At 44.5% G+C, this 72,089-nt stretch overlaps 1 protein-coding gene across 1 annotated transcript; it reads left to right on the top strand.

Annotated features, from left to right (window-relative positions):
- Nucleotides 1-28,053: 28,053 nt before the first annotated feature.
- On the top strand, nt 28,054-70,055 carry LOC141082587 (NXPE family member 1-like). Its single transcript, XM_073566569.1, has 2 exons — nt 28,054-28,117; nt 69,442-70,055. Exons 1-2 carry the CDS (start codon nt 28,054-28,056, stop codon nt 69,978-69,980), a joined length of 603 nt encoding a protein of 200 aa, XP_073422670.1. The 3' UTR covers nt 69,981-70,055.
- Nucleotides 70,056-72,089: the final 2,034 nt, after the last annotated feature.

The raw sequence follows: 72,089 nt of genomic DNA, 5'->3' as shown, positions 1-72,089 counted from the left end.
CTGTGACCTTCATCCCCCGAAGAGTGATGTCTCAATGAAAAAAAAAGCTTACAGCCCTCCTTGAAAACTATGAATTTCCTTTTATCTCCAGAAAATGTATCTGGTAACTTAACCGGAGACTCAGGGGAAACTAATGTAACATCCCGAGCCCCCAAAGAGAATACCCCCTGCACAGTGTCAGCGATCAGCTGCTGAGACTGAGCCAGGACTCGTTGTTCTCCAAGGAGTTTCTGAGACATCTGAGTCAGGTGCCTTACCTGCTCAGAAAGAGCATGCATAGGATCCATCACACACACAGGAGAATGGGAGCAGAGAAAAAAAATGGTATGGGTCAGTTATAATGTCAGAGACACCACACTACACTCGCTCACAGAGCCAGTGCGCGTGTCCTGAGTACAGAAACAGTGCTAAAAGATACCTGTGGAGCAGGGCAGCAGAGGTGACAATGCATGCTTCAAACTATTGGTGTTAGGATCCAGTCAGCACTGGAAAGTAAAGATGCACAGGACCTGCGGACACAGAAGTTAGCAAGCTGGCACAGGACCTATGGTCACGTGACTGCAAGGGGGCGGGACTTAGCGTCCTGCTTTCAGATATGACAGGACACCATACAACAACTCAGAGTCAGGCAAAATGGAGGTCACAACCGTACGGGCAAACGAGGCACAGGAGGGACAAACAGGCGGGTGGTCAGACAAAGCCAAAGGTCATGCACAAGAGGGCGACGTGGTACAAAGGGGATGAGCAGAGAGAAGTCGGGTCACAAGCAGAGAGTCATACACGAGAGGTAGCGCAGTACAATAGGGGCAGGTAGAACTCGCAACAGGGACAGAACCGGATCAAAACCAAACAAGCAAGCAAGATATCAGGCACAAGGCACATGTACACACAAGGTCAACTAACTCAGCTGAGGGCAGGAGTATAACTGACACCGGACCTAGGTCCAGTGAGCATTAAATAGCCGCCCTCTGCCAGAGAGAGGCAGAACAATTAACCCCCAGTCTGATCAGGACGGGCCAAAGCGAAACCCCGTCCTGGATCATGACACAAACACATAGAAAACAATTACAAAACACCTTAAAAGGTGTCCCAAAGCCAAAAAAATGCTCAGAAGACAAAAATTAACATATGGAAAAGGGCAACTACATTTAGAAAAGAGGTGGAGGAGTAAAAGGAGGGGGTGGAGGGGACACAGATATAGGCTCGTCATGCCCTTATGAAGTCAAGAAAGGCTGGAATAAAAATGTAAAATACAAACAAAAAAAAAAAATTCTGAAATCGAACACGATCATATACCGTTGGACTTCCCACCAATAAATTATGCCAACTGGCAATTGGGCGGCGTTATTCCCACGAACCTCCAAACAGCGTCCATGAAGGCAAAGTGTTTGCTTTCCGGGGGCAGTATGATTGCAAAGCTGAACCTTAAAGGAATGTCCAAAAGGGCACCACCAGGAGTGGAGCCTGCGACTTAATTGGACTCCACCCGGGAAACCACAACCATGCCACCTCAAGAAAAGATTGCACACATTTAAAGTTTTGTCGATTCTGTGTGTGGTGTGGTATGTCCGTTTGTAGTTGTGCTAGCGATTTGTCAGCTTTATTCCATTAACGAACGAGACTCCGGCATGCCCCCGCGGTACGCGTCAAGGTTACTAGAGGGATACGCGAGGCTCTGGCACGCGAGATTGAGCAATAACAGGTCTATCATGGCCTTACATGTCCGGGGCTGCATGCGTGCTACACTGAAAGGACCAGCTTTTGTTGCTTACAGGTGCTGATTACCCGCTGAACACCGTTAGTGATGGGGATCTGTGATTCCTATTATTCCCCGCAAACGATGATTTCCCAGTAAATGCAGGTCAACCGCAATTCCTGAATTAGGCCTAACTGGCATTCCTGAAAAAATGCAAAAAATTACGTGTCCAAACCACAGGTGCTGTAGCTTGCTTAACAACTCTGCAGCCGTTCTCAGGCCCAGTATGGATTCGACAAGATTCTAGAAAGTTGATAAAGAGTACAGTTTCACCTGATAACACGTATATATGTAGCATAGTTTACACATTAAAAACCTATGTCTATATATAAGGAGGCAGGCTCAGACGGTCTCAGGCCCAGTATGGATTAGACATTTTTGGACAAAGGTGAGAAAGGGTACCGTATCACTGGATAACAGGTATGTATACCATAGTTTACACATTAAAAACCTATGTCTATAGATCAGGAGGCAGGCTCAGATGGTCTCAGGCCCAGTATGGATTAGACGTGATTGGACAAAGGTGACAAAGGATACCGTATCACTGGATAACAGGTATGTATAGCATAGTTTACACACTAAAAATATATGTCTATAGATCAGGAGGCAGACTCAGACGTTCTCATGTCCAGTATGGATTTGACCAGATTGTGCAAAGTTGAGAAAGGGTACATTATCACTGGATAGCAGGTATATATAGCATAGTTTAAACATTTAAAATCTCCGTGTTCTCAGTATGGATTAGACAACAATCTAAAAAGTCGGAAAAAGGTACTGTATTTGAAGCGTACACCAGTATACACTTTTGGTGATATTTTTTAATCTTCATATATATTTCTGTCCAGACTCTCCGCAATAGGAAATGAGATACATACAATTACTGACATAAAGTCTAGTGATTGCAGAAATCTAGGAATTCCTATTCACGGGATAAACTTCTGACACAATTCTCAGAGGCGATGCTGACCCTCAATTAATTAGTGTGTGGAGACAGCAAAAACCTTTCTTTGTGAAGAAAGTGTTGCTGTATAGCAGTACCGTTGATCCCATCGCCGTTACTCATATCCATCCAATTTTGATCACAGGGAGAGATGTAAACATGGTGCTCACTGCCTATCATGATCTGATATGTAACTTTGGAGTGCAAAACACAGAAGCCACAGGCTGTAGGCGATTCAATTGGATTGGCATGAGAGGGCACATTCAAAAATGTGCGCTGGAATGTCACACGTCTGTGGGTAGGAAAACTGTGAAAGCTGATGAGAAACCTCCACTGCATCTCATTGTGAGTCGATGTCCATAAGAAATGGAAGCCATTGATCATCTGAAGCTAGAGCCCGGCCAGCGGGACAGGGCATAGCTACATCTTAACCATCATCTTCTATCAGTTCACCAAATTTGTAGTGGCAGTCCCAGTGAAGGATTTGACAGCCCAGACTACACAGCGGAGGAGCAGGGAGAGGTAAACATTGCAAATGCTGGGGCCCTGCCCAAGCAAGGGGGGAACACTTGTGGGCGTCGGTACTGGCACTGGGCCCCTCATAGTACGGCGGTGTGTCTGACGGCGGGTGTGCACCCCCACCATCAGAGACACTTGATTGCACTATGAGGACCCTGGGCCAGTGCCCGCGCCCAAGAGTCGGCCCACCCACCTGTCCAGGGCCACGGCACTCGCACGGTTGCATGCGCTAGGTGGTGACCCCGGCTTAGAAAATGGCATATGTTGATGTGGGACATTCACCTGCTGCTAAAGGCGAAATTGGTCAAGTCCCAGGAAGAGGAGGACCAAAGAAAGCCATTTTTCTGGCAACCTATGTGTCATCAGGGTAAAATCCTTGGAAACCCATACATGGTTCATTTTAATGAAGGCTAGATCATCCACATTTTGGGTCAAGAGACGGGTCCTTTTTTCTGTCAGGATTGATCAAGCAGCACTGAAGACTCTTTCCGATAGCACACTTGCAGCTGGGCAAGCGAGCTCCAGTAAGGCATATTGTGCCAATTCAGGCCAGGTGTCCAGTTTAGCGGCCCAATAGTCAAATGGAAATGACCTGTGAGGGAGAACATCGATATGAGATGAGAAGTAGTTTGTAACCATACTTGACAAGTGCTGTCTCCTGTCACTTTCAATCGATGCAGTATTACCAGTCGTGTGAGCGGGACTTGAATTATCAGTCCACAACATGGTCAAGAAACCCCTGTCTCCAACGCCACTTCTGATGTGTGCACCACGAACACCTCTTCCAAGTTGCCCCCCGGCCCCTACAGCTCGTGTGAGAACCATCACCGCTGCTGTGTGCTTGGAATGCCTCAACCAACCGGTTTACCAGAGTTGCTTGTTTGTTAGCCAATATTAGGTCAAGGTTCTCCTGTGGCATGATGTTTTGGAATTTGCCTTTATAGTGTGGATCCAGGATGCTGGCCAACCAGTAGTCGTCATCGTTCATCATTTTGGCAATGCGGGGGTCCCTTTTTAGGATCTGCAAGGCATAATCTGACATGTGGGCCAATGTTCCCGGTGTCAATGATGCACTGCGAGTGCTGGGTGGAGGAGCACTTTCTGGCAATTCCACATCCCTCCAGTCATGCACAAACCCTGTACCAGACCTAGCCACGCCAACAATTTCTCTTGCCCCACGAGAAGCATCCTCCTCCCCAAATAATCATCCCCATCATCATCATCCTCCTCCTCTTCCTCTTCTTCCTCCACCTCGTCCAGGAGAGTTCCCGGAGCAGACAATGGCTGACTGTCATCAAGGCTTCCCTCCTCCTCTTCTTCTTCATCCTCGGCTGCAGACACCTGCTCCTTAATGTGCGTCAAAGTTTGCATGAGCAGTGGGATGCTCATGCCTATGATGGCGTCGTCTGCGCTTACCAGCCATGTGCATTCCTCAAAACACTGAAGGACTTTACAGAGGTCTTTCAGCTTTGACCACTGCACACCTGTCAACTCCATGTCTGCCCTCAAAGTGCCTGCCCGTGTATCCTCCCACAAATGCATTACGGCCTGCCTCTGTTCGCACAGCCGCTCAACCATGTGCAGGGTGGAGTTCCACCTTGATGCAACGTCGATAATTAGGCGGTGCTTGGGAAGGTGGAGCAATCGCTGCAGCTACTGCATACGACTGGAGTGTACCGGCGACCGGCGGATGTGCGAGCACAGTCTTCGGACCTTCTGGAGCAGGCCTGTTAACTCCGGATAATTATTGAGGAAGCACTGCACCACCAGGTTCAAGGTGTCAGCTAAGCCAGGTATGTGTCTGAGTTTTGAACGGGCTATGGCTGCCACAAAATTCCGGCCGTTATCACTAACTACCTTGCCTGCCACAAGATGTAGACTGCCCAGCCATGACTCAGTTTGTCGCTGAAAGTAGTCGGCCAGTACCTCCACGGTGTGTCTGTCGCCCAAGCACATCATCTTCAACACAGCCTGCTTCCGCTTTCCACTAGCTGATTGATAGGGGGACACCTCGTGTGCAACACTGGCAGCTGCGGATGGAGTGCTTGTGCGACTGCTTTCTGTGGACGAGCTTTCGCTTCTGGAGGAGGAGGAGGGTCGAACGCCTACAGGCAACTGTTTCCTATACCGTGGGCTAGGCAGCACTGTCCCACCGCCGCTGTCCCCTGTGGACCCTGCATCCACCACATTAACCCAGTGCTCAGTGATGGACACGTAACGGCCCTGGCCATGCCTACTGACCATGCATCAGTTGTGAGGTGCACCTTTCCACTCACTGATTGCTTGAGTGCATGTACAATGCGGTCTTTCACATGAAGGTGGAGGGCTGGGATGGCTTTGCGAGAAAAGAAGTGACGACTGGGTAGGTCATAGCGTGGTACTGCGTAGGCCATAAGTTCGTGTAAAGCTGCGTTTTCAACCAACTGATAGGGCATCATCTCTAATGAGATTAGTTTGGCAATGTGGGCGTTCAAACCCAGTGTACGCGGATGAGAGGATGAGAACTTTCTTGCCCTACTCATAGTCTCTGGTAGGGTGAGCTGGACTTGAGAGCTGCATATGGTCGAACTAGTGGTGGACATGGCGGACTGAGAGAGGGTTGATGATGGTGATGGAGTTGGTGTTCTTTCTGATGGCCTAGATTCAGTTTTTCGTTGCAATAACACTGTGATTCCCTGACTGATTTGCCCTTGCGACGACAACTCAACATTTGCTGCTGGTGGTGTGTGCTAACTGGTGGGCTTACAGTGGGGGAAACAATGTAGTATTGCTGACTACCTTCTTTGGGAGCAGTTGCACATGTGGTATGTGAGTTTTGGTAGTCCGTCCATGCTTGCAAGTGCATGGTGGTTAAATGTCTTAGCATGCAACTGGTATTCAAATTTCTCAGATTTTTCCCTCGGCTAAAGGTCTTTGCGCACTTCTTACAAATAACCTTTGCCTGATCATTAGGATTTTGTTCAAAAAAGTGCCACACTGGACTCTTCCTACTATGGAAGACATTTTGAGGCCTGGCACGCTGTGCTATTTTGACCATCTGGCCAAGCTGTCCTGCAACTCTTTTGGTTTTTGTAACCTGTTTTTGGACTGCTCTGGGCCTGCCAGATAACAGCTGTTGTGATGTCGATGCCCACTGCGGATGCTCCTCCTCCTCTTCTGAGCTATTGGCAGCGGCACCCTCTTCCCCCAATGGATGCCAATCTGGGTCAACAACTGGGTCATCCATCACCTCCTCTTCAATGTCATGTGCACCTTCCTCTGTGTCACTGTGTATTGTGGTATAGCATGCGGGAAGGGGCACCTGAGTTTCATCAGGGTCAGATTCTGCCTCAGTACACTGCAAGGACAATGTAGTGCTCTGAGTGAATGTACCAGCAGAATCATCTATCAGTGGCTGTGCATCAGTGCACTACATGTCAGATTCATCTTGGCCTGGGTAATTCACGATTTGACTGATAACCCAGGCATGGTATGTGAAAACAGCTCCATGGAGTAATCTGTAGTATGGCCTGCCACATCCTTCAATTTTGGATGGGGTGAAGGACACAAGGAAAGGTGTGGTTCATGACCATGAGCCTCCAATGACGACTCAGTGCTTTTGGGTCGCCCTCGCACACCCAGGGCAGCGGGGTACTCGGTACCGGGCCAGTGTCAAGGCGGGAATGTGTCACAGCAGCAGTGACCCGGTCCCTGGCCCTGGGCGCCCAATATCATTGGCGGTGATGTTAATGGTGTTAAAGTTTATATGAATAGTTTGTGACGCCACCCGTGGTGTTTGGCAAGTAAGATGGTAAGCCAACGCTGCATACAGATCCGCTGGGACTGATGGTGTGGTGCAGCAGAGATGGTATAGCTCCCCACAAGAGGATCTGTAGTCCCAGGGCAGTGTAGGAGCAATGGATGAGGAGAGGCGCAGAATGGTATGAAGGCTGGTACCCAGGTGTAGTGGTGCTGGAATAACTTGGAGGAAACCAGGGTGTGCGGTTCCAAAGCTTTACTCACTGTTTGCAGTTCACACTGCCCGCCTCCGTACCGTGTTCTCCAGGTCAGGGCTCCAGCCAACCTCCAGGCAGGACAGGATTCTCCCTTCCACACTCCACCAACATGTACCTTACTGAACGACTCCTCCAATGCGCCTTTAGGTGCGAAGCACTCCAGTACTTAGTTACCCTGGAATGCCTCTCTCTAGGTGTTCCTAGTCTTTACTTGTATGACAGACAGCTGTAGCCTGCTTCGGGGACTCCTCACTGCGTCCCGGCTCTCTATTCAGTTGCTGTTGTGTCCCAAGTCTATGATGGGAGCAAGGCGTTAGCGGCTCACTACTCCTCCGGTGTCTGTTGCCGGACATAAAGATCCAATCAACCTCGGGGACCGGGCCCCGGCCTTTGCGCTCTCTGGACTGGAAGGGTTCTCTCTCTTTCTCAACCTGCTTCCCACCGTACTCCTATTCTCCTTCGTTCCGATCTGTTCTCTTTCTCTCTTATGGAAGGTTAGGTTATCAATCTTATCAGTCTCTTTCTCTGGTCTTTCTCATGCCAGCAGCCCAGATCACTGGGACCTGCTGCAGCACGTCCCTCAGACACCCATCTTCTCTCGTCTCTCTCCTCTAACCAACCAACTAACTTTCACTCTTCCCACTCTTTTGTATCATCTCTCTCCACCTGCCTTCCAGCACATCTCGTGTTATGAAGCAGGGTTTCACGAGGGGTGCTCTGCTAACCCCCAGCCTGAATCTGTTAGGTGGCCCCACGGAACTATCCTGTGTGTGGAATGCAGGTGTTGGAATGCGGAAAGGAGTTCCCACCTTACCTGTATGGTGGGGCACTACACCTTAGGAGAAGGTGCAGTACCTCTGTGGTGACTGAAGCCTCAGGGGCGCCACATACCCCCCCGTTAAACACAGCACGTCCGCGGGCTGTAAGACAACACAAGGTACAATACAGGAACACACAAAAACTTTTTGAATGCTATTTAACAATACTTATCTAATCTTCCTAATGTAGGAGGCACTTTTCTTAAACGCTACAAAACAGGCTAACTTCCTATCTTAGTATCAAAAATTTACTTAAGTGCAATTCTTAATTCAAAGTGCTATACTCAACACATTTTCTTTATTACATTTTCTATCAATTATTCTCTTTTTCTCTCTTTCTTCTACTGGACGCAAGACACTGACCATCTATTCTTGGCCTGTCACCTGTCACTTTCAATTCTTCAGTCTTTATTCAATTCTCACATTCTATCTCAAAACTTTTCTAATTCTAATTTCAAATATTCTATAAAAGACATTTACTTTTCATAAGACACAACATTATCAAATATGTTATCATAAAGCATTCAAAATTCTTGCAAAGTGCTGAACACTGCTCCCAGCCGGGCTTACTTGCAGTGTCCCTTGAGGTAGACATCATTCTTCGAAAAGTGTCCATGCAAAAACATTATCTTCGCAAAGAGTCTTTATATGTAAAACCAAGAAAGGGCACCTAAAGAGGTGCAAACTATTTACAATAAAAGTTTTTGGATCTATCAGCGTCTATAATCTCCACAGTTCCATTTCAAAAACAACGCTGCCAATCAAAAACTGGGCAATATGATAAACAAAAAGAAGACAAAGGCACAACTGGTGCAACAAACCCTCCTGGGTAACAAGATTTGGAAAAGTATAATTCTTCTACTGGTGATCCCCTCCTGGGGTTCTGGAAGCTGAACTGGAATTGGAACCATCACCTAATGTAACACTTTGGGTATCTTCATCTTGGGGTAGAGGTGACATACTGGTTGGGGTTGGCTGTTCTGCCACCAAGAAGTCGAGTTCTTCATGATCCCGCTGATTTCTTGCCAAGCGCATTTACTCCACTTCCCATAGAGAGGGATAGGGATTGGTGGGGCCCAGGGAAAGGGCCATGGAGATTTCTACTGTCTGCGGGGATATGGGTCCTTCCAGTTCCATAGGGAGTTCAGGGGATGGTGCTGCAGCCCGAGGCTGCCAACCAGTAGCAACTTGATCATCCCCCCATAGGCACTGCAGCCGGGGATCGTCAGCGAAGGTCAGTGGGCCCGTTTCTATCTGTGGGTCAGACCGGGGGTAGCGATCATACCTGGCGTTTCCAGCCGCGGTTGTGGCTCCGGTTCCTGGTGGTAGATGGCAGCAGCCACAACTCCCGGAGTGACTGGTGGAGTAGGCCGCAGTTGGATCCGTGCCGGGACCAGGTCGGTCTCAGCTGGGGTTGACGGCAGAGGCCAGTGCCACCACACCCTGTCCAGGCGGAGACACGGTCCCGATCCTCCATTCTGTTCCAGAGCCCTCATGTATCTTCTCCAATGACAGTATCGGTTGTGAGGCGGTGGCGGACGCAACTGAGGATGAATCAGCGGTCGCAGCCTCTGCAGGGGCGGCCTAGAGGTGAGTGGCTTTTCCCCCCCTTGTTCTTCTGTCTTCTCATCTGCTTTCATCATGACGTTCTGGCGTTCTTCTTCATGCTCCACCCTTTTGCTCGCCACTGTCTTTCTCTGCCGCTCCTTCCGGGGGCGGCGTCTTCTTCCAGCGCCTCCATACCAAGCCAGTATACGAACCCCATGGGGGTGGGCCATGCATCGGTCACATAGTAATTCAGGCAGGGACGGCCCAAGACTCTTCGCTGTCTTTTCTTAGGACCTCCTATCTCTTCACGCCATTCTTCTCCGCGCCAGCGGCCATTTCTAATGTCCATTTTACAGTCTATTAAAATTGGTCTTCTGCACATTTTCAAAAGTTGTAAATCCAAGGCACACAAAACCCGATGGCATCGGGTCTCGTCATCCTGTTTGTGATGCCAAAATTGGGTCGCCCATGCACACCCAGGGCAGCGGGGTACTCGGCACCGGGCTGGTGTCAAGGCGGGAATGTGTCACAGCAGCGGTGACCTGGTCCGTGGCCCTGGGCGCTCAATATCAATGGCGGTGATGTTAATGGTGTTAAAGTTTATATGCATAGCTCGTGATGCCACCCGTGGTGTTTGGCAAGATGGTAAGCCAACGCTGCATACAGATCCGCTGGGACTGATGGTGTGGTGCAGCAGAGATGGTATAGCTCCCCACAGGTGGAGCTGTAGTCCCAGGGCAGTGTAGGAGCAATGGATGAGGAGAGGTGCAGAATGGTATGGAGGCTGGTACCTAGGTGTAGTGGTGCTGGAATAACTGGAGGACACCAGGGTGTGCGGTTCCTTTACTCACTGTTTGCAGTTCACACAACTGCCCGTGTTATGAATGAGTCACCGTAGGAGGCAAAAACAGAAATGCTAGCTAAGTCCAGAAAACCAGAGAAGTTGGCAGCTATCGGATTGCAGACCCCTGAACCTATCAACAACAACTAGCAGTAGCCATGGGGGGTTCCTACGGTGCCCTAGACACCTCGATCACAGCCGGAGAACTGCCTAGCCTAAAGACAGAAAGGGAAATCTAAACTGCCCCAGAGCAGACCCCAAAGCAATAGGCAGCCCCCAACATATAATGGCGGTAAAGCAAGAAGAAAAAACACTAACACAGATAGAAAGATAGGCTGAGCAAATGATGGGGCCCGAGCTAACTAGATAGGAAAGGATAGGAAAGCTTCTGTCTGCAATCCACGAAAAACCCTATAAAAATAAGAGCCAACAGACTGACAGGGAAAAAGGCCCTGAAGACGCTAGGCTTCAAAAAGACTATGCCAGTACTCAGGTATTTTCTGAAGACAGAGCAAACCGACAAAAAGGAATTCAGCTCACCCCAGCAGGGAATGGCAGAATCTAGAAAAGCAAGGCAAACTAAAACCAAAACACAAATGCAAACAGGCAAAGCAGAAAACTTAGCTTTTGAGGAGCAGGAATCAGACTGGTCTCCTAGAATTCCACAGAGAAATCACCAGCGAGGCAGAAGGGCGTTGGCTGCCTTATATCCAGTCAGAGATCCCCGTCGCCCAGTCATCCTCTCCCAGCTCAGGTGCTTGGTAATCAGCCTCACTACCTTCGTTCAACAGAAGAGGGAGTTCATCAGACCTCAATGGTGAAGGGGAAAATGAACTCACAACAGTACCTACCCCTTGAGGAGGGGTAACCAAACCCTCATCCACGCCACCAGGGCGATCAGGGTGAGCCCGATGAAAGGCACGCACCAATCTTTTGGCATGAATATCAGAGGCAGAGACCCAGGAATTATCCTCCTGACCATAACCCTTCCACTTAACCAAATATTGGAGTCTCCGTCTAGCCAGACGGGAATCCAGTATCTTCTCTACCTCATATTCCATGTTACCTTCAACCAACACAGGGTCCGGAGGTGCCACCCCAGGAACTACTGGTTCAACAAACCTCTTCAACAAGGACTTATGAAACACATTATGGATTTTAAATGTGACAGGAAGAGCCAACCGAAAAGAGACCGGATTAATGATCTCCAAAATCTTGTAAGGCCCAACAAATCTAGGCTTAAACTTAGGAGAAGCTACCTTCAAAGCGATATTTTTTGATGATAACCAAACCATTTCACCCACCTTAAACTGGGGACCAACGGTCCTATGTCGGTTGGAAAACCGTTGGGCCTTTTCCTGGGAGAAAGATAACTTATCCATCACTTGGTCCCAGATCTGGTGCATTCTCTCCACCACAGTGTCAACACCTGGGCAGGCAGAAGGCTCCACCTGCCCAGAAGAAAATCGAGGATGAAACCCAAAGTTACAAAAAAAAAGGTGACATCAAACAGGCAGAACTAGCTCTATTATTTAAAGCAAATTCGGCCAAGGGCAAAAATGAAACCCAATCATCCTGATCAGCGGAAATAAAACATCTCAAATACGACTCCAAGGTCTGGTTTGTTCTCTCCGTCTGCCCATTGGTCTGAGGGTGAAACGCAGAGGAGAAGGACAACTGAATTCCCAGCTTGGAACAGAACGTCCTCCAAAATCTAGACACAAACTGAACTCCTCTGTCAGATGCAATGTTCTCAGGAATCCCATGCAAGCGAACCACCTGTTGCAAAAACAGGGGCACCAACTCAGAAGAAGATGGCAACTTAGGGAGTGGTACAAGATGAACCATCTTAGAGAACCTATCACAAATCACCCAAATAACAGTCATTCTCTGACAGACAGGCATATCAGAGATGAAATCCATTGAAATATGGGTCCATGGCCTCCTGGGGACCGGCAAAGGCATCAACAACCCACTAGAGCGAGAACAAGGTTTAGACCGGGAGCAAATCCCACAGGACTGCACAAAATTCCTGACATCACGAGACAAGGTGGGCCACCAAAAAGACCGACTCACCAGATCTCTAGTACCAAAAATACCTGGATGACCAGCCAATGCAGAGCAATGAACTTCAGACATCACTCTCTTCTTCCACTGGTCAGGAACATACAACTTTCCACTGGGACAACGCTCAGGTTTGTCCTCCTGGAACTCTTCCAGAGCACGTCTCAAATCGGGCGAGATGGCAGAAAGAATTACCCCTTCACCTAAGATGGTAGCAGGCTTGGTCACCACAGGAAAATCAGCAAAGAAGATCCTAGAAAGAGCGTCAGCCTTGACATTCTTAGTGCCAGGAAGAAAAGAGACCACAAAATCAAAACGTGTAAAAAACAAGGCCCATCTAGCCTGTCTAGGGTTCAAGCGTTTGGCCGACTCCAGGTAAATCAAATTCTTGTGGTCAGTGAGGACCACGACTTGATGTTTAGCTCCCTCCAACCAATGTCTCCACTCCTCAAATGCCCATTTCATGGCCAACAGTTCCTGATTCCCCACATCATAGCTACGTTCGGATGGGGAGAACTTTTGGAAAAAGAAAGTACAGGGATTCATTTTAGATGTTACAGGATACTTTTGGGACAAAACAGCTCCTGCACCAATCTCAGAAGCGTCCACCTCTACCTGGAACGGGAGTGAGACATCAGGTTGCCGCAAAACCGGGGCAGAAGTGAATCTTCGCTTCAGCTCCTGAAAGGAAGAAACAGCCTCCGGAGACCAATTCAACACATCAGCACCCTTCTTAGTCAGATCAGTCAATGGCTTGGCAATACTAGAAAATTTTGCTATAATTTCCTATAAAAATTAGCAAAACCCAAAAACTTCTGAAGGGCCTTCAAAGAAGTGGGCTGAACCCAATCATAAATGGCCTGTACCTTGGCCGGATCCATTTCAATAGTTGACGGAGACAAAATAAATCCCAAAAATGAAATCCTCTGTACCCCAAAAAGGCATTTTGATCCTTTGACATACAGGGAATTCTCCCTCAAGATCCGGAACACCGTCCGAACATGTTCCACATGAGAATCCCAATCCTTGGAGAAGATAAAAATATCATCCAGATAGATAATCAAAAATTTATCCACAAAGTCTCGGAAAATGTCGTTCATGAAGCACTGGAAGACAGAAGGGGCATTAGTGAGCCCAAAAGGCATCACGAGGTACTCAAAATGTCCCTCTGGAGTATTAAACGCCGTCTTCCATTCATCCCCATGCTTAATGTGGATACGATTATACGCCCCCTGAGGTCAAGCTTGGTAAACCTGCAAGCACCTTTAACTCTGGAGAATAGATCCGAAATCAGGGGTAACGGATACTGATATTTAATAGTAATTTTGTTGAGGGCACGATAATCAATACAAGGCCTTAATGAACCATCCTTTTTGGCCATGAAAAAAACCCAGCACCTAATGGAGAAGAGGATGGTCTAATATGACCCTTCTCCAATGCCTCCTTAATATAGGATCGCATAGCCTCGTGCTCGGGTACAGATAAATTGAAGAGCCGACCCTTGGGAAATTTACACCCCGGGCTCAGTTCAATTGCACAGTCATAACTCCTATGAGGAGGCAAAAACGCAGACTCATTCTCACTAAATACATCATAAAAGTCTGCCAAATAGTCAGGAACATCATGCGACTGAGGAGAGGTGGAAAAAAACGGAGCCTCACTAAGGGCACACCGACAACCCCAACTCACCACAGACACAGATTTCCAGTCCAAAACTGGATTATGAATTTGCAACCAGGGAAACCCCAGAACAATGGTATCATGCAAATTATGCAACACCAAAAATCTGCAATTTTCTTGATGGTTTGGGGCGACCCGCATTACCACCTGGGTCCAAAACTGAGGTTTATTTTTCGCCAAAGGAGTAGCATCAATCCCCCTCAAAGGGATAGGCGCCAGCGGAGGTGTCATAGGAAATCCACAACGTTTAGCAAAATCCAAGTCCATTAGGTTCAGGGCTGCTCCAGAATCCACAAAAGCCTTGGTGGAAAATGTGGACAGGGAGCAGATCAGAGTAATTGCCAGAAGAAACTTAGGTTGAAGACCACCCACAGAAAACGTGTGTGCAAAACGTTTCTCTCGTTTAGGACAGACAGAAATAATATGCGAGGCATCTCCACAAAAAAAACACAGCTTATTACGCTTTCTGAACTCCTGACGTTGCTCCCTGGACAAAACTCTATCACATTGCATAGGTTCAGACACTTGTTCAACAGGTGGCAACACCTCTCGTGCAGTCCTGCGTTCACGTAAACGCCGATCAACCTGAATGGCTAATGACATAGAATCGTCCAGACCAGAGGGAACAGGAATTCCCACCATAGTATCTTTTACGGCTTCTGACAAACCCTTCCGAAAGAGAGCTGCCAAGGCATTATCATTCCAGGCAGTAAGGACTGCCCACTTTCGGAATTTTTGACAGTACAATTCTGCAGAATCTCGACCCTGGCTCAATGCCAACAGGGTCTTTTCAGCCTGATCAATAGCATTAGGTTCGTCATACAACAACCCCAAGGCTTGAAAAAATGCGTTCACATTAGTCAGACTAGGATCATCAGGTTTCAAAGAAAACGCCCAATCCTTGGGATCGCCACGCAGCAAAGAGATGACAATTTTAACCTGCTGCGTGGAGCTCCCTGACGAGTTAGGCTTCAAGGCAAAAAATAATTTACAATTATTTTTGAATTTCAAAAATTTAGACCGATCCCCAAAAAACACATCAGGAGTAGGGATCTTTGGTTCAGCAGCATGTGAATGAGCAAGGTAGGCGGAAATTCCCCGCACTTCCGCAGCGAGCTACTCCACACGATCAGACAATTGCTTTATCTCTATTGAGAGAAAGAAAAAATTCCCCCTACAGCCTCAGAGATATAGAGGAAAAAGTATACACACCTTTTTTTTTTTTTACAATTCTTTCCTGCTACTGAGTACCCTAGGATCTGCGGTATGGCTGGTGATTCTGTTATGAATGAGTCACCGTAGGAGGCGAAAACAGAAATGCTAGCTAAGTCCAGAAATCCAGAGAAGTTGGCAGCTATCGGATTGCAGACCCCTGAATCTATCAACAACAACTAGCAGTAGCCATGGGGGTTTCTACGGTGCCCTAGACTCCTCGATCACAGCCGGAGAACTGCCTAGCCTAAAGACAGAAAGGGAAATCTAAACTGCCCCAGAGCAGACCCCAAAGCAATAGGCAACCCCCAACATATAATGACGGTGAAGCAAGAAGAAAAAACACTAACACAGATAGAAAGATAGGCTGAGCAAATGATGGGGCCCAAGCTAACTAGATAGGAAAGGATAGGAAAGCTGCTGTCTGCAATCCGCGAAAAACCCTATAAAAATAAGAGCCAACAGACTGACAGGGAAAAAGGCCCTGAAGACGCTAGGCTTCAAAAAGACTATGTCAGTACTCAGGTATTTTCTGAAGACAGAGCAAACCGACAAAAAGGAATTCAGCTCACCCCAGCAGGGAATGGCAGAATCTAGAAAAGCAAGGCAAACTAAAACCAAAACACAAATGCAAAAAGGCAAAGCAGAAAACTTAGCTTTTGAAGAGCAGGAATCAGACTAGAATTCCACAGAGAAATCACCAGCGAGGCAGAAGGGCGTCGGCTGCCTTATATCCAGTCAGAGATCCCCGTCGCCCAGTCATCCTCTCCCAGCTCAGGTGCTTGGTAATCAGCCTCACTACCTTCCTTCACCAGAAGAGGGAGTTCATCAGACCTCAATGGTGAAGGGGAAAATGAACTCATAACATGCCCGCCTCCGTACCGTGTTCTCCAGGTCAGTGCTCCAGCCAACCTCCAGGCAGGATAGGATTCTCCCTTCCACACTCTACCAACATGTACCTTACTGAACGACTCCTCCAATGAGCCTTTAGGTGCGAAGCACTCCAGTACTTAGTTACCCTGGAATGCCTCTCTCTAGGTGTTCCTAGTCTTTACTTGCATGACAGACAGCTGTAGCCTGCTTCGGGGACTCCTCACTGCGTCCCGGCTCTCTATTCAGTTACTGTTGTGTCCCAAGTCTATGATGGGAGCAAGGCGTTAGCGGCTCACTATTCTTCCGGTGTCTGTTGCCGGACATAAAGATCCAATCAACCTCGGAGACCGGGCCCCGGCCTTTGCGCTCTCTGGACTGGAAGGGTTCTCTCTCTTTCTCAACCTGCTTCCCACCGTCCTTCTATTCTCCTTCGTTCCGATCTGTTCTATCTCTCTTATGGAAGGTTGGGTTATCAATCTTATCAGTCTCTTTCTCTGGTCTTTCTCGTGCCAGCAGCCCAGATCACCGGGACCTGCTGCAGCACGTCCCTCAGATACCCATCTTCTCTCATCTCTCTCCTCTAACCAACCAACTAACTTTCACTCTTCCCACTCTTTTGTATAATTTCTCTCCACCCGCCTCCCAGCACATCTCGTGTTACGAAGCAGGGTTCCATGAGGCATGCTCTGCTAACCCCCAGCCTGAAGCTGTTAGGTGGCCCCACTGAACTATCCTGTGTGTGGAATGCAGGTGTTGGAATGCGGAAAGGAGTTCCCACCTTACCTGTATGGTGGGGCACTACACCTTAGGAGAAGGTGCAGTACCTCTGTGGCGACTGAAGCCTCAGGGGCGCCACAGTTTTATTTTTTAAAACTTCAGAAGAGGAGGCGATGGAGCTGGAGGCTGAGTCAGCAATGTAAGCCAAAACTTTTTCTTGAAGCTCCGGCTTTAAAAGCGGTTTGCCTACTCCCAGATAAGGGAGCCTTCAAGGCCTTGTGGAGCCAGATGATGACGCAGGCTCAACACCTCCTGCATTATGTGCTATTTTGCTTTTGCCACTACCAGCAGATCCACCACCAACACCACCATTACCAGCTGCCAACCCCCGCCCACTTCCATGGACTCTTCCACCACACTTCCTCATTTTTGGGGAAAATGTACCCAAAAAACCACCCACTATATGGTACTGTAAAACAATGTACAAGGTGTATATAGTAGTGGGGAGAATTTGAATCTCTCTAGACTTCAGGACACAGTTGGATTCTGTCAGGCCCTGTTTATATTACACCGCAATGTGACAGGCAGATTCTGGATGGTGTAAGAAAGGTGTATAGAAGACTGGGGAGAATTTGAATCTCTCTAGACTTCAGGACACAGTTGGATTCTGTCAGGCCCTGTTTATATTACACCACAATGCAATGTGACAGGCAGATTCTGGATGGTGTAAGAAAGGTGTATAGAGGACTGGGGAGAATTGGAATCTCTCTAGACTTCAGGACACAGTTGGATTCTGTCAGGCCCTGTTTATATTACACCGCAATGTGACAGGCAGATTCTGGATGGCGTAAGAAAGGTGTATAGAGGACTGGGGAGAATTGGAATCTCTCTAGACTTCAGGACACAGTTGGATTCTGTCAGGCCCTGTTTATATTACACCACAATGTGACAGGCAGATTCTGGATGGCGTAAGAAAGGTTTATAGAGGACTGGGGAGAATTGGAATCTCTCTAGACTTCATGACACAGTTGGATTCTGTCAGGCCCTGTTTATATTACACCGCAATGTGACAGGCAGATTCTGGATGGTGTAAGAAAGATGTATAGAGTACTGGGGAGAATTGGAATCTTTCTAGACTTCAGGACACAGTTGGATTCTGTCAGGCCCTGTTTATATTACACCGCAATGTGACAGGCAGATTCTGGATGGTGTAAGAAAGGTGTATAGAGGATTGGGGAGAATTGGAATCTTTCTAGTCTTCAGGACACAGTTGGATTCTGTCAGGCCCTGTTTATATTACACTGCAATGTGACAGGCGATTCTGGATGGTGTAAGAAAGGAGAATAGAGGACTGGGGAGAATTGGAATCTCTCTAGACTTCAGGACACAGTTGGATTCTGTCAGGCCCTGTTTATATTACACCGCAATGTGACAGGCAGATTCTGGATGGTGTAAGAAAGGTGTATAGAGGACTGGGGAGAATTGGAATCTCTCTAGACTTCAGGACACAGTTGGATTCTTTCAGTCCCTGTTTATATTACACCGCAATGTGACAGGCAGATTCTGGATGGTGTAAGAAAGATGTATAGAGGACTGGGGAGAATTTGAATCTCTCTAGTCTTCAGGACACAGTTGGATTCTGTCAGGCCCTGTTTATATCACACCACAATGTGACAGGCAGAGTCTGGATGGTGTAAGAAAGGTGTATAGAGGACTGGGAAGAATTTGAATCTCTCTAGTCCTCATGACACAGTTGGATTCTGTCAGGCCCTGTTTATATCACACCGCAATGTGACAGGCAGATTCTGGATGGTGTAAGAAAGGTGTATAGAGGACTGGGGAGAATTGGAATCTCTCTAGACTTCAGAACACAGTTGGTTTCTGTCGGGCCCTGTGTATATTACAATGCAATGTGACAGACAGAAATTGCCTAGTGTATGACAAACAACAAGGTGTATATAGAATTGGGCAGAATTGGAATCTCCCTAGAGTGTAGGTCTGTAAGAACAGACAAGCTCCTCGGCTTTTCCTTACAGAGTCACACACTTAGATAGCTTCAATTTGACCGTGATAACAGCCATTACACGGTACTGGGAGAGGAGCGTACACGTACACCGTTGTACGGTGTATGTAAAATTGTCAAGCTCCGTGTTTTTGTATACGGACTGACACACTCTGTCTCTCTCTAGTTTTGAATGTAATCAAACAGCAGATATACTAAACTGTTTGAAAAACGGACAAAACTATAGGGTGTAGGTCTGTAAGAACGGACAAACTCCTTGGCTTTTCCTTACAGAGTCACACACTTATATAGCTTCAATTTGGCCGTGATAACAGCCGTTACACGGTACTGTGTGAGGAGCGTACACCGCTGTACGGTGTGTGAAAAAATGAACGCTCAGTACCTCACCAGGACAAAACAATAATATTTGGATTGCTTTTAAAAAAGAAGTTTGAACACCAGTGTGCACACAGCAATGCAGCTAGCCTTAAAAGGCAGGCTAATCACCACCAGCGCTGCTGCACAAAAGCAAAAATGTTCACCTTTCACTGTACAGTAGCTACAGTGAAAAGCGCTATCAGCAGAAGCAGTTTTTTTTCTTTTTGCCTTCCTAACGCTCTCCCTACAGAATCAGCAGCAGCAGCTATCCCTATTCTGAGATCAGCATGAGTAACATGGCGGTCAGCGCGCACGCCCTTTTATACCCCCTGTGATACCCCACAAAGCAAGCCAATCACTTGCATGCCCTTCTCCAAGATGGTGGTGACCGCTGCCTATGTCATCATGTTGCCCACAGTGTCCGTTCTTCCTGATTGGCTGAAAAAAGGCGCTAAAACATCTTTTGAAACGCGACTTTGGCGTTAAAGTCGTTGACCTCGTGGCCGACCTCACGCTAAGGTCGGGTTTCTTCTCAGGAAACCCGACTTTGGCGAAAGTCGGCAACTTTTGAATTTTTGTGACCCGTTTCGCTCAACTCTAGTCAGGAGTACAGACTGCTCTGATTGTTCCACTGTAGCCCACTGTTTTAGTGACTCACAGTACGTCTCCCCTGACCATGCAGATTTATCATCCATGCCCCAAGCCTGATTCTTTGCCACCTCTGTATGTGTCTTAATTATGTGTCCTAGTACATCACCTGCCTTTAAACTCACCAACCTCTCTAGGTCTGCCCAGGTACACTTATATGTCCGCTGTATTTCCTTTATGTGTCTGTAAAATGGTAATGGTTGGTTTTCAGGGTCAGGCAGCTGCTTCAGCATAGCTAGCTGGTAATAGGGGCTCCAGGGATAACACTCCTGCATCTTTCTTACTCTAGTCACCCTTCTAGGTCCTGATGTGGTCGGTCATCTGGTGTCTACTGTCAGATTACACCTCAAAGGTCAATGTCCCCACTACCCACTAACCACACTATTTTGTCAGCTACTTATGTCACTGCATATGATCTTGTCCGAACAGGATTTGGCGCAACTCGCTTAGGTCAGTAGCACAGGTCACACAAGTCTGGGTTTGTCTGAGTCTGACCAGAGTGTTTATAAGTCCATCTGTTTTGTCTGGGTCTCTTGTTAAACTTTGTCAATCAAAACATTCACAATACACCTTACTTCAGTTCTGCTGCACATTTTCAAACATCATTTGTTCACTTGCTATTTTCTTCTCTTGTCTGTGCCTTTTTTGTACATCCAAACATTCACACTCTGGCATTTTTGTCTTTTCAATATTGGTCCCACCTGTTTTACTGCTTCCTTTCTTCTCTGTCTTTTAAAATCTGCATAGCGGTTCAGAATCCCATTGGGGGGCCCTGACTGCACACACAGAATAAGTTGCCATGGCTTCAACTTATTCATCAGACAGCTCATCTTTATTCTGAAGTGCCCCTCTAGTGTGCCTGGACCTTGTCTTACAGGCCACACGTAGCAAGTCAGAGCGAGCCTGCCAAGGTGTAGCCGGAAGGCTCATAGCCTCTCACCTGATAGACCTACAGGATGTAACGGGAAGGCTCCTTACCTCTCACCCGTTAGATAAACTGACTAGAATAGGAATAGGCCTTTTACCTAGTAGTCCAGCTCCATGGAACGTGGGAAGGCTGCTTCAACTTAGACAGCTCACCTTTATTCTGAAATGCCCTTCTAGTGTGTCTGGACCTTGTCTTACAGGCCACACATAGCAAATCAGAACGAGCCTGCCAAGGTGTAGCCAGAAGCCTCCTTGCCCTCGCCTCTCACCCACAACAAAAAAACCTGCTGACTAAAGTAAGAAGGCCCAGATGTGATAGGCCTCTAACCTACTTTATCAGTCGGGCAGTTGGCTACCTCCTTCTGCTGATCCTCAATTTTGCTATATATCAATCACACAACTAGAAGCAGGTAAAAACACATTAATGACCAATCACTTACAAGTTTCCTTCTAAATTAGGCACCATATTTTACTTTCAACTTCCAACTTCAACTTACAAAATTTCATTACACTTCAATTAAGTACTGTTACTTTAAAATGCACAAATCTCCTAGCGAGCATTACACCAAGGACAGAAACACAATTGTTGAGCGCAGTTCCGTGCATTCTCCCATTAGACACTCAGCATAGATAACGGAGAGGAGAAACACAAAAGCAGTCGCGCAAGGGCATCATTCACCTTTGGAATGAACACCTTATGAAACTACAGCAGTGTCTACTGAGACTCTGAGAACACCAAAGCCAACTTCTTAAACAACAAGAATCAACAAATGCAACAGCCCTATACAAAATACAGCCTCATATGATTTACTGCCAATCCAAAATAACAACACTGCATGGAGTCTATCTCAGCTCTGTGCTACACAGTACACAACCAGATAGTATATTGACAGAACAGATTGACAGATAACAATTATTATCTTATTACTCTATTATTCAACTCTCATACGGACATACTCACTGCTCATTGGTGATGTAGGTTCTTTTGAACCGTGTGGTACAGCTGTAGCGTCAGTAGGCCGTACTGGGGAGTGGTCCCTCTCTTACCACGCAGAGACGTAACAGAGACACGATGGAGGCAAGTGTTGGGTACAACAGGTCCAAGTTTATTCTCTTGCCATCCGCCTGACAGCCTCCGAAGTACACCACACTTCAATTCACTTCACTTCACTTATCGGCCCTCCGTTTCCAGGGCCGCTTCACGCACACCGTACTTTACATGTAGTAAGGGGGCTGTATTACTCGTCAAAAAGAAATCTGACAGATGCCATGCCCCTATCAAAGTGTATCAAACACGCCCCTTTTATACAATTTGATATCAAATTGTTATAAAAGGGTTGTTTCTGATACCTTTTATATTAAATTTATATCAAATTGATATAAAAGTGTATCATAGGCGAACATATTTATATGTCCAATTATTTTCTCTTTTATACGCCTTTTTAATAAAGTAGAATAAAAGTAGAATAAAAGGATCGTGATTGAATCACTTTTATATCAATCGCTATTGTTTGATATAAAAGGATGCGCTTGATACACTTTTATATGACCAATAAAGGGGCCTTTTATAGCCATTAGGTATTTTATTTATTTGACCATTATTTTAATAAAGGAAACATTTTATTCGAATTGTAAATAAAAATGAGATGCCATTTTTATAAAAATGATAATAGTGTTTATTGAACAACAATCAAATACATTTTTATAAAGCATTACATTTGACATTTACACTGTCATTTTTAGAAGTACATTCAATTACATTGTATTTATCACACAGCGCTGCAGTTAATCAAATATATATATATATATATATTTATTACAGGTCAATATAAAGCCTGTGTGTATTTTCTGGATTGCTTGCACTTCAGGAATGCAGAAGGGACTAGAGCAGATGTTACTGCATCCTGGGAGCTTTCCCGTAGGATTTCAAGAATGCACGAAATCGAATACAGAGGATAGGATATATCATTACAATACAATAGGTTCTAGGAAATAGGAAATAGTAGAAAGGAAAAAGATGTCAGCGTATATCATTACAATACAACAGATTCTAGGAAATAGGAAATAGTAGAAAGGAAAAAGATGTCAGAGTATAACATTACAATAGAATAGATACTATCATGTCAATTGAGCAAAACAGAGGTCACTATTTACACAACTAACTCAACAAAAACAACTGATAAACAGATGTCACTGCATCGTAGACACTTTCTCGTGGCTAACTTAATTTAGTATTGATTCTTTGGTTTTATAATAATAAGGGAATCATACACTCATTGTAATATGTGTAATATCCTACATATTACACAGTGATAAGCAACGCTGCTTAAATATAAAAGAATGTTTGCAGGCATAGCAGTTTGATTCAAGTAAATCTTTCATTACAGACTTATAAACTAAATTATCATTATGATTTAAGTCATCAGTAAAATGTTGCAAAATCTCACGGATTGAAAGGCCCCTTGCAAGTTTCTTTAGGATATACACGCAATAATGGTCGCACACCGTGCTATAATTATTTTGAATTTGCCTGTCTTGATAGCAGAATAATTCGCTATTTCTCTTTAGGAAGATTATAAATTCATCCAGAAAAAGTATGCTGTCTGGTGAGAGTCCATAACTGTCAAAGAATATCGGATTCTTTTCATTGCAAAGTAAAATTAATATCCAATGTTTGCCGCTCTGATTGGAGCGATCTGTATTTACAATGTACGCCGCAGGCCTCTGAGTTACTCTATTTGACGGTAGCAAGTCACACGGATACACCCCATAAAATATGGACTCTGTATAGTGATCGGCTTTCAATAACGTAGCGAGCTGCAGGGAATCAATCATCAGTAGAATCATACAATACTTCACGGCGGTTATTAATTTCTAGAATAGATGAATTCACACCGTATACCACCATATTTATCGTATGAGGGGTGGCTAGCGCAAATCGGACTTCAGAACGCATGTTCCCAGTTTTTATGAGAGAGAAGTGACCTCCAGGTTCTTGGTCGGCTGATAAATCAAATGCAAAAAATGTATAGCCGTCCATAAATTCTTCTCGGTCAATTGCCAGTGCGCAATCAGCCTTCTGCTTTCCAGAAATATGGGCAAGAGCCATATACTCTCTTACAGCTAATTCAATATTGAAATTAGGTTGGAATGGCTGGGAGGGTATCTGCTGACCATCCAAATATAAAGCCGCATGGTTTACATTATAATGATGAAAGTACAGTGGGTTTTTATTATACGTCCCGCTAAAGGCCTCATTATCTACAAAACCCAATATAATTACTCGTGGAATGGCCCCTAAAAATAAGTTCTCTATATTTGAAATTCGGCTGCCAGCGGGTATGCTGTACACTTTCATACAGGCCCTATCAATAGCATATTTTGCTGTAGCAGATAGTAAGGCCTGAGAGTGACCAATCCTCACAGCGGGAGCCACCTGGACTCTTTTTACATAGAGACACGCATTTAATATCTGTACTTTGAGTGGGTCAGCCTCAGCTGAAATTAAAGAAAAAGTGTCTTTATTTCACGTCAGCTTGATTTTAAGGTCAAGTCCATTCAATATAAGTTTCGGCTGATTAAAAATGTCGTTAAAAATTGGGCCGAGCAAATCGACGGGCTTGGAGTGTGTGACTGCATGGGCCCGCTTGTTGAAGCCCACATTGGCACCATCCAGGATTCGTACATCATTATGTCCGGCGGTATCTTTGTAGAATAATCCTGATGTGAATTGCGAGGCTAAAGTCTGTGCGCTGAAATTTAGCAGAGTTTCAATGTAGGCCCTATAGCTATATAGATTGTCTGATTGTGAGATGAGGCAATCACCCAGGGTGACATCAACTTGATTAAAAAGAGTCGCTAATGGATAGTTAATGAGAGCTACACGGGCTCCATCCGCGATGGCAGAATTATCTTGTTTTACGACCCGGCAACTTATGTAAAGTAGGGTATTATTTAAATCATAATAATATTCACCACTTCCCGATATGAAAAATTCAAGTGGTACATTGTCCGCCAGAGCCGCAATAGGCTGAACTTCTATGAATATTGATTTCTCGACAGAAACCTGCGTTGGAGGTATTTTAAAAATATACAGTTCTGATTTCATGCACTCCACCGAAGCATCATGTATGAAGGCCATGTTATATATAATATATTTATTTTATATATTTTCCTAAAAGATGTCTTCAACACTGTGTCTTACTCTTTTCTGGCGTTTGCGTCTTGTGGGTGTGATTTTATTCATGACCATTGGTGGGGGCGAATAGCGAACACGCCTTTTTCTTTTTTTCTGTTTTTTAGCAACATAAACAATACCGGAGCCTTCCTGAGGAGGGGTGCTGAGAAAGAGGCAATGGCATCCTTAGCAATATTTGAAACAGCTGTCTTTACATGGGGCTTTACTAATTCGAGTCCTTTTCTCAATAGAGGAACCGCTTTTCTAAATAAGCCTCTAAATATTCCTACAAGCCCAGCCCCATACATGTACTCATCACCGCGAAAACCCTCTAAACCGTGGCCTGTCTGAGCAATATAGTAGCGGGCATAAATGGTCGGATCTCCGTAAACACGTTGCGACACCATTTTGACGTGTCAATCACGACGCGGTCTGAAATGTAATCGCAAAATAGTTTTTCCATACTTGAATTTAACAGGCATACCCTGATCAGTCAAGATAGAGATGCTTACAGAATCAAAGTGCTGTTTGCATAGAGGTACATAATCAGGTCTTGTGTATTGAAGTGTGATGATCTCCCCACTTTTACCAGTCACCTGCGCAGTTCTCAGAAGCTGGACGAAAGAATCTCCGACTAGTTGATGGTTAATAATGTCTGAGTAAACAAATAAGGTATAAAATCCGTTCATGATATCTGCGTAGTTCTTCTCCTTGGGTCTAATCACACTATTATCATAGGCCTCAATATAAGGCGGTAGCCCTAAAATATGAGCCAATTTTGGACCTGGAGCAAAATGTATCGTGGGTGAATCCGATAGAGTAACACTTCTCTTCACTTCATCAAAGCGGAGTTTAATGCCTTCCGAAGCAATCTTCAAGCTGTCAATACGCTCATTAATGGCCCTTATAAGTTCCGAAATATTTAAATAATAGCCTGCTTTTACGAAATATTCTCTTAGAACATCTCCTCGTTTTCCAAGAAAAAACGTACCTTCGCTATTTTCGAAAGTATACCAGGTGTGGGGATACTGAAATTCTGTGAGGGCAACTTCATATGGGCCTACAAGATGTACAGGCTTTGCCAGTTTAGTGGTAAAAGTCGAAATCGTGTTGTCTGGGAATAGCTTACTTGACGCATTACACGCTAGGGTAATATAAAATGATCCAGAATCCATGATTAGAGGTCCGTCAGCTGGTTTTCTTTAATCCAAGTATTAAATTTTTCCGGATATCCCTTCCATTTAACAAGATACAGGGTGGACCCTCTGACGCGCTTTTTTCTTAATACTTTTTCTATTTTGTAGATGCGATTCTCATCCGCTGTGACTTTTTGTAGTTCTTCTTTATAAAATGACCCAATCACAGGTTCTCCATACAAATCCACGATTTTGTAGAGAGGAAAATGGAATTTTGTGTTAATTTCGGTTATGATAAATATTTCATCGGTATATGATTGTTCATATGCTTTCATAAATGTACGTTTATATTGGACCAAACGTACATTGTCCCCAATTTTAAAAGAAGGCTTAATACGCTTATTTTTCATGCTCGAGCCATAAATATTTTTCCATATTTGTAGTGAATTTTTGCTTGTAACATCAATTGGTCTACATCGAATGGTAGAATGATAGGTTCGATTGTAGCTATCAACCAAATCTGGTAAAATATCAATATACCTATTAGTGTTATTTTTCGTAAAATACTGCCACATTCGAGTTTTTAATGTACGATTAAACCGCTCCACAATAGAGGCCTTAACTGCATTATTCGTAAGATAGTGCAGAATATCATACGTTTTACAAAGACGATTCAACGACGAATTAATAAATTCTTTGCCCCAATCCGACTGTAATTTCTTCGGTATGCGCTTATCATTTTGAAATATCAGCTCGAATGAACAGGCTACAGCGGCCCCAGTCTTGTTTGATAAGGCTACGCACCACGCAAATTTTGATAGGCAATCAATCATGGTAAGGATATATTTAACATTATCATTTTCCTTTGAATAGTCAATTAAACTCACTAAATCTCCTTGCCACAATGCATCCATGTTTGAGACCATGATCTTATTTGTCAGAAATCTTTTTCTCACGGGTTTGTGCAACAAATAGCTATCCTGGTTATTTAACCAATCACGCACAACTGATCTTTTAATTCCGTAATCTCTAGTTTCTCTATATAATTTATCAATGCCGCCGCATGATCCGGAGGCTTTAGGCGTAAAATATTGGTTCTCTAATATTTTTTCATCGTGTCTAGAAGACATCGTCTCCTGAACCAATGCCGTCTTTATCAGAAAATCAAAATGTATAAAATGATATTAAATGTGGAATGTAATGCAAATATATCATGTTTGATAGCAGTATAATATGAGTATATCATGATTGCTTGGGTCAGCATGATGGGCTGTAACTGGGAGGCTCTTGTGGGTGTTAACTGGAGGTGTAGACTTTCTGCTGATTGCTTGAGACCTTTTGGAGAGGCGTAACAGGGATGTGAATCTAGGTGGAGCGATCCTGCTGTCTGGCTTTAAAACAGGCCATTAGGTGATGTCCTTACACACTCAGCATTAGAGACAGCTTTCCTGTTATACTGGCCAGCAACTTCTTCTCTTTAAAATAGTAAGTATTAACACATTATTTAATTAATATTATGGTCAATTGTTGTATAGTAATATTTATTATATAGGATATAATTGTATTTTCCTTAGAATAGATTTACTCATTTAGAAGAAATTTAGATATTTAATACAGTATTTATTTGATGTATAATTATTTATTTGATGTTCGCCTATAATTTTATTTGCCTTTTGTATCATTTATCATATAGTATATAAAATGTATTTCTTCGGCATAGACTTAGATTATAATTTTATATTATAGTACTTTCCGCCGCATAGTTATAGTTAATAATTTTAAAAGTATAATAGTGTTCACACTTTTAATCATTTTAGTTAAGATGGAAACCTACGATTTTGAACAACCCGAGCCTCTTCTTACGAGCACACAATACCAACAACTAGGTAGGTCTTATATTGAATATAATGAACTGAGTGTTAGACATTCTGATTAAAGTTTTTGTTTTGTATATTAATTATATAATATTTCATTCTTTTTAAGAAGAGTCTATAGGGCTATATGTGTTCCAAAGAGACTTTGCAGAAGGTCCATCAGTCTTTGTGAAATCAAATAAAAATAATTCAATGTGACTAGGCTTGGTTGGTTATGGTCTGCAGAAGTTGTCTAAAATATCTCCACAAAGGGGTTATAGATCGAGAACAATTAAACGAGCTCGAAGGCTGTTGGTTAATGCAAGACGTTCACTAGCAGCTAGAAGTCTGCGAGAGTCAACTCACAGACCGATAACTACACAAAACCCTCAGCTGTTGATACATGCACAGAGTCCCTCATTTCACAGCCATGATCCCCCTAGGGGTGTTAGCACCGATGTGTCTCCAATCGCTCAAAGCTTTGAGCCTCTTGAAACACAGGCGGAAAATGTATATGATGTTGCAGCTGATGGTCATGTTGATGAAAATGTACGGGACGTAGATGAAAATGGACATGATGATGCATCTGATGGTCATGTTGATGATAATGTACAGGACGTAGATCATTCAGTATTTTTACAACATTTTTATCACCATCAAAGAGATGTCCGCAATTTCAATGCCCGCATGTATATTGATCATTTCAGATTTGTAAATTTAGACCGAATTCAATCATTTGTAGAGGCCCTAAACATCGTGCATGGAGCCATTCAGTCTTTACTGGACAGAGTCATCAGAGACATTGATCCTGGAGACTTTGTTCAGTTAAGGCTTGAAGGCGGTGACACGTTAGATCCCATTTTCACTACAAAACAGACAAGGGAGGATTTTAGTTCTGAAGCATTCTTAAATGCCGTAGCTCGCACATTGCAAAGCAATGCTGAATGCTTAGCAAACAGCTCCCTGAAATTAGTCATAACAATTATTAAAAACAGACGCGGAGGCATAAAAAGACGTCTGAAATCTATAGCGAGTAGTCAAATCATTAAGCAAAAGCGTCGCTGGCTGTATGACTATAACAATTACAGCACTAATCTGTGCTTTGCAGCGAGCGTGTGTGCCCTGATCACGACACTGATGTTGGTGATACAGTTTTACTGAATCGTGCTAAATCCATACACGCGGCCCTGGCTATCCCTGAGACCAACTTATAAGTTTTCGTGATATTGAAGCTTTTGAGAAACATCTGGGTATCAACATTAAAGTATTATACTACAGTCAGGGTGACTGGCGATATTTTCACACAGGTAACACCCCTAGTGCTAGAACTATTTTCATATTGCATCATGATAATCACTACTACGGTATCAAAAATATGAAGGGTTTTATCGGCGCGGATTACTTTTGTGAAAAATGCAATTCGTTGTTTCATCACAAATTTAATCATTGGTGTCAATATTTTTGCAAGGCTTGTCAAAGAGAGAGTTGTGTGGAGAGAACCGACACGGATCAGCCACCTCGCTGTCCAATTTGTCATGTGTTTTGTCGGTCCAGTGAGTGCTTAGATCACCACACTCGTTTATCTGTAGATGATCCAACATTCTGCAGACTTAAAATATTTTGTGATAAATGTCATCATTTTGTCCCCAGAGAAAGTGATTCCGAACATAAATGTAAAGGATTGCGTTGTCCTGTCTGTCACAGACGTTTAAATAAATTTGATGAGCACCTTTGTTACATGCGCCGGTATGTACCAAAGGAGGCGACAGATCAATATATATTTTAGGACTTTGAATGTATGCAGGAGACAGGTACTCACATCCCAAATTATATTTATGCTACAACGCTGTATAGTAGCCCCTCCTGGGAGTTTGAAGGTAAATCAGCAACTGATGATTTCGTGCAATTCTTTACATCCGGTAAATTTTCTGGATATACGTTTATAGCCCACAATGCTGGAAGATACGATGCATACTTTATTGTTAAGGAACTGATTTCTGAAAAACTCTGTGTGAAATTGATATCCCGAGGCGGCCGTCTCTTGTGTGTAACGCTGCCTGATTTGGAACTGAGGTTTATTGACTCCCTAAATTTCATACAAATGAAACTTAGTAAGATGCCGCAGGCTATGGGATTCTCAGGTTCAAAAGGACATTTCCCCCACTTTTTTAACACCGAAGAAAATCAAAACTATGTGGGTCCCCTACCAGCTGTAAAATATTATGGGGTAGAGTACATGTCACCTAGTGAGAAAGGGGAATTCATGGAGTGGTATGAGACACAGGAAAATACAACTTTTGACTTTAATTCTGAACTAAAGTCTTACTGTAAACAAGATGTTGAGATTCTGAGACACTCATGTGAACTTTACAGGGAGCGTGTCATGGAAATGACGCAGAAAAATGTTAAAATATACTGTAAGCGAGAAAAGAAAAAAATTGAAGTGTCCAGATGTGTTGATTCTGTTCAACTCGTAACCCTTGCATCTGTATGTATGTCAATGTACAGGTTTAAATTTCTTCCAAAAAAGACCATTGCCATTTTACCGGGTGATAATTATCACAAGACACAAAAACACTTTTCATCACCCACTATACAGTGGCTCATGTATGTATCCCACACAGAGAACATAGCAATCCAACATGCTTTAAGAGGGGGTGAAAAACGAGTTGGGAAATATTTTTTAGACGGTTATGCCTATGTTAATGACAGACATATCGCATTCGAATTTCAGGGGTGTTTTTATCATGGGTGCCCAATCTGCTATAATGAATACGATTCAAATAAGGTCACAAACACCTCCTATGGTCAATTATATTATGCCTTTTTAGCTAAAAAACGTTTTCTGCAGTGGTGTGGCTACACAGTGAGAGTCCTGTGGGAACATGAATAGAATGAAATGATTCAAAAAGATTCTAATCTTCAATCATTTCTTCTCCAAATGGAATTCCCTACCCCTTTAGACCCCCGCGATGCTCTTTATGGGGGATGTACTAATGCCATTAAACTTTATCACCAACTGAAACCTGGGGAGACACTATATTACTATGATTTCACCAGCCTGTATCCATTTGTAAACAAAACTAAAACATATCCCGTTGGTCATCCACACATTATCTATGAGGGATTTGGGTTCATTAAAAAATACTTTGGAATTGCCAAAGTCAAGGTCTACCCTCCGAGGGATTTATTTTTTCCTGTTCTACCGGTAAAACTCAACAAAAAATTATTGTGTCCTTTTTGCTAAACATGCTCTGTAAATTCGCAGACAGAGGAATGTACACATAGTGATGAAGAGCGGGCTCTGACAGGTACATGGTGCACTATAGAGCTTGAGATGGCCATAGAGAAAGGCTATAGGATAGCCCACATCTATGAAATTTGGGATTTTCCTAAAACCAGTGACCGCCTGTTTTCTCGGTACATTAAATTACATCTTAGGGATAAGCAGGAGGCCTCAGGCTATCCTAGCTGGTGCACTGATGACAGTAAGAAACAACAGTACATTGATTCCTTTCTTGACAAAGAAGGGGTGCAATTACGCTCTGAAAATATAGGAGAGAACCCTGCTAAGAGACAGATCTCCAAACTTTTCTTAAATTCTTTATGGGGAAAGTTTGCCCAGAAATCTAATTTACCATGTACCAGCATTATTAGCGATCCTAATGAACTGTTTCAACATGTTTTTTTACCGTATTACAATGTTTCGAAGTTGCATTTTATTGATGATGAAACTGCAACAATAGATTGGAAATATACAGAAGGGCACCACACCATCAACAAGAACACAAACATTTTTATAGCCTGTTTTACAACAGCATATGCTAGACTAGAGCTTTACTCTCTGCTGGACAGGCTGCAGGAAAGGTGCCTTTATCACGATACTGATTCTGTTATCTTTGTGCAGAGAGAAGGTGAGTGGAGTCCTCCGTTAGGTGATTACCTGGGGGAATTGACCAGTGAGATACCTGATGACACTTACATCACTGAGTTTGTATCTGCTGGCCCAAAGACCTACGGATACAAACTCAACACTGGTAAAACTGTCTTAAAAGTGAAGGGAATAACATTAAATGTTGGTAATGCTCAATCTATTAATTTCAGCAGTCTAAAAGATCTTGCTCTGGACTACCCGCGTAATTCCGATTCTGAAACGCAAAAACGTATTATCGTTGAGCAGCCCGGCATTGTGAAAAATAAAAAGTTCTGGTCCGTTGAAACAAGACTTCTTCGAAAAACCCAAAAGTGTGTTTACACAAAGCGCAGCCTATTAGACGATTTTACCACCGTGCCATTTGGATATTAATTGTGACTCGTGATGGACCCACGTTTGCAACATCCATTCTCGTGTATTCTAGCAGGCCCGTCTAATTCTGGAAAAAGTTACTTTGTAAAACAATTGTTACATAATATTGACACTCATTTTTCTCATAAACCTGATAATATTGTTTGGTTTTATTCCTGCTGGCAGAAACTATATGATGAAATCTCTCTTTCTTTTCCCTTCATCAGATTTGTGGAGGGTCTGCCGCATACATTCGTAGATGATGAATTATTCCCTCCTGAAAAGGTAAATTTGACTATTGTTGACGATCTCATGGAGAGTGCTAGTGATAACTGCGAAATAGAAAAAGCATTTACCAAGTATGTCCACCACAGAAACCTCAGTATTTTCTACCTGGTACAAAACATATTTTGTCAAGGAAAGAAAAGCCGCACGATAAATTTAAACACAAAGTACATGGTCCTTTTTAATAACCCTCGGGATAAATTGCAAATTGTAACACTAGCGCGACAAATGTATCCAGGAAAAATACGCTATTTCTTAGAAGCTTTTGAGGATGCCACACGGGTGCCTTATGGGTATTTGTTGCTAGATTTAAGAGCGGATACCCCAGAGGACCTTCGCTTGAGGACGGACCTGTTTCCTCCAGCGTTACCAGCTGTGTATGTTCAAAAGAAAAATACTTCTAAAAAGTGAATTTTAAACAAAATCAGACATTCTACACTGCGACCATAGTGTTGTAAAGATGTCGGAGAGAATACGGCGTAACTGGAAGCTCTTAAAAACACTGGTGAAGGCCCCACCTTCTATCAGAAAATCTATTTTGTGCAATGCGAGTTATGATTTAATTATAGCTATAGGGGAGATTGCATTAAACATCTTAAAAGGTCGAATCCCTCTGAAAGAGCGACAAAAAAATATACTAAAAAAGTGGTGAAAAGCTATAAAAACCATGAGTAATAAATCTCACAGCATAAAGAAAAAGAAGCAGCTACTAAAGCAGACTGGTGGCTTTATAGGTCCTCTTTTAGGCTTTGCAATCCCAATAATAACAAGCCTGCTTACCGGCAAATAATGGAGCATACCGAGAAAATGTATCTTGTTCCCAAGCAGGAGCTAATCAAACTTCGGCCCCCTATTACAGACATTCGCCAAAGCGTTATCCAACGTCTTGATGGTGAAATTAGTGAGATTTTACATCGTCGTGACATGCCGGATGACGTGAAAATTAAAAAATATAGTGATGTACTGCAGAGATACTTGGTTCATGCTAAACAAGATGCTAAGGAACTATTAACTTAAAAGATCATTAACACTCCAGAATCTGATCACCAACAATTGTCAAATTCACCCGTTGATAAAAGTCCCGCTGTCAATGAAATTGTAAGTCATGTAAATCCACGATATAAAAAGAATGCAGAACTTCTACTAAACAAGATGTTGCAAAACACAAATATTACATAGTGGAATGATAAAAGCGAGTTTATTTTCAAAGGAGCTGTAATACCCGGCTCTAATATGCTGGATTTGGTACGTAACACAACTCAGAGTCATGCCCTAACTGGCAGGAATTTACCAAGGGGCTGGAATACATTTATGCACGCTATGGCCAAGTTAAATATGCCATCCACAGTTGTGGGTAATTCCACTACTAGAGCACATTTAGATAAATTAAAATTGCCCATGAATGAAACTGACGGCGTGTATAAACCTCGAACCCTATCCACCCCCAGTCGGGCGATACGTCCTTTACACTTCTCACCATTAGGTATCACACAACGTCCACTGATGCCTAAAAAAATTACTGTTCCGTTACTACAATCCATGTAGCTCACTATGTAACATTGGTTCTGTTCAATTGTAATGCATTAAATTATTATGTAAGAAATATGATGTATATATTTATAATATTAAATATACAAATTGTTATAGATGAATGTAACACTTTTTGTAAAACTTTATACTGTCCTGTATTATATATATATATATATATATATATATATATACACTCACTGGCCACTTTATTAGGTACACCTGTCCAACTGTGTGTTAAGACTTAATTTCTAATCAGCCAATCACATGGCGGCAACTCAGTGCATTTAGGCATGTAGACATGGTCAAGACAATCTCCTGCAGTTCAAACCGAGCATCAGTATGGGGAAGAAAGGTGATTTGAGTGCCTTTGAACGTGGCATGATTGTTGGTGCCAGAAGGGCTGGTCTGAGTATTTCAGAAACTGCTGATCTACTGGGATTTTCACGCACAACCATCTCTAGGGTTTACAGAGAATGGTCCGAAAAAGAAAAAAAATCCAGTGAGCGGCAGTTCTGTGGCCGGAAATGCCATGTTGATGCCAGAGGTCAGAGGAGAATGGGCAGACTGGTTCGAGCTGATAGAAAGGCAACAGTGACTCAAATTGCCACCCGTTACAACCAAGGTAGGCAGAAGAGCATCTCTGAACGCACAGTGCGTCGAACTTTGAGGCAGATGGGCTACAGCAGCAGAAGACCACACTGGGTACCACTCCTCTCAGCTAAGAACAGGAAACTGAGGCTACAATTTGCACAAGCTCATCGTAATTGGACAGTAGAAGATTGGAAAAACGTTGCCTGGTCTGATGAGTCTCGATTTCTGCTGCGACATTCGGATGGTAGGGTCAGAATTTGGCGTAAACAACATGAAAGCATGGATCCATCCTGCCTTGTATCAACGGTTCAGGCTGGTGGTGGTGGTGTCATGGTGTGGGGAATTTTTTCTGGGCACTCTTTGGGCCCCTTGGTACCAATTGAGCATCGTTGCAATGCCACAGCCTACCTGAGTATTGTTGCTGACCATGTCCATCCCTTTATGACCACAATGTACCCAACATCTGATGGCTACTTTCAGCAGGATAATGCGCCATGTCATAAAGCTCGAATCATCTCAGATTGGTTTCTTGAACATGACAATGAGTTTACTGTACTCAAATGGCCTCCTCAGTCACCAGATCTCAATCCAATAGAGCATCTTTGGGATGTGGTGGAACGGGAGATTCGCATCAGGGATGTGCAGCCGACAAATCTGCGCCAACTGTGTGATGCCATCATGTCAATATGGTCCAAAATCTCTGAGGAATGCTTCCAGCACCTTGTTGAATCTCTGCCACGAAGAATTGAGGCAGTTCTGAAGGCAAAAGGGGGTCCAACCCGTTACTAGCATGGTGTACCTAATAAAGTGGCCAGTGAGTGTATATATATATACAGTGGGGCAAAAAAGTATTTAGTCAGTCAGCAATAGTGCAAGTTCCACCACTTAAAAAGATGAGAGGCGTCTGTAATTTACATCATAGGTAGACCTCAACTATGGGAGACAAACTGAGAAAAAAAAATCCAGAAAATCACATTGTCTGTTTTTTTTTCATTTTATTTGCATATTATGGTGGAAAATAAGTATTTGGTCAGAAACAAGCAATCAAGATTTCTGGCTCTCACAGACCTGTAACTTCTTCTTTAAGAGTCTCCTCTTTCCTCCACTCATTACCTGTAGTAATGGCACCTGTTTAAACTTGTTATCAGTATAAAAAGACACCGGTGCACACCCTCAAACAGTCTGACTCCAAACTCCACTATGGTGAAGACCAAAGAGCTGTCAAAGGACACCAGAAACAAAATTGTAGCCCTGCACCAGGCTGGGAAGACTGAATCTGCAATAGCCAACCAGCTTGGAGTGAAGAAATCAACTGTGGGAGCAATAATTAGAAAATGGAAGACATACAATACCACTGATAATCTCCCTCGATCTGGTGCTCCACGCAAAATCCCACCCCGTGGGGTCAGAATGATCACAAGAACGGTGAGCAAAAATCCCAGAACCACGCGGGGGGACCTAGTGAATGAACTGCAGAGAGATGGGACCAATGTAACAAGGCCTACCATAAGTAACACACTACGCCACCATGGACTCAGATCCTGCAGTGCCAGACGTGTCCCACTGCTTAAGCCTGTACATGTCCGGGCCCGTCTGAAGTTTGCTAGAGAGCATTTGGATGATCCAGAGGAGTTTTGGAAGAATGTCCTATGGTCTGATGAAACCAAACTGGAACTGTTTGGTAGAAACACAACTTGTCGTGTTTGGAGGAAAAAGAATACTGAGTTGCATCCATCAAACACCATACCTACTCTAAAGCATGGTGGTGGAAACATCATGCTTTGGGGCTGTTTCTCTGCAAAGGGGCCAGGACGACTGATCCGGGTACATGAAAGAATGAATGGGGCCATGTATCGTGAGATTTTGAGTGCAAACCTCCTTCCATCAGCAAGGGCATTGAAGATGAAACGTGGCTGGGTCTTTCAACATGACAATGATCCAAAGCACACCGCCAGGGCAATGAAGGAGTGGCTTCGTAAGAAGCATTTCAAGGTCCTGGAGTGGCCTAGCCAGTCTCCAGATCTCAACCCTATAGAAAACCTTTGGAGGGAGTTGAAAGTCTGTGTTGCCAAGCGAAAAGCAAAAAACATCACTGCTCTAGAGGAGATCTGCATGGAGGAATGGGCCAACATACCAACAACAGTGTGTGGCAACCTTGTGAAGACTTACAGAAAACGTTTGACCTCTGTCATTGCCAACAAAGGATATATCACAAAGTATTGAGATGAAATTTTGTTTCTGACCAAATACTTATTTTCCACCATAATATGCAAATAAAATGAAAAAAAAACAGACAATGTGATTTTCTGGATTTTTTTTTCTCAGTTTGTCTCCCATAGTTGAGGTCTACCTATGATGTAAATTACAGACGCCTCTCATCTTTTTAAGTGGTGGAACTTGCACTATTGCTGACTGACTAAATACTTTTTTGCCCCACTGTATATATATTTTTTTTTTTTTTTTTTTGATTTGATTAACTGCAGGTCAGTGTGATAAATAAAATGTAATTGAATGTACTACTTCTAACATGACAGTGTAAATGTCAAATGTAATGTTTTATAAAATGTATTTTATTGTTGTTCAATAAACACTATTATATCTAATATATAAAGCTCAAAGTGTGTATGTATGTGTGTGTGTGTGTGTATGTGTGTATGTCCGGGATAGGCATCCGCACCGTCGCAGCAACAGCCGCAAAATTTGGCACTGTCACACGTCTGGACCCCGAGAGCGTCCTAAGCTATGTTGTGAGGCGAAATTTTAACCCCGCGCGTTCCAATTCATCAAACAATTTTGCCCCTATCTACATACTGGGGAAAAAAGTGTGTGCGCGTCAAGCCCCGCCCCTCATTATGATGTCATAATGCCCCTATTTGCATACTGGGGAAGCAGTGTGTGCGCGTCAAGCCCCGCCCCTCATTGTGATGTCACAATGGTTGCCATGGCGACCCTGATGTCATCATAGGTTGCAAGCCCCGCCGCTCATTATGATGTCATAATGGTTGACTATGGGGTGGAGGATGCGTCATGGGTATATGGGCACGGGACTATGGGATGGAGGATGTGTGATGGGTATATGGGCATGGGACTATGGGATGGAGAATATGTATGATGGGTATATGGGCATGGGACTATGGGATGGAGAATATGTATAATGGGTATATGGGTACTTGACTATAGGATGGAGGATATGTTTGACGGGTATATGGACACGGGACTATGGGATGGCAGATATGTCTATGGGCACAGGACAATGGGATGGAGAATGTGTGATGGGTATAGAATCATAGAGTCATAGAATCGTAGAGTTGGAAGGGACCACCTGGGCCATCTGGTCCAACCCCCTGCTCAAAGCAGGATTCGCTAAATCATCCCAGTCAGATGTCTGTCCAGCCTCTGTTTGAAGACTTCCATTGAAGGAGAACTCACCACTTCTCGTGGCAGCTTGTTCCACTCATTGATCACTCTAACTGTCAAAAAGTTTTTTCTAATATCTAATCTGTGTCTCCTCCCATTCAGTTTCATCCCATTGCTTCTAGTCTTTCCTTGTGCAAATGAGAATAAAGTTGATCCTTCTACAATGTGACAGCCCTTTAGATATTTGTAGACAGCTATTAAGTCTCCTCTCAATCTTCTCTTTTGCAAACTAAACAATCCCAAATCCTGCAACCTTTCCTCATAAGACAGGGTTTGCAGACCGGTCACCATTCTGGTTGCTCTTTTCTGAACTTGCTCCAGTTTGTTGATGTCTTTTTTAAAATGTGGTGCCCAAAACTGGACACAATATTCTAGATGAGGTCGGACCAAAGAGGAGTAGAGGGAAATAATGACTTCACGTGATCTAGACTGTATGCTTCTGTTAATACATCCTAGAATTGCATTTGCCTTTTTTGCTGCTGCATCACACTGTTGACTCATATTCAGTCTGTGATCTATTAGTATACCCAAGTCTTTTTCACATGTGCTGTTGCTTAGGCCTATTCCTCCCATTCTGTATATGGTTTTTTCATTTTTATTGCCCAGATGTAGTACTTTGCATTTTTCCCTGTTAAAAACCATTCTGTTAGTTGCTGCCCACTTCTCCAGTTTATTTATATCTTTTTGAATCCTCTCTCTCTCTTCTCTAGTATTAGCTATCCCTCCTAGCTTTGTGTCATCAGCAAATTTAATCAGTTTACCCTCAATTCCTTCATCTAAATCGTTGATAAAGATGTTGAACAATACAGGGCCCAGGACAGAGCCCTGTGGTACCCCACTTGAGACATTCTTCCAACTGGATGTGCAGCCATTTACGACCACTCTTTGGGTCCGATCACTAAGCCAGTTATGAATCCACCTAACAGTTGCCTTGTCCATTCCAGACTTACCGTATTTTTCGCACCATAAGACGCACTTTTTTCCCCCAAAATTTTGGGGGAAAGTGGGGGGTGCGTCTTATGGTCGCAATGCACGGTACCTGGTGCGCTGATGGCAGCAGGCGAGGCTCTTCGGTGTGGTGGTGGCAGCGGGCGGCGCTCTGCGGTGCGGTGGTGGCAGCGGGCTGTTATCCGGTGCAGGGGAGGCGGCTCCGCCGGCGTTTCTTCGCAGCCCGGAGGCCCCCCGTACACCCCTTGCTGGGCGCCGCCATGTTGGGGTGGCTTCCGGGAGCATGGACGCCGGCAAGATGGCCGCCGGTCTGGGGACGGCGCATGCGCAGCTTCAGATCTCGTTGCCGAGATTTGAATCTCGTCCCCCGAGATCTCGGCACGAGATCTGAAGCTGCGCATGCACCATCCCCGAACCGGCGGCCATCTTACCAGGATCCATGCTCCCGGAGGCCACTGCAACATGGCGGCGCCAAGCAAGGGGTGTGCGGGGGCCTCCGGGCTGCGAAGAAACGCCGGCAGAGCCGCCGCCCCTGCATCGGAGCACAGCCCGCTGCCACCACCGCACCGCAGAGCGCCGCCCGCTGCCACCACCGCAGAGCCCACCTGTCCCTGCCACAGCTGCCCCAGCACAGCTGCCCCTGCCTCAGCTGCCCCTGCCACAGCTGCCCCTGCTCACCTGCCCCTGCCCACCTGCCCCTGCCACAGCTGCCCCAGCATAGCTGCCCCTGCCCCAGCACAGCTGCCCCTGCCACAGCTGCCCCTGCCCCAGCACAGCTGCCCCTGCACAGCCCACCCACCCCAGCCCCAGCGCAGCTGCCCCAGCACAGAGCCGCCACCACCGCACGAGCCTGGACCACTGAATGACCCCTGTGACTACTTCTCCACCTGTGCCGGATCCCTTCCCAGGTAAGCTGAATTCGGACTGTAAGACGGACCCCCATTTGACACATTATTTTTTTCCCTATTTTCCTTCTGAAAATAGGGGGTGCGTCTTATGGTCCGGTGCGTCTTATAGTCCAAAAAATGCGGCAGTCATTTCTTCAATAAGGATTGTATGAGATACTTTGTCAAATGCTTTGCTGAAGTCAAGATATACTATATCTACAGCATTTCCTTTATCCACTCAATCAGTGATTCCGTCATAGAAGGAAATTAAGTTAGTCTGACATGACTTATTAGTTACAAACCCATGCTGACTCTGCTTAATCACTTCATTCTTATCCAGGTATTGACATACATGTTGTTTAATAATTTGTTCAAAGATCTTTCCTGGTATAGAAGTCAGACTCACCGACCTATAGTTGCCTGGGTCCACCTTCTTCCCCTTTTTGAAGATAGGAACAACATTTGCTCTTCTCCAGTCTTCTGAGACTTCTCCTGTTCTCCAAGAATTTTCAAAGATTATGGAGAGGGGTTCAAAAATTTCTTCTGCTGTCTCCTTCAGTACTCTGGGGTGTAATTCATCTGGACCTGGAGACTTGAATTCATTTAGGTTAGCTAAGTGTTTCCTCACTATCTTTCTGTTTATAGATATCCTGGATTCTTCTATTCCCTTAATAGGACAGTGAAGAACAGTTGATGTTACATTTCCTTTCTGAGAGAAAACAGATGCAAAATAGGAATTTAAAAGTTCGGCCTTCTCAACATCCTGTCTTACCATTTCATCATTTTCATTCTGTAAAAATCCTATAGCATCTTTGACTTTTCTTTTACTTTTGACCTATCCCCAAAAACCTTTATTATTGCTTTTGACATCTCTTGCAAGCCTCAATTCATTGTCAGCTTTAGTAATCTGATTTGTGCCCTGCAGGTTCTGCAGACAGCATTATAATCTTCTTTAGATATGCCTCCCTCTTTCCATTTTATAAACATTTTTTTCTTGCTTTTTAGCATGTGCTTAAGGGTGGTTTCACATTAGCGCTTTTTAAGCGCACGCACGGCCGGGGGTAGCTCCGCCCCTGAGCCGGCTCTCTGCCCGGCGTGCCCGCCCCTTGCTTGTAGCGCCGCCTCCTAGCGCACAGCAGCGCCTGTGATCGGCGCACCCTATCTTTAGCATAGGGTGCGCAGATCGTGCGCAGGCCATGCGCTAGTTGCGCTTTGACCTGCGCTGCGCACTTTTGACAGTGCGCCGTGCGCGCCAAAATCAAACTTTTCAGATTTTGGCGCGCACGGCGCACCGTCAAAAGTGCGCAGCGCAGGTCAAAGCGCAACTAGCGCACGGCCTGCGCACGATCTGCACACCCTATTCTAAAGATAGGGTGCGCCGATCGCAGGCGCCGCTGTGCGCTAGGAGGCGGCGCTACAAGCAAGGGGCGGGCACGCCGGGCAGAGAGCCGGCTCGGGGGCGGAGCTACCCCCGGCCGTGCGTGCGCTTAATGTGAAACCACCCTAAGTTCTGTGTTCATCCATCCTGGCTTCCTTAAATGCTTCCTATTCTTCCCTCTTTTTGGAATTGTTAACAATTGTGCTTTGAGAATTTCATTTTTCAAGATTTCCCATCCTTCCTGGACATTTTTGTCTTTAAGGATATCCAGCCATTGGATCCCTCCAATTCTCTTTCTGAATCCCTTAAAATCTGCCTTTCTGAAATCTAACCTTGACGTCTGAGTTTCACAGGTCTTCCTCCTCTAGTTATCCAAAATTCTAAAATAGCATGGTCGCTACCTCCTAGGGTCCAGCCACTTTTACCTCCTCAACCATTTCCTCCCTGTTTATAAGGATTAGATCCAAGGTAGCAGTTCCCCATATTTTCTCCCCTACCTTTTGGAAGATAAAGTTGTCAGCAAGAGAGGATAAGAATTTCCTTGACCTGCTAGTTTTGCCTGAGAGAGATTCCCAACAAATGTCTGGATAGTTGAAATCTCCCATGACAACAATGTCATATTTTTTGGAGAACTTGGCCATTTGATGCATAAAGAATTCATCCATATCTTCAGCTTGCACAGGCGGCCTGTAGTAAATACCTACAATGGTGTCCTTTCCATTGTTCTGTCCTTGTAGTCTTACCCAAACAGTTTCCACAGAACTCCCAGTCTCTGAAGCTTCAATCTCTGCAGATATACGCGTTTCTAACATACAATGCCACACCTCCTCCTCATTTATCAAGTCTGTTTCTTGCAAATAAGTTGTATCCTTCTAGTCTTGTATTCCAATCATGTGTATCGTCCCACCAAGTTTCATTGATTCCAATGACATCATATTTCTTTTCCTGTGATATTAGTTCCAATTCTCCTTGTTTGTTGCCCATGCTTTGTGCATTAGTATAGAAACATTTTAGTTTGTGATTGGTTTCTCTTTCTCCAATATTTTTATTAATTAGATTCTTTTGTCGTTGTTCTTCCTTTCCACTTCTAATAGCAGAGTTCTCAATAGCATTTGTCAGGTGTATGGCTTTTTCTGGCCTTTTGCTTCCCTTCCCATGTTGTTCTAGTGTAAAGCTCTCCTTACAAGTGTAGCAAGGCGACTTCCAAATACATGTTTTTCCAGTCTTCGTAAGGTGCACCCCATCTCTAGCAAGTAGTCCATCGTAAAGGTAATTCACTCCGTGATCCAGAAATCCAAATCGTTGCTGACTGCACCATCGACGTAGCCAGTTGTTCACCTGCAGAATCTTATTCCACCTCCTTGTTCCATGGCCATCCACTGGGAGGATGGAAGAGAAGACCACCTGCGCTCCCAGTTCTTTCACTTTCTTGCCTAAGTCTTCAAAGTCTCTGCAGATGGTTTCCAGGTCGTTTCTTGCGGTGTCATTTGTCCCCACATGTAGTAGCAGGAATGGCTAGTCATCTGTAGGTCTGAAGAGTCCTGATATCCTGTCAGACACATTTTTAATTTTTGCACCTGGAAGACAGCACATTTCTCTTGAAGTTATATCCGGTCTGCCTATGTTACTCTCAACAGGGAATCCCCCATGACCACCACTCTCCGTTTCTTCTTCACAACATTTTTCTTTCTCCATCCAGGAGGTCTCTGAAGGTGTACAATGTTGCTGTTTGTGGGCAAAGTCTTATCCTGATGTATTTCTTCATCGTTTTCCTGCGTGAGAGCCTGGTACTGGTTCCTGAGAAGTATGGGTGCTGACTGCCTCCTGATCCTCCTACTTCTCTGGGTCACATGTCTCCATTCCTCTGTTTCTTCAGGTGCACTTTGAATTTCTTCTCTTTCTGTAACATGAAGAGATAATTCTGCTCTGTCTAAGAACTCTTCACCTTCCTTAATGATCTTCAACGTAGCTAACCTCTCTTCGAGATTTTGCAACTTTTCTTCCAACAGGGACACAAGCTTGCATTTGTGGCATGTGAAGTTTGGCTTTTCCACTGGTAAGTCTGTGAACATGTAGCAAGAAATGCAGCTCACCAAATGACTCCTGGCTTCTTCCATATTGAGATTTCTTAAAAACTATGAAAGATGAGTCAAAATTCCGTTTTCCTCTTTTCAGCTGCAACGTCCAAAACCCAGTGATCGTTGAGCTCGCAGAGACTCTTCACTTATCCCAGAAGGCAATGGGAATATGCAAATGATCTCCTCAAGACTCTTCCCCTGGTTTTGGTATATGGGCACTGGACTATGGGATGGAGGATATGTATGATGCCTATATGGGCACGGGACTATGAGATGGCGGATATGTATGATGGGTATATGGGCACGGGGCTATGGGATGGAGGATATGTATGATGGGTATATGGGCATGGGACTATGAGATGAACGATGTGTGATGGGTATATGGGCACTCGACAATGGGATGGAGAATATGTATGATGGGTATATGGGCATGGGACTATGGGATGGAGAATATGTATGATGGGTAAATGGGCATGGGACTATGGGATGGAGGAAGTGTGATAGGTACAAGAGCACTCGACTATGGGATGAAGGATATGTATGATGGGTATATGGGTACGGGCCTATTGGATCATGGATATGTATGATGGGTATATGGGCACGGGACTATGGGATGGAGGATAAATATAATTTGCTATAACTAACCACAGTTAGTTACTATGCCTGGGCAGCGCCAGGCTCTTCAGCTAGTTTTTCATAAAAATGGCGTCTCTCATTTTTATTTACAATTCGAATAAAATGTTTCCTTTATTAAAATATTGGCCATATAAATAATATGCCCAATGAATCGATACTAAATAAAGTATAAAGTGTCTATAAAAGGTAACCATTTGTTTCCTTAATTAAAATATTGGCCATATACATAATATGCCCAATGAATCGGTACGAATTAAAGTATGAAAATGCTATAAAAGGGTCCGTTATTGGTCATATAAAAGCGTATCAAACACATCCTTTTATATCAAACAATAGCGATTGATATAAAAGTGATTCAATCACGATCCTTTTATTCTACTTTTATTCTACTTTATTAAAAAGGCCTATAAAAGAGAAAATAATTGGACATATAAATATTTTGGCCTATGATACATCTTTTATATCAAAATTATATCAAATTGATATAAAAGTGTATCAAACACAACCGTTTTATAGCAATTTGATATCAAATTGTATAAAAGGGGCGTGTTTGATACACTTTGTTAGGGGCATGGCACCTGTCAGATTTCTTTTTGACTAGTAATACAGCCCCCTTACTACTATTGACCATTTTTTTGTTCAAAATAAAAATAAAAAGGTTGAAAACTCTGCTGTGCATAATAATTTGGAACATGCATTTTGAGTGTTTCTAATTTTTAAAAATATACTGTTTTCATAGGCAGTTTGTTCAAAAACATTGCAATTATACTAGAATATTAGATGACTGTAAAATAACAATGACTGCAATTCATATAGGTAATTTAGAGAAAATATGAGGAAATATTTTTTGCATAATAATTTGGAACACAGTGTAGTAGCACAACGATTCTAGTGCCCACTTGATGGCCAGGCACTCTCTCTCCACAATACTGTATCGGGTTTCAGCTGGGGTAAGCTTCCGGCTTAGGAAGCTAATGGGATGCTCTTCCCCGTTAACTTCCTGAGACAGCACGGCACCGAGGCCTATCTCTGAGGCATCAGTCTGCACCACTAACTCTTTTTTGAAATTTGGAGTGATCAGGACTGATGTACCACACAGTACCTCTTTTAGTTTTGTAAAGGCCTCCTCTAACTGATCATTCCAGTGGACCATCACAGATTTTTTCCCTTTTAAATATTCTGTCAATGGCGCGGACAGGGTTGCAAAGTTGGGAATGAACCGCCTGTTATATCCCACTAAACCCAAAAAGGCTTTTACCTGTTTTGTTGTGAGGGGGCGGGAGCAGTTCTGAATTGCCTCTACTTTGTTTACTTGAGGCTTGAGAACTCCTCTCCCAATGACATACCCCAAGTACCGGGCTTCCTCCAACCCTATGGAACACTTCTTTGGGTTGGCAGTTAGCTCTGCTTGTCGCAGGGAGTCTACCACTGCCTGTACTTTTGCTAAGTGGCTTTCCCAATCGGTGTGGAAGACAATGATATCATCTAGATAGGCTGAGGCATAGTGGCGATGGGGACGGAGAACAATATCCATTAACCGTTGGAACGTTGCTGGAGCGCCATGCAAACCAAAGGGTAACACCTTATACTGGAACAGCCCCTCAGGTGTTATAAAAGCCGTTTTTTCCTTCACCGCCTCTTTTAGGGGTACCTGCCAATAGCCTTTTGTGAGGTCCAGAGTAGTAAAATACCGTGCTTGCCCAAAGCGTTCTATCAACTCATCAACCCGGGGCATGGGGTAGGCGTCAAACTTTGAAATGTCATTGAGTTTTCTAAAATCATTACAGAATCTTAGAGACCCATCAGGCTTGGGTATTAGGACTATTGGGCTGGCCCACTCACTTTCAGACTCTTCTATGACCCCTAACTGTAGCATCATTTTTACCTCTTCCGAGATGGCTTGTCGCCGGGCCTCAGGCACCCGATATTGCTTTAGTCGGACCTTGGCCTGTGGCTCTGTGACAATGTTATGTTGGATTAGGGAGGTGCATCCAGGGAGCTCCGAAAAAACATCTGTATTTCGGCTAATGAACTCCCGGACCTCCTGAACCTGTTTAAGGGACAAAGTATCTGCAATTTTGACCCCGGGTTGGATTTCTCCTGTCTCACCCCGTGGTAAGGGAGCCTTTTCCATCTGAAACGCTGGCAGTAGACTATCCTCACCAAGGTGCTCTCTATCTTTCCAGGGATTAAGCAAATTAATATGTTAAACCTGTTCTGCTTTTCTCCACCCTGGCTGGTGTACCTTGTAGTCTACTGGCCCCACCTTCTCCATGATCTCGTAGAGTCCCTGCCACCTTGCAAGAAATTTGCTATCTATGGTAGGCACAAGCACCAAAACCCGATCCCCAGGGCTAAAGGTTCTTATCCGAGCCTCCCGACTCTGTGAGCATTGTGCTGCCTCCATATGTTCCCGGACCAAGGGTAGGACTGTCTCCATTCTCTCTTGCATTTTTGCAACATGTTCTATCACACTTTTGTGGGGGGTAGGTTGATTCTCCCAGGCCTCCTTGGCTATATCGAGTAAGCCCCGCGGATGTCTGCCGTACAATAGTTCGAACCCCGTAGATGCCTGAGGCACCTCCCGCACTGCAAACAACAAATATGGCAATAAGAGATCCCAGTCCTTCCTATCTTTGGAGACTGCCTTTTTTAACATGCTCTTCAGCGTCTTATTGAACCTTTCTACCAGACCATCTGTTTGGGGATGATAGACCGATGTGCACAACCATTTAACATTTAACAACCGGCAGAGTTCCTTCATAATTTTTGACATAAAGGAGGTTCCCTGGTCTGTTAGAATCTCTTGTGGAATTCCCACCCGTGAAAACATACCCATGAGTTCCTTTGCTATAAGCTTAGCTGATGTGTGGCGCAGAGGAATGGCCTCAGGATATGGGGTAGCATAGTCTAGAACTACAAGAATGTGTTGGTGTCCCCTTGCCGACTTATTGAGAAGCCCCACCAGACCCATGGCCACTCTCTCAAAGGGTACCTCTATAATTGGCAAAGGCAACAAAGGGCTCGGAAAGTGAGGCTGGGGACTGGTTACCTGGCATACTGGACAGGAGCTACAGTACCGTTTAACTTCTTCATGAACCCCTGGCTAGTAAAATCATTGCAGAATTTGGTCGAAGGTCTTCTTTTGGCCCAAATGCCCCCTAAGTGCATGCGCATGCGCTAAATCCATTACCAGTCTGCGATACGTCTGAGGTACCAGTAATTGTTCTACCATTTCCCCACGTATTTTCTCCACTCGGTACAACAAATCCTGGTTCAACTCAAAGCGTGGCAACACCGTATCTGCCCCAGGTTGTTGGGGTTCCCCATTGACAAACAGTACATTTTCTCTGGCCCGGGCTAAAGTAAGGTCTCGGAGTTGCGCTGTACCAAAATTGTCACCTGATTAGAGTTGAGCAAAACGGGTCGAAAAAATTCAAAAGTCGCCGACTTTCGCCAAAGTCGGGTTTCATGAAATGAAACCCGACCTCAGCGTGAGGTCGGCCACAAAGAGCAGCCTATTAGACAATTTTACCACCGTGCCATTTGGATATTAATTGTGACTCGCGATGGACCCACGTTTGCAACATCCATTCCCGTGTATTCTAGCAGGCCCATATAATTCTGGAAAAAGTTACTTTGTAAAACAATTGTTACATAATATTGACACTCATTTTTCTCATAAACCTGATAATATTGTTTGGTTTTATTCCTGCTGGCAGAAACTATATGATGAAATCTCTCTTTTTTTCCCTTCATCAGATTTGTGGAGGGTCTGCCGCATACATTCATAGATGATGAATTATTCCCTCTTGAAAAGGTAAATTTGACTATTGTTGATGATCTCATGGAGAGTGCTAGTGATAACTGCGAAATAGAAAAAGCATTTACCAAGTATGTGCATCACAGAAACCTCAGCATTTTCTACCTGGTTCAAAACATATTTTGTCAAGGAAAGAAAAGCCGCACGATAAATTTAAACACAAAGTACATGGTCCTTTTTAATAACCCTTGGGATAAATTGCAAATTGTAACACTAGCACGACAAATGTATCCAGGAAAAACATCCTATTTCTTAGAAGCTTTTGAGAATGCCACACGGGTGCCTTATGGGTATTTGTTGCTAGATTTAAGAGCGGATACCCCAGAGGACCTTCGCTTGAGGACGGGCCTGTTTCCTCCAGCGTTACCAGCTGTGTATGTTCAAAAGAAAAATACTTCTAAAAAGTGAATTTTAAACAAAATCAGACATTCTACACTGCGACCATAGTGTTGTAAAGATGTCTGCGAGAATACGGCGTAACTGGAAGCTCTTAAAAACACTGGTGAAGGCCCCACCTTCTATCAGAAAATCTATTTTGTGCAATGCGAGTCATGATTTAATTACAGCTATAGGGGAGATTGCATTAAACATCTTGAAAGGTCGAATCCCTCTGAAAGAGCGACAAAAAATATACTAAAAAAGTGTTGAAAAGCTATAAAAACCATGAGTAATAAATCTCACAGCATAAAGAAAAAGAAGCAACTACTAAAGCAGACTGGTGGCTTTATAGGTCCTCTTTTAGGCTTTGCAATCCCAATAATAACAAGCCTGCTTACCGGCAAATAATGGAACATACCGAGAAAATGTATCTTGTTCCCAAGCAGGAGCTAATCAAACTTCGGCCCCCTATTACAGACATTCGCCAAAGCGTTATCCAACGTCTTGATGGTGAAATTAGTGAGATTTTACATCGTCGTGACATGCCGGATGACGTGAAAATTAAAAAATATAGTGATGTACTGCAGAGATACTTGGTTCATGCTAAACAAGATGCTAAGGATCTATCAACTTTAAAGATCATTAACACTCCAGAATCTGATCACCAACAATTGTCAAATTCACCCGTTGATAAAAGTCCCGCTGTCAATGAAATTGTAAGTCATGTAAATCCACGATATAAAAAGAATGCAGAACTTCTACTAAACAAGATGTTGCAAAACACAAATATTACATCGTGGAATGATAAAAGCGAGTTTATTTTCAAAGGAGCTGTAATATCTGGCTTTAATATGCTGGATTTGGTACGTAACACAACTCAGAGTCATGCCCTAACTGGCAGGAATTTACCAAGGGGCTGGAATACATTTATGCACGCTATGGCCGAGTTAAATATGCCATCCACAGTTGTGGGTAATTCCACTACTAGAGCACATTTAGATAAATTAAAAATGCACATGAATGAAACTGACGGCGTGTATAAACCTCGAACCCTATCCACCCCCAGTCGGGCGATACGTCCTTTACACTTCTCACCATTAGGTATCACACAAGGTCCACTGATGCCTAAAAAAAGTACTGTTCCGTTACTACAATCCATGTGGCTCACTATGTAACATTGGTTCTGTTCAATTGTAATGCATTACATTATTATGTAAGAAATATGATGTATATATTTATAATATTAAATATACAAATTGTTATAGATGAATGCAACACTTTTTGTAACACTTTATACTGTCCTGTATTATTATATATATATATATATATATATATATATATATATATATATATATGGGTTGGATTTCTACTGTCTCACAGCAGACTATCCCCACCAAGGTGCTCTCTATCTTTCCAGGGTTTAAGCATATTAATATGTTAAACCTGTTCTGGTTTTCTCCGCCCTGGCTGGTGTACCTTGTAGTCTACTGGCCCCACTATCTCCATGATCTCATAGAGTCCCTGCCACCTTGCAAGAAATTTGCTATCTATGGTAGGCACAAGCACCAAAACCCGATCCCCAGGGCTAAAGGTTCTTATCCGAGCCTCCCGGTTATAGACCCGACTCTGTGAGCATTGTGCTGCCTCCATATGTTCCCGGACCAAGGGTAGGACTGTCTCCATTCTCTCTTGCATTTTTGCAACATGTTCTATCACACTTTTGTGGGGGGTAGGTTGATTCTCCCAGGCCTCCTTGGCTATATCGAGTAAGCCCCGCGGATGTCTGCCGTACAATAGTTCGAACCCCGTAGATGCCTGAGGCACCTCCCGCACTGCAAACAACAAATATGGCAATAAGAGATCCCAGTCCTTCCTATCTTTGGAGACTGCCTTTTTTAACATGCTCTTCAGCGTCTTATTGAGCATTTCTACCAGACCATCTGTTTGGGGATGATAGACCGATGTGCACAACCATTTAACATTTAACAACCGGCAGAGTTCCTTCATAATTTTTGACATAAAGGGGGTTCCCTGGTCTGTTAGAATCTCTTGCGGAATTCCCACCCGTGAAAACATACCCATGAGTTCCTTTGCTATAAGCTTAGCTGATGTGTGGCGCAGAGGAATGGCCTCAGGATATGGGGTAGCATAGTCTAGAACTACAAGAATGTGTTGGTGTCCCCTTGCCGACTTATTGAGAAGCCCCACCAGATCCATGGCCACTCTCTCAAAGGGTACCTCTATAATTGGCAAAGGCAACAAAGGGCTCGGAAAGTGAGGCTGGGGACTGGTTACCTGGCATACTGGACAGGAGCTACAGTACCGTTTAACTTCTTCATGAACCCCTGGCCAGTAAAATCATTGCAGAATTCGGTCGAAGGTCTTCTTTTGGCCCAAATGCCCCCCAAGTGCATGCGCATGCGCTAAATCCATTACCAGCCTGCGATACGTCTGAGGTACCAGTAATTGTTCTACCATTTCCCCACGTATTTTCTCCACTCGGTACAACAAATCCTGGTTCAACTCAAAGCATGGCAACACCGTATCTGCCCCAGGTTGTTGGGGTTCCCCATTGACAAACAGTACATTTTCTCTGGCCCGGGCTAAAGTAAGGTCTCGGAGTTGCGCTGTACCAAAATTGTCACCTGATTAGAGTTGAGTGAAACGGGTCGAAAAAATTCAAAAGGCGCCGACTTTCGCCAAAGTCTGGTTTCATGAAACGAAACCCGACCTCACGAGGACGGCGACTTTAGCGCCAAAGTCGCGTTTCAAAACATGCTTCAGCGCCCTTTTTCAGCCAATGAGAAAGAACGGACACTGTGGGCAACGTGATGACATAGGCATCGGTCCCCACCATCTTTGAAAAGGGCATGCAAGTGATTGGCTTGCTTTGGGGGGCGTCACAGGGGGTATAAAAGGGCGTGCACGCCGACCGCCATCTTACTTCTGCTGATCTCAGTATAGGGAGAGATGCTGCTGCTGCAGATTCAGTAGGGAGAGCGTTAGGCAGGGAAGAAGAAAAAAATCAGCTGCTGCTGCTAGCGATTTTGCCTGTTCAACACACCAGTCACTGTGCAGTGCAAGGGGAGGCTATATTTTGGTGGATCAGCTCTGTTGGTTGTTAGGCTGCCTTATAAGGCTACCTGATAGCTGCATTGCTGGTTTCACACTGCTTTGCAAACTGCTTTTTTAAAAGCAATCCTTTTTTTTTTGTCCTAGTGAGATACTGAGAGTGCATTTTTTCACACCGTACAGCGGTGTACGCTGCTCTCTCAGTACCGTGTAACGGCTGTTATCATGGCCACAGTGAAGCTAAGGGTGTGACTCTGTAAGGATAAGTCGAGGAGTTGTTCCGTTCTTACAGACCTCCACCTTATAGTTTTGTCTGTTTTTCAAACAGTCTAGTCTATTTGCTGTTTGATTACATTCAAAACTATAGAGAGACAGTGTGTGTCAGTCCGTATACTAAAAAAAACACGGAGCTTGACAATTTAACATACACCGGACAGCGGTGTACGTGCACGCTGCTCTCTCAGTACCGTGTAACGGCTGTTATCACGGCCACAGTGAAGCTAAGGGTGTGACTCTGTAAGGATAAGTCGAGGAGTTGTTCCGTTCTTACAGACCTACACTCTAAGGAGATTCCAATCCTGCCCTATCCTATATAACATTTTTCACACCTGCCAAATTCATCCTGTCATACAGCGGTGTGATATACACTGGCCTGACACAATACATCAGTGTCCAGAAGTGTGTAAGGACAATCCATTTCTGCCATCCTATGTCACATTTTACACACCAGCCAAATTCAGCCTGTCATACAGTGGTGTGATATACATTGGGCCTCACACAATACATCGGTGTCCAGAAGTGTGTAAGGACAATCCATTTCTGCCGTCCTTTGTCACATTTTTCACACCAGCCTAATTCAGTCTGTCATACAGCGGTGTGATATATATTGGGCCTCACACAATACATCAGTGTCCAGAAGTGTGTAAGGACATTCCATTTCTCCTGTCATATATCACATTTTACACACCAGCCAAATTCAGCCTGTCATACAGCGGTGTGATATACACTGGCCTGACACAATACATCAGTGTCCAGAAGTGGTAGGAGAATTAAATTCTCCCCTGTCCTATATACACCTTGTACCTTGTTTTACAGTTCCTTATCGTTGATGGAATTGTGGGTACATTTTTCAAAAAAATGAGGAAGTGTGGTGTAAGAGGCCGTGTTAGTGGGTGGGCGTTGCCAGCTGTTAATGATGGTGTTGGTGTTGGATCTGCTGGTAGTGGCAAAAGCAAAATAACACCTAATGCAGGAGGTGTTAAGCCTGCGTCATCGTCTGGGTCCACAATGCCTCGAAGGCTCCCTTTTCTGGGAGTAGGTAAACCGCTTTTAAAGCCGGAGCATCAGGAACAAGTTTTGGCCTACAATGCTGACTCGGCCTCCAGCTCTATCGCCTCCTCTTCTGAACTTGTAAAAAATAAAAGCACTGAGTCGTCTTTGGAGGCTCATGGTCATGAACCACACCTTTCTTTGTGTCTGTCAGGACTCTGAACATTTTTACCTTTTTGCATTACTGCCCTTTTCCAAGATGGTGTCCTTGGTCTCATGTGCATTGTGTCCTCCTGCTATAAAACTCCACCCCAGCCTTCAGTCTGTGCTTGAGTATTCTGCCTTGCATCCAGCTCCTGACCTCTGATTGCTCCCTGGCTATATACCGGCTCCTGTGAACCTGTGTGGTGATCCTGCTGCTCTGCTCTGAGTTCCTGCTGCATACTCCAGTTTCCAGAACTCTTCTTCCTCTGCTGCTCGTGTTTCACTTCCATCTGCATTTGCTGGACATGTAAGCTGTTGCTGCTCTGCAAGAGCCTGAGACTATTTTCCAGGCCTCCCTGGTCAAGCTAAGATAAGATTTGAACTGCCTTTTAAGCTTGCCTATCTGTGTCTGGACTGACAAGGATTTATTCATGCCAAGTATCCTCAAGAATAACTGTGCTTCATAGACTTTCTGCTTGATTGCATTTTTCTCTGAAGTTTCCTATAGACTGCTAAGCTGCTTCTTATATTTTCTCCAAGTGTTGTGGACTTGAGTTTCTTTCTGCATCTGTTGTATCACCGTGTGTTAATATAGACTTTACCACTTATAAAGCTGTGTCCTGTAGTCATCTTGTTCCACGCACAAAGTCTCCTGAGTTATCCCCTATAATTATTACAGTGTCCTTCACCCCAACCAAAATTGAAGGATGCGGCAGGCCACACAACAGATTACTCCATGGAGCTGTTTTCACATACAATGCCTGGGTTATCAAGTGAAATGGTGAATTACCCAGGCCAAGATGAATCTGACATGGAGTGCACTGATGCACAGCCACTGATAGATGATTCTGCTGGTACATTCACTCAGAGCACGACAGTGTACTGAGCCAGATTCTGACCCTGATGAAACTCAGGTGCCCCTTCCCGCATACTATACCACCGTACACGGAGACACAGAGGAAGGTGCACATGACATTGAAGAGGAGGTGATGGATGACCCAGTTGTTGACCCAGATTGGCATCCATTGGGGAAGAGGGTGCCGCTGCCAATAGCTTTGAAGAGGAGGAGGAGCATCCGCAGCAGGCATCGACATCACAACAGCTGTTATCTGGCAGGCACGGAGCAGTCCAAAAACGGGTTACAAAAAGCCAAAAAGTTGCTGGACTGCTTGGCCAGACGGTCAAAATAGCACAGCGTGCAAGGACGCAAAATGTCTTCCATAGTAGAAAGAGTGCAGTGTGGCACTTTTTTGAACAAAATCCTAATGATCAGGCCAAGGTTATCTGTAAGAAGTGCGCAAAGACCTTTAGCCGAGGGAAAAATCTGAAAAATTTGAATACCGGTTGCATGCTTAGACATTTAACCAGCATGCACTTGCAAGCGTGGACACAACACCAAACCTCATGTGCAACTGATCACAATGAAGGTAGTCAGCAACGCTACATTGTTTCCCCTACTGTAAGCCCACCGGTTAGCACAGCAGCAAATGTTGAGGTGTCATTGCAAGGCCACAGCAGTCAGGGAATCCCACTGTTATATCAACGAAAGACTGATTCTAGGCCATCAGAAAGAACACCAACTCCATCACCATCATCAACCCTCTCTCAGTCCGCCCTGTCCACCGCTACTTCCACCATATGCAGCTCTCAAGTCCAGCTCACCCTCCCAGACACTATGAGTAGGTCAATAAAGTACTCTGTCTCTCATCCGCGTACACTGGGTTTGAACGCCCACATTGCCAAACTAATCTCGTTTGAGATGATTCCCTTTCGGTTGGTGGAAAGCACAGCTTTCCGCGAACTCATGGCCTATGCAGTACCACGCTATGACCTACCCAGTCGCCACTTCTTCTCTCGCAAAGCCATCCCAGCCCTCCACCATCATGTGAAAGACCGCATTGTCCTTGCACTCAAGCAGTCAGTGAGCGGAAAGGTGCACCTCACAACTGATGCATGGTCCAGTCGGCATGGCCAGGGCCGTTACGTGTCCATCACTGCGCACTGGGTTAATGTGGTGGATGCAGGGTCCACAGGAGACAGCGGTGGTGGGACAGTGCTGCCTAGCCCACGGTATAGGAAACAGTTGGCTGTAGGCGTTCGACCCTCCTCCTCCTCCTCCTCCAGAAGCGAAAGCTCGTCCACAGAGCGCAGTCGTACGAGCACTCCATCTGCAGCTGCCACTGTTGCACACGAGGTGTCCCCCTATCGAGCAGCTAGTGGAAAGCGTCAGCAGGCTGTGTTGCAGGTGATGTGTTTGGGCGACAGACACACCGCTTAGGTACTGGCCGACGACTTTCAGCAACAAACTGAGTCATGGCTGGGCAGTCTACATCTTGAGGCAGGCAAGGTAGTCAGCGATAACGGCCGTAATTTTGTGGCTGCCATAGCCCTTTCAAAACTCAGGCACATACCTTGCTTGGCTCACACCTTGAACCTGGTGGTGCAGTGGTTCCTCAATAATTATCCAGAGTTAACAGGCCTGCTCCAGAAGGTTCGAAAACTGTGCGCGCACATCCGCCGGTCGCCTGTACACTCCGTTCGTATGCAGAAGCTGCAGCGATTGCTCCACCTTCCCAACCACCGCCTCATTATCGACATTGCAACAAGGTGGAACTCCACCCTGCACATGGTGGAGCGGCTGTGCGAGCAGAGGCAGGCCATAATGCATTTGTGGGAGGATACACGGCCAGGTACTTTGAGAGCAGACATGGAGTTGACCGGTGTGCAGTGATCGAAGCTGAAAGACCTCTGTAAAGTCCTTCAGTGTTTTGAGGAATGCACACGGCTGGTAAGTGCAGACGACGCCATCCTAAGCATGAGCATCCCACTTATGCGTCTGCTCATGCAAACTTTGACGCACCTTAAGGAGCAGGCTTCTGCAGCCAATGTTGATGAGGAGGAAGAGGAGGAGGGAATCCTTGATGACATTCAGCCATTGTCTGCTCAGGGACCTCTCCTGGACGAGGTGGAGGAAGAAGAGGAGGAGGAGGAGGAGGATGATGGGGATGATTACTTAGGGGAGGAGGATGCATCTCGTGGGGCAAGTGAAAATGTTGGCGTGGCAAGGTCTGGTACAGGGTTTGTGCGTGACTGGAGAGATGTAGATTTGCCAGAAAGTGCTCCTCTAACCAGCACTCGCAGTGCATCATTGACACCGGGAACATTGGCCCACATGTCAGATTATGCCTTGCAGATCCTAAAAAGGGACCCCCGCATTGCCAAAATGATGAACGATGACGACTACTGGTTGGCCAGCATCCTGGATCCACGCTATAAAGGCAAATTACAAAACATCATGCCACAGGAGAACCTTGACCTAATATTGGCTAATAAAGAAGCAACTCTGGTAAATCGGTTGCTTGAGGCATTCCCAGCACACAGCAGCGGTGATGGTTCTCACACGAGCCGTACGGGCCGGGGTCAGCTTGGCAGAGGTGTTCGTGGTGCACACAGCAGAAGTTGCGTTGGAGACAGGGGTTTCATGACAATGTTGTGGACTGATTTTTCAAGTACCGCTCACACAACTGGTAATACTGCATCGATGGAAAGTGACAGGAGACAGCAGTTGTCAACTATGGTTACAAACTACTTTTCCTCCCATATCGATGTTCTCCCACACAGGTCATTCCCCTTTGACTATTGGGCCGCTAAACTGGACACCTGGCCTGAATTGGCACAATATGCCTTACAGGAGCTCGCTTGCCCAGCTGCAAGTGTGCTATCGGAAAGAGTCTTCAGTGCAGCTGGATCAATCCTGACAGAAAAAAGGACCCGTCTGTCAACCCAAAATGTGGATGATCTAACCTTCATTAAAATGAACCACGCATGGGTTTCCAAGGATTTTGTCCCACCTTCCCCTGATGACACATAGGGTGACAGAAAAATGGCTTGCTTTGGTCCACCTCTTCCTGGGACTTGACCTATTTCACCTTTTGCATCAGCTGAATGTCCAACATCAACATATGCCACTTTCTAAAACTCCCTAACTGTGCTGCCTCCCCCCCATGGCCGGGGTCACCACCTAGCGCACAACACCGTGCGAGTGCCGTTGCCCTGGACAGGTGGGTAGGCCGACTCTTGGGCGCGGGCACTGGCACAGGGTCCCTCATAGTGCAATCAAGTGCCTCTGACGGTGGTGGTGCACACCCGCCGTCAGACACACCGCCGTACTATGAGGGGCCCAGTGCCAGTACCGAAGCCCACGAGTGGGCCCCCTTGCTTGGGCAGGGCCCCAGCATTTGCAGTCTTTACCTCTCCCTGCTCCTCCGCTGTGTAGTCTGAGCCGTCAAATCCAAACTGGGCCTAACACCGTCTGAGCCTGCCTCCTGATGTATAGACATATATTTTGAATGTGTACGCTATCCATACACGTTATCTGGGGATACGGTACCCTTTCTCACCTTTGTGCAATCACGTGCAATCCATACTGGGCCTGACACCGTCTGAGCCTGCCTCCTGATGTATAGACATATATTTTGAATGTGTACGCTATCCATACATGTTATCTGGGGATACGGAACCCTTTCTCACCTTTGTGCAATCACGTGCAATCCATACTGGGCCTGACACCGTCTGAGCCTGCCTCCTGATGTATAGACATATATTTTGAATGTGTATGCTATCTATACATGTTATCTGGGGATACGGTACCCTTTCTCACCTTTGTGCAATCACGTGCAATCCATACTGGACCTAACACCGTCTGAGCCTGCCTCCTGATGTATAGACATATATTTTGAATGTGTACGCTATCCATACATGTTATCTGGGGATACGGAACCCTTTCTCACCTTTGTGCAATCATGTGCAATCCATACTGGGCCTGACACCGTCTGAGCCTGCCTCCTGATGTATAGACATATATTTTGAATGTGTACGCTATCCATACATGTTATCTGGGGATATGGAACCCTTTCTCACCTTTGTGCAATCACGTGCAATCCATACTGGGCCTGACACCATCTGAGCCTGCCTCCTGATGTATAGACATATATTTTGAATGTGTACGCTATCCATACATGTTATCTGGGGATACGGTACCCTTTCTCACCTTTGTGCAATCACGTGCAATCCATACTGGGCCTAACACCATCTGAGCCTGCCTCCTGATGTATAGACATATATTTTGAATGTGTACGCTATCCATACATGTTATCTGGGGATACGGAACCCTTTCTCACCTTTGTGCAATCACGTGCAATCCATACTGGGCCTGACACCGTCTGAGCCTGCCTCCTGATGTATAGACATATATTTTGAATGTGTACGCTATCCATACATGTTATCTGGGGATACGGAACCCTTTCTCACCTTTGTGCAATCACGTGCAATCCATACTGGGCCTAACACCGTCTGAGCCTGCCTCCTGATGTATAGACATATCTTTTGAATGTGTACACTATGCTATCCATACATGTTATCCGGGGATACGGTACCCTTTCTCACCTTTGTGCAATCACGTGTAATCCATACTGGGCCTGAGAACGGCTGGCGAGCTGTTAAGCAAGCTATAGCACCTGTGGTTTGCACACGTAAGTTTTTCATTTTTTCAGGAATGACGGTTAGGCCTAATTCCGGAACTGCGGTTGACCTGCACTTACTAGGAAATCATCGTTCGCGGGTAATAATTGTAATCACAGATCCCCATCACTAACGTTGTTCAGCGGGTTATCTGCACCTGTAAGCGACAAACGCTGGCCTTTTCAGTGTAGCGCACATGCAGCCACGGACATGTAAGGGCATGACACACCAGTTATTGGCCAATCTCATGTGCCAGAGCCTCACGTGTCCCTCTAGTAAGCCGGACTCGGACCGCGGGGCATGACAGAGTCTCGTTCGTTAACGGAATTAAGCTTGCAATGTGTGCATCTGTTAAGTAGCTTGCATGGTTGAGGTTTCCCAAGTGGAGTCGAATTAAACCGTAGGCTCCACTCCTGGTGGTGCCCTTCTGGACATTCCTTTAAGGTTCAGCTTTGCAACCATACTGCCCACGTAAAACAAACACTTTGCCTTCATGAACGCTGTTTGGAGGGTCATGACTCATGGGAATAACGCCGCCTAATCAGTTAACCTGCTAGAGAGATCCTTCGTTGCTCCCAAGCATGACATCACACTCCCTAGGAGGAAGGTAATGCCACTGTGGCGACCGTACTCCTGGGGGCGACACAAGTGCACTGATGCCCAGCCACTGCTCGATGAATCTGCTGGTACATTGACCCAGACCACTACATTCCCCTCGCATGCTACACGCCCTGAATCTGACCCTGATGAAACTCAGGTTACCCTTCCCATATACAGTTCCATCTTACACGGTGACAAAGAGGAAGCTGCAGATGAAAGTGCAGGTTCAGCCCACCCGCCATCAGACACACCACCGTACTATCAGGGGCCCTGTGCCAGTGCCGTCGCCAACGAGTGGGCCCCCCCTGCTTGCTCAGGATCACAGCACTTGCAAGGTTGAAATACTGTGCAGTGAGATGGAAGATGGGAACGACGAGGAGTCCAGACTAGTACAGGGATTCCCTAGCGAGGAGACTTATTTGATTGTTTTCAATGTTGGGACAGCAATTTTTGGGGAGCACTATACTCTGGAGAATGATAGATGGGGCCCACCATACACTGGAACATTCCAAAGGTGAACATCAGACACTGGAGCAGCATTTACAGGGCCCATTATACACTAGAGCATTAGAAATGGGGCCCATTATGTTTGGAGCATTATTTGGGCCCATAAGACAGTGGAGCTTCATTCATGGGGACCAACATATACTGTAGCATTATGTGGAGCTCATCATATACTGTTTCAAACATTATATGGGACCAATGATTCTGTATGGAGAAATAGATGGGCCTTGTCATGAGCTGTAAAAAGCGAAGTATTTTTCATTGTACTATACCGCTATTTCTCTGCCGTATCGGAGCATGATGAGTTGTGGTATGTGTTAAAGGGGCGCTCTTTCGCCCAGGGCACATGAAAACTTGGAGCCAGCCCTCCCCCCCACAACTGTAGCCAAATAACCCCCATTTTTCAGTGCGTTACTTGTATTATGAAGTTAATTAAGGTTGACAAGCTTAAGTAAGAAGAATTGATGCTTTTGGCATTCAAATGGGCACTGTTGGTGTGTTTCCTGTCCTCCTCTCACTGCCGACTTTTATTCCCCATTGACTTACATTGGGTTTCGTGTTTCGGGACCACCCCGACTTTTCCCTATAATCGGACGATCTTGCTCGACCCGACTTTTGGAAAAGTCGGGTTTCACGAAACGAAACGCGACCCTAAAAAAACAAAAGTCGCTCAACTCTACTCATATGTGGTCATAAACCACTGTTTGGGCGCACGGCAGGGCTCAGAAAGGAAGGAGCGCTATTTGACATTTTGAATGGAAAATATGCTTGAATATTTAGCGGTTGCCATGTCGCGCTTGGAGAGCCACTGTGCGCGTAAACATTGGAGCTCCCCCACAAGTGATCCCATTTTGGAAGCTAGACCCCCCAAGGAACTTATCTAGATGCATAGTGAGCACTTTGAACCCCCAGATGCTTCCCAAATTTATCTGTAAAAAAAAAGTACTTTTTTTTCGCATAAATTTTATTTAGCCTCAGTTTTTTCATTTTCACATGGGCAACAGGATAAAATCGATCCTAAATTTTGTTGGGCAGTTTTGTTTGAGCACACCAATACCTCATATGTGGTCATAAACCACTGTTTGGGTGCACGGCAGGGCCCGGAAGGGAAGGAGCACCATTTGACTTTTTGATTGAAAAATTAGCTCCAATCGTTAGCGGACACTATGTCGCGTTTGGAGAGCCCCTGTGTGCCTAAACACTGGAGCTCCCCCACAAGTGACCCCATTTTGGAAACTAGACCACCCAAGGAACTAATCTAGATGTGTGGTGAGCACTTTGAACCCCCAAGTGCTTCACAGAAGTTTATAAAGCAGAGCCATGAAAATAAAAAAAAAAAAATTTCCTCAAAAAATGATTTTTAGCCGACTATTTTTTATTTTTACAAGGGTAACAGGATAAATTTGGACCCCAAAAGTTGTTGTCCAGTTTGTCCTGAGTACGCTGGTACCCCATATGTGGGGGGGACCACTGTTTGGGCACACGTTGGGCTCAGAAGGGAAATACTGACATTCTGAAATGCCGACTTGATGGAATGGTCTGCAGGAGTCATGTTACGTTTACAGAGCCCCTGATGTACCTAAACAGTGGAAACCCCCCACAAGTGACCCCATTTTGGAAACTAGACCACCCAAGGAACTAATCTAGATCTAGATGTGAGGTGAGAACTTTGAAACCTCAAGTGCTTCACAGAAGTTTAAAACGCAGAGCCGTGAAAATAAAAAATATTTTTTTTCCACAAAAATAATTATTTAACCCCCAATTTTTTATTTTCCCAAGGGTACCAAGAGAAATTAGACCCCAAAGTTGTTGTGCAATTTTTCCTGAGTACGCTGATACCCCATATGTGGGGGTAAACCACTGTTTGGGCGCACATCGGGGCTCGAATTGGAGGGAGCACTGATTAACTTTTTGAACACAAAATTGGCTGGAATCAATGGTGGCGCCATGTCGCGTTTGGAGGCCCCCTAATGTGCCTAAACAGTGGAAACCCCTCAATTCTATCTCCAACACTAACCCCAACACACCCCTAACCCTAATCCCAACCCTAATCATAACCCTAACCCCAACCCTAACCCAAACACACCCCTAACCCTAATCCCAACTCTAACTTTAACCACAAGCCTAACCGTAATCTCAACCCCAAACCACCCCTAACCCTAATCCCAATCCTATTTACAACCTTAACCCTAATCCCAACGCTAATTCCAGCCCTATCCCTAATTCCAGCCCTAACCCTAATTCCGGCCCTAACCGTAATTCCAACACTAACCCTAATTCCAACCCTAACCCTAATTCTAACCCTAGCCCTAACCCTAATTCCAACCCTAACCCTAATTCTAAACCTAGACTTAACCCTAGCCCTAACCCTAGCCCTAACCCAAGCCCTAGCCCTAACCCTAGCCCGCAACCCTAACCCTGATGGAAAAATAAAAATAAAAATATTTTCTTTATTTTATTATACGTCCCTACCTATAGGGGTGATAAGGGGGTGGTGATTTACTTTTTTATTTATTTTGATCACTGTGACAGTGATCAAAATAAATGAATGAATCTGCAGCGTCGCAGATCCCCGGCGGGCGCACTGCACATGCGCCCGCCATTTTTCAAGATGGCGGTGCCCATGATCCGGGACGGCAGGACACCGGGACGGCCAGAGGCAGTTCGGAAGCCTCATGGAGGGTGAGAGGGGGTGATCGGAGGGCAGATTTTGACAGCGGATGCCGATTGGCGCCGTCAGATGGTGGCGGCGGCCAATCGGCGCTGTCAGTCAGTTGGGGGGGTTGGTTCAGTGTCTCCAGCCATGCCCGATGCTATTTCAGCGTTGGCCATGCCTGGATTTGTAATATTTCATCAAATTTCATTTATGAAATTTTACAATCGCTCTGATTGGCAGTTTCATTTTTAACAGCCAATCAGAGCGATCGTATGCATGTGGGGGCTAAGCCACACCCCCTAGGGTTAACTCTAAGGTGTCTTCTGTGTGCGGTCGGGTGACCTTTCAGTGACCCCGGTCACCCGACCGGCAGGGGGGCTTTAAAGTCATGACGCCACATAGGCATCATGGGTCGTTTTGGCACGACTTTTCATGACTCCTATGTGGCATCAAAGGTCATGAAGGGGTTAAGTAATACTGAATTGTGAGTAGCTTCTGTACACTACTGATCACTTTCTAACTGGTCCTCTACATTATTTGTGAGGTATAATTCTCCATTACTAGTCACCTCCATTTTAGATGCAATGCATTTCTCATTTGCTGTGTTCTGTTGCCATCTAATGGTAAAAGTGTACAATGACTGAATTATTGTTTTGTAAGTATCTGAGATGTGAATTCGGTCTCCAATTGGCCAGCTCCTAGTCACATGGTCAATAGGAGAAGCTGTTTTCCAAGCAAGTCTAGAATGTTCTTTGGTCTGAGGGATGCCTTCAGGGAGAGCTGAACACACATGGAGGATGTTTTTACCTCAAGATCTCCTGCAGACCTAAAAGCCTGAGTTCCCTCTAATCTGTACAGAAATCATTCTAAAGTATTTCTGACAGGATTCACCACATCTAAAGTATTTCTGACAGGATTCACCACATCTAAATATTTCTGACAGGATTCACCATTTATAAAGTATTTCTGATTGGATTCACCACAGTTTTCACATTAACCTATAAGTACTTGTGCATGTGCTGTGACACACTGTGGAGCCAACCCCAAGTACAGGTCTATAACCTCTAATTGCTGTGTCTGCCTCCTTCTGTAAAATACCAAAAGACGCTGCCAGTGCTCTTAAAGCTTCAGACCCCAATCACATCTCAGTATCTAAGTGAACTGTAATTGTCGTGGACTGCCCATGAGAGACTGTTCCTTATTTGTTCCAAGTTATAATTCCCATTCCTGCTGAAGTAAAAGCAACTGTTATCCCCAAGACCAGTGTGTGTCATAATTCCTTCGGCTGCGGACATCGTGTGGGGGTGGATAGCAGGGAACGTTTGGCCTGGTCATTACAAGGCTGAAACTCAATGTTGCGTAGCGACAGCCCCACAACCTGAAAGATCTGGAGAAGAGCTGAATGTAGGAGTGGAACAAAATCCTTGCTGCAGTGTGCAAGTTCTGTTTTTCTATTGTATCAAATACAGTACTTATTTCATGCAATAAAATGCTAATTAATTATCTAAATATCATACCAGATGATTTTCTGGCTTTTTTTAAAAGATTCTGTCTCCCTCAGTTGAAGTGTACCTATAATAAAAATTACATACCTTTTCATTCTTTGTAGATGGGAAAACTTGCAAAATCGACGGTATATCAAATACCTATTTTTCCCACTGTAGGAAAGGTTTATTGCCTTAACTATAGGTATACTGCTGCAACCTAAAAATAAAAGTCCTTTTTGCGGTAAGGGACAGTGAAGTGGACGTGCTGCTGATGGTGTACACGTAGTCCAAGGTCGTGGCCTGCTGCAGAAGCTTATAACTTTTAGAGGGTCATTATGCAGCCCTCGCTCATATTTGTAAGAGGGTAAAAAGGTGACCCTCGCTAATAATTTTTAGAGAGTCATCAGGCAGCCCTTTTCTCTTAAATTTTTCCAGGGTGTGTATGTTGTTTTTCATAATGTTTACAGGATATGTATGAGTCCTACCTCTATAATTCTCTTACATAAATGAATTCCCCCCAGGGTTAAATGCTTGTCAGCCCTTGCGCTCAGTGCACAAGCTTTACCAGTTTAGGAGTCCCATCATTAATAATGGGAAAAAAAATTCTGAGGTCCTCCTCTACATGTCTTTCAGGGTGTATTGCAGTCCTTCCTTACAATTTTTGGTGGCCCTTGCACTTAAAGCATAGGATTTAAGAGTCTAGGAGTCCCTCTACCTAATGATTTTAACAGAATGTGTATGAGGCCCTCCTTTATGTCTAATACAGGAGGTATCAGAATACCTCTTCCTTTTAATTTTTGGCAGTTCTTGCAGATTTTATAAGTGGTCATAAACTTGTAAATAACTCATGAAAGAATAAAGCTAAGATAAAACCAAGCACGCCACTGTTTTTATTGTGAAATTTTCAATAAGTTTGTTGTGTCACATGACCCTCTTCCAATTGGAAAAAATAAAGTTGGATCCAAATGGCCAACTTCAAAATGGCCGCCATGGTCACCACCCTTCTTGAAAAGTTTCCCCCCTCCCATATACTAATGTGCCACAAACAGGAAGTTCATATCACCAACCATTCCCATTTTATTTAGGTGTAACCATATAAATGGCCCACCCTGTGTGTGTATATATATATATATATATATATATACACACACATACTCTCTTCTCACCCCCACTGGGGGGTGGTCTTTGTTGTCCTTTCCCATTCTCGGGTCCTCTACCAGAGGCCTAGGAGTTTGAGGGTTCTGTGTAGGATCTTAGTTATTCTCAGCATTGTGCTTTTCTGGACAGGGTTCAGATGTTGCTCCTGGGATCTGTGGTAGCCATTCTTCCAACTTAGGGGCCACTGCTCCAAGTGTTCCTATCACACTTGTAATCACTGTTGCCTTCACCTTCCACATCTTCTCCAGTTCTCCTTTGAGGCCCTGGTATTTCTCAAGCTTCTCATATTCCTTCTTTCTGATGTTGCTGTCACTTGGCACTGCCACATCTATTATCATTGCTGTCTTCTGATCCTTGTCTAATATCACAAGGTCCGGTTGGTTAGCCAACACCTGCTTATCCGTCTGGATCTTGACGTCCCACAGTATTTTAGCCCTTTCATTCTCCACCCCTTTTTCTGGGGTCTCCCACCTGGACTTAGGAGGACTTTTTAGCCCATATGCTGTGCCGATGTTCCTGTATACAATTGCCGCTACTTGGTTGTGGCGTTCGGTATACGCTGTTCCTGCTTGCATTTTGCATCCTGCCACTATGTGTTGGACGGTTTCTTATGGAAATAGTATGTTATAAGTCGTTGAGGTGTTAAAAGTCAATATCGACCCTTTAGCGATGAAAATTACATGGCCTCTACGACTCCTTATGACGGCTTTCCACAAGGAGAAACTTTCTCCTTTAGATCCCCTATCAGAAGTCTCTCATCTAGCAATATTAGACATCCTGCTTTGCAGTGATGAGGGGAGAAAACCTTGAAACATATGCATGATTTGGCGTGTTATCTTAAGTCATATGGCAAGTCTCATTAAAAAGTTGATATTGACTTTTAGGATTGCTAACTCCTATAGGTAGCAATAGAGTTCTACTACTCTTCCTTTCTGAAGAGGATATTTTCATATTTAAATGACCAGAAAAGCATTTGAACTATAAACATCCTTACACTGGCTTATAATACTCTACAAGGAGAAATAATATGCCTTAGGCACCATATATAGGTTGAAACACATCCATAAATTTAAACAAACTGTGCAGGAGGCTTAAAACTGGGTGATTAACAGCCAAACTCTGGCTGAGATTGTGAAAGACCATTTCATGTCACAGGTCATACATCATGGCAAGATTGAGGAACAAGACACAAGGTAGCTATTTTGCATTAGCAATGACTTCATTTCAAAGTAAACTGGGATTCAAGATGTGCAGTTCAAGCTCTTTTGATGAAGAACCAACAAATGGGCATTATTGAGGACTGGTTAGCCATGGAAGCATAGTGCAACAGAAACCACTGGAGCACTAAGCGGAGGCGAACATGACTTTGGGAGAGGTGGACCTTTAAATCCTGCAGCTTTGTTTGCATAATCATGTAGATTTTAAGCAAAAGTGACATTCCTTTTAAGACAAAGGAGCACAGTATGCCTGTGCTTGGTGTGTTCATGTGAGGAGTGTGGGACTTATACGGAGGAGGTAACTCTATCTTTCTCCCTCGTTCTCTCACCAAATGAACTGGAAGAAACATCATCCGCCCTCCCACCCTGTTATAATCACTGTGCTAAAATGTTTTATTTATTTATTGCTCGTATAATGATGAGTTTTTTATTGTATTTGTTGAATTAACCATTGTATATCCTGTGCCAAGTCCAATTTTATCATGGCTATAAAATGTTAACATTAGCATTAACCTCTAAGCCCAAGGGAACGGCAATCCTTGAGCCATGATTCCCTAAAGGTTTCCTCCACAGGGTTTGCTGAGCTTAGTCCCCTTAATGCTTTTGCAGGGACTTCTAGTTTATAAGTTTACAACAGTGATTTGTAAATAAAAAAATATGGCTAAAAGTAACATAGTAACATAGTAACATAGTTTTGAAGGCTGAAGGAAGACCTTATGTCCATCTAGTTCAGCCTATTTTTAGTGCAGCTATTCTGCATTGTTGATCCTGGGGAAGGCAAAAAACCCACAGAGTAGAAGCCAATTTTCTCCATAGGGAAAATAATTCCTTCCCCTAAGCTGGGTCAACCATCTACCTATAATATTCTGTTATTTGTAACCTTCTATACTGTTACTCACAAGAAAAATGGGTTGCCCTCCCAGGGCTGTGGGGTACTCGGTACCGGGCAGGTATCAGTGGGATGTGTCACTGTGGCGGTGACCCGGACCGTGGCCCTGGGCACCCAAGTAATAGGAAGATGTGGATGTTAAATGTAATAGTTCGTGACGCCACCTGTGGTGTTCGGCAAGGGAGGTGTTAAGCCGACGCTGCATGCAGATCCTCCGGGACAGATGGTGTGGTGCAGCAATGATGGTATAGCTCTCCACAGGCAGGGCTGTTGTCCCAGGGCAGTGGAGAAGTGGAGACACTTAGGTGATGTAGTGTCTGGCGCAGGGGATGTAGCAGTGTCAGGCAGATGGACGCAGGAAGTAATGGAGGACACCAGGGCATGAAGTTCCAAAGCTTTACTCACAGTCTGTGGTGCCCGCTTCCGTGCCGTGTCCTCCGGGTCAGGGACTCAGTCAACCTCCAGGCAAGATGGAAAGCTCCCTTCCACACTCCGCCAACCTATGTGCCATTCCTGAACGTCTCCTCTATAGCGACCTTAAGTGTGAAGATCTCCAGTACCGTGGTACTCTGGAGTTTCTCCTGACAGATGTTCCCAAGAACTCTACTTGCACGGCAGACAGCTGTAGCCTGCTTCGGGGACTCTCTACTCCTAAGTGCCGGCTCTCTATCCGTATTGCTGTTGTGCCCTCAAGTCTTAGATGGGAGTAGTGCATTTACAGCCCACTACTCCACCGGTGTCTGCTGCAGAACCATTAGCGTTCGTACAACCTCGGGGACCGGGCCCCAGCCTTGCGCTTAGAACTTCTAGGCAGGGTTGTTCCTCTAACCCACGTCCTCTGTGTTCCCTTTTACTCCTACATTCCGTACTTGTCCTTTCCCTTCTATGGAAGCTCAGGCTTCAGGTCAACGTCCTTCTCTTTCTTTCCTTTCCTTTCTCGTGCCAGCTGGCTCAGGTCACTGATGCAGCTGCAGCACTCCTTCCTCCATCCCTTCTTCCAGGGATCCCCACTCCTCCAGAGTAGCTTCCTTCCTTTCTGACCTCCTGTCAGACTGACCTGTCATCCAAAACCTTCCCACTCATATATATATTCTGAACTCCACCCACCTCCCAGCACGTCTAGTGTTCCAAGCAGGGAACCACCAAAGGTGCTCTGCTTCTCTCTAAGCAAGGAGCCGCAATGTGGTTGTGCTGAACTACTCTATTGTGTCGGGTGTGAGTGTTGGAGTGTGGTCAGGAGCCCCCAACTTACCTGAATGGTGAGGCACCACACCTTAGGAGAAGGTGCAGTACCTCTGTGGCGACTGAGCCTCAGGGGCACCACAAAAGCATCCATTCCTTTCTTAAATTCATTCAGTGAGTTGGCCATCACCACTTCCTCAGGAAGAGAATTCCAGAGTCTCACTGCTCTTACCGTGAAGAACCCTCTTCTATGCTGGTGCAGAAATTGTCTTTCCTCCAAACGAAGAGAATGCCCCCTTGTTCTTGTCACAGTCCTTGGTACAAACAGTTCATTGGAGAGATCTCTGTATTGCCCTCTGATATACTTGTACATATATATTAAGTCTCCCCTAAGTCTTCTCTTTTCTAGAGTAAATAGACCTAATTTTGATAACCTTTCTGGGTATTGTAGTGAACCAACTCCATTTATCATTTTAGTAGCCCGCCTTTGAACCCTTTCAAGTTCAGTAATGTCTTTCTTGAGCACCGGCGTCCAAAATTGCACACAATACTCCAAGTGTGGTCTGACGAGTGATTTGTACAGAGGGAGAATTATGTTTTCATCTCGTGTCCCCAGACCTCTTCTAATGCATCCCATGACCCTATTTGTCAAATATGACTTGGAATTTATAACCCATCACAGCTTTGCGGTTTAGGAGTCAGGTGGAAGTTGCAGACAAGTTAAGTTGGAGTCATTTTAACTAATAGAGGATGTAAATCCTCATGGTGGTGATCAGGCTCGGCTTTGGTGGCCAGCCTCAAGGACATTGTAATGGTAACGTTAATTAGGGGCGGGCACAGTGGTTAAGCATAGGAGTGAGGATAATAGGGTCATTGGTGCCCTGAAAGTTTACTGGCCCTGCTTGAATTGCGTGTGTGCCGCCCCTTTTTGGCTGTCTGTCCTGGTGCTGTATGTCAGACAGCTGGGGATATCACAGTACTTGTGAATCCCAATGTACTAGCACTTCACCTGACTCCTACTGTGATTGTTTTAATCCTGTGATTTAAATAAAGCTGTGGCCATTTTGACAACCAAAATATTGTGTTTTGTGTATTTATTCCAGTGTCTATGTTTACTGTAGTTATGGTTGTTTTAAGATGGAGTCGGGGTCCGTCCCATATCCAAAAGTCGTGATAAAAGACACATCATGCTTTCTTCATTTGGAAATGCAGCTTATCCTAGATACTCGAGTGATATTCGTGTATCACTGAGCATGTTTGCTCATCACTATTTAGCAGTTTTCATGACAGCAAACTGCAAAGAAATATATTTTTATTAACGTGTTTATATTTTATTTAGTAATAAGGATGTTTTTTTTTACAGCACTTTCTCTTATGAACGTCTATGAAAAAGGGTGGGCACAGAAGCATTTAGGTGTGGACATAAAACGAAATATACAAGTTATTTGGAAAAGACATGGAAGGCCATTTGTGTTCTTGGAATTTGCATCTCTCGGAGAAGAGCGCTCTATCCCACGTGAAATCGACCTTATTGGAGGCAACGAGCATACTGTGATTGCACTAAACATTGGAGTACATTTCAGATTATTCCCTGCTCATCTCTACATCCGAAGACTCCTCAACATTCGTCGTGCTATAGAACGTCTCTTCCATAGAAGCCCAGAAACAAAAGTTATCATTAAGACTGAGAACACAAGTGAGATGGAAACTGAGTATGAAGGAATGTCTGACTTCCATGCATATGTTCACTACTTCGTAATGGAAATAATCTTCAAAGATCTCAATGTTGGGTTTGTTAATGGCTGGGACATGACTACAGCATTTAATACAAATGAGATACATCCACAAGAGCCCTTTATAAGAAATGAGGTGGACATGCTTATGACATATATATGTAGCTAATTTAAAAAATATATGTGAAAAATGTTATGCATTGTATACAATTTACAGAGAACTATAAATTAGTTATTAACTCATAATCTACATAACCTATTCTCTATACTAAATACTGTAATTCAAGAAATGGTTATCATAGCCAATATTTACTATTTTTCAGCTTATTTGACACATGCAGTGGGAATTTCTTTAATGTAGAACTCTTTAATAAATTAATATTTTCTACCAACATGCTAAACATAAGTTAATAAAAATTATTTGAAAGCTTAGCAATGGCTATAAACATTTAAAACATTTTGACTGGGATATATAGTATGTTCAGTGTAAACATACGGTAATTGTTTCCTTTAACGCCTTTAGTCCCAGGCCTGTTTTCACCTTGAAGACCATTGTGTGTACATATAACCCTGAAAATATAAGTTTAATAATGAACAATAAAAACACCTAAAAGGACACTCTCAGTGCACAACAATATTAAATACACATATACACAATCTCAAATGTAGACAATAAATCACTGTTATAATAATCCATATCTATAAACAGTCAGAAACTCCAATAGAACGCCACTCCCTATGTCTCTTCCCTGAAACACTCCAAAGATATTTTTTCGATATCAGAAAGGGCAAGTGTACTAGGTAAGTTCCATGGGAGAGGTCCAGAATAGAATCCTTATGGGACGCACAATTTAGTGTTATCTTTACATGATATCACTAAATATACTGCTGTCACTGGATAGCTGGCATCTGGTGATGCGGACAATGTGGAGTCAGGTACAAGAGTAAATCCAAAGCTAGCAAAAAACCCAAATGAAAAACAAAGGGAAACCCGGGACAAGAACTAATAAAGAACTAATAATGACCATTAGTAACTACTGAGAAGCAACTAGAGCTCAACTAGGAAGCACTCACCATATCACTAAGCAAAAGGAACTGAATAAACAACACTACACTGGATTAGAAGCAGACCTTACACAGCCAGCCCAAATCCAAGGATAGCAAACAGGTGATTCATTCCTCCCAGTCATGTCCATGGAGCCACTCGTTGCTCATCTGAGCAGCAGTTTGCACAAATTCCCATCAATGGCTAACACCAGGAAAAGCAGCACCCTGCATTGCCTGGCAATCAGGAGATACAGTGTCACATGCAAAGTCAATAGGAAATATGGCATCCCGTGTTCCCACATTGCACACCACTTACACACATGAGGCATCACCATGTGTATTCACACCACCCAAGTGCGTGCAAGCTCCTCCCCCAGCGTGGATAGTCTGGCAGAGCAGTCTGGAAACCGGAGGACAATTGCATCCATTGCAGGTATTCCTAACAGTACTCCCATGTCTAAGAGAGATCTACAAACTCTCACCACGCTGCTTATTCTTCTTATTCCTCATGCCTCTAATGGATTTCAGTGATAATGCGATCTTCATGAATTCTGTTTCTCGGGACCCAAAACATCTTCGACAGACGGTACCCCATCCGTCGGATTAAATTTTGGACAGAGGTGTGAATCTTCCAGGAGTGCTCAATACTCTCTATTAGAGATGAGGGAACCTTTCATTGTTTGGTTTGGAATTGACGAACGGGACCACTGTTCACCGAACGGTTTGACATACTGAAATCCCATTAAATTCAATGGGAGGCAAAACCCAACGTATAAACAACACCTTAACGGTGTTCTGGGCTGGCGGATCACACCAAATAATAAAGGTGGTAAATGGTGAGTTCGCAGCCCGGGGTCCACCGTGTAGAGATGGAAACCTGCTGCTCAGTAATGACGGAGACTATACGGCAAATAATAAATGAACACACGCTGGTTAGCGTCACCTGGTGTGTACAGGAGCGAGTTCTGTTGATACACAGAACTGCGGTGCCGCACAATGTAAATGCCGAAACCTGTTAAACTCACAGGGTTCAGCCGGATGAGCGCTAGTATACAGACACAAGACTCCACCCCATGGACACAGGGTTAGAGTCCCTCTAGCCCATTCATGCTCGGCGCCACTGCAGCGGAGACAGCAAGAGAGAAACAAAGAAGTACCGCACTAGTGTGCACTGCACCACTCTGGTGGAAGCCACTAACCACCCAGACTAAAGAGGACAGCGCTAGACCTG

Source organism: Dendrobates tinctorius, unplaced genomic scaffold (genome assembly GCF_039654945.1).
Source record: "Dendrobates tinctorius isolate UK_male_01 unplaced genomic scaffold, ASM3965494v1 ptg000018l, whole genome shotgun sequence".
Classification (NCBI taxonomy): domain Eukaryota; kingdom Metazoa; phylum Chordata; class Amphibia; order Anura; family Dendrobatidae; genus Dendrobates; species Dendrobates tinctorius.
This window is presented reverse-complemented; position numbering and strand designations above follow the sequence as displayed.

Coding starts and splice junctions, on each gene's coding strand:
- LOC141082587 (XM_073566569.1), top strand. CDS start 28,054: ATGGAAACCTACGATTTTGAACAACCCGAGCCTCTTCTTACGAGCACA. Junction 28,118..69,441: donor CACACAATACCAACAACTAG/GTAGGTCTTATA, acceptor TTTTTTTTACAG/CACTTTCTCTTATGAACGTC.